This window comes from Cavia porcellus, unplaced genomic scaffold (assembly GCF_034190915.1).
Source record: "Cavia porcellus strain 051 isolate PalLab524CR breed Dunkin Hartley unplaced genomic scaffold, mCavPor4.1 scaffold_13, whole genome shotgun sequence".
NCBI lineage: Eukaryota > Metazoa > Chordata > Mammalia > Rodentia > Caviidae > Cavia > Cavia porcellus.
In genome coordinates this window covers 64576273-64648361 of record NW_026947496.1, presented here as the reverse complement: position 1 = coordinate 64648361, position 72089 = coordinate 64576273, and the positions used below count along the sequence as shown (strand labels likewise).

The following is a 72089-nucleotide window of genomic DNA, read 5'->3' as shown; positions in this document are numbered from 1 at the left end:
ATCATACACACCATATAATGGATTGATGTGAATACCTGATATGTAGATCAAATGCCTTAATTTAGTGTAACACTGAAGAAAATGCAATGCCTAGGAACTACATAATTTTGTAGAAGTCAGTGTGCAATTCTGAAGTGATTAACATAAAAAGATTTCGATTAAGAAGGAAAAATGTTGATCCTACAACTTTTGCAATCAGTATGCCTGTTTTAAAGAAATAGTTAAAAATTCAAATACATGCATTCTGATGGACAAAGTGAATTTATCAAAAGCCTGTATTGTCTTGCTCAGGTTGAAGCATGATGGTCACACCAGTGTTTTAAAGATTTCTTTAGGATTATTACATGTTTCATTATTTTAAAAACATTCAACATAATGAAACACTTAGATCATGCCAGCGGTAACTCATCCAAATAAACATCAGAAATAATCATTGTGAAAATTACCAGCAATATCACTGATAATGCCCAATAAACTGACAAATTAATGAGGTACATATGTTATGGTTTTTATGTACATTTTTATGTATTACTCAAAGGCAATCTTTCAGTAAGGTATTTGTTTTATTTCTAAGAGATCTGAGTTAATTTGTACAAGACTGAAACTGTGTAAGCTGACCATCACCAGGAAGAACCTGCTTTATTTGGAGTCAAATAGGAAAATAGATAGAGGCCAAAGGTGGCTAAAAAAACTCTGTTTGAACCACTCTGGGTTGCATTTTAATCAGAGCCACGTCAACATCATTGCTGACTGAAGAGCCATCTTATACTCTCATCTACTTTTCCCTCCTCACCAACCCACTTCTCATAAGGAGTCCAGTTTTAACTCATTGCTACCCTTTTCTCCTATGGTGGCCAATACATTTCACACAAGCTTGGTGCCCTCAGAGCCACTTAGGGTTAAGCTCTGTTTTTGTTTGACATTCAGACTGTACATAGAACACCATAACACAAACAACATGACTACTCGTTTCCTTCAAACTGATCTCCTATCGGGAGGATTTTAAATTGAAAAAAAGGAAAGAAGGAAGAAGAAAGAAGAGGAGGGTGATAGCAAGGCTGGAAGAAAGGGGGAAAGAGAAAAAAAAACTTACATTTTTGAAAGCACTGTGAAAAATTTTACTATTAGATTTGACATACTAAAACTCTGATTATATACTTTCAGGATCTCATGTAAAGCAGAATGAGAAGCAAAAGTAACTTAGTTCTTTGCCCCAGAAACTACTCTTCTGGAATGTAAGAATTTTAACTTAATGAAAATATACTGTCAAAACTGAGTTTGCTCTTCAATAGCCATTTTGGTTTCTCCACTCACTAAACCCACAGTTGCAAAGCCACTATGTTCACAAACTCACCCAACTCCAAGAAGTGCTGTACGTTGCAATATCTGTCTTCAAATTGGCCAGGGAAAACCCAAACTCCTATACTCTGCCTATGTAGCTCATTCCCTCTAAGGTAGGTCTATACATTATGTTTTCTTGATCGACATGTCCTTCTTGTGTTCTTTGGCAGCTTTTAGATGTTTGATATCAATATCTAGACTTCTTATGAGTCAAAATGGAAAAGAAGTAGAAAGGTGGTAAAGGATGTGATCAAACAATTTATATTAATAGAAAACCTCAGTGCCTATAAATGCATGGAATATACTCAAAGGAAACAGAACACTTCTATGTAATGTAGAAATCAGATGAAAACTCCGAAGTGATCATTCAAACTGACTTTTCTGAAGGGCAGAAATTTCACAGTCTCAATTAGAGGTGAATGATACAATGAAAAGACAGAACCAGAGGACAAAATGCTCTAAGAGTTCAACATATCTCATGTGTTTTGTGAACTTCTCTTACAGGTCAGGTAAAGAAAGAAAAGATTGGACAAATACTGAAGACCAGATCACAAAGCATCTAAAATATTTTGTAGAGAGGGCCAAAGCTGATGGCAGCCCCATACTGGTACTTCACACTCAGGCAGTTGTTTAAATATCCGTGGAACTCTGTTGGGTCTGTTCCCATGGGTCATAGTTTCCTTGAGGTCAAAGACTGTGTTGTGAACCACATTCTCCAAATTTCTAAACTAGTGCCTTCTATATTCAGACTTGAAAACATGAATTTAAACAAATAAATATAGCAGTCATCCTATGAGTAATGTCCGATATTTCTGTACTAATTTCTGCAAGTTCCTGAGTGAAGGAAGTAAGGAAAACATTACTCCTTAACAAATGAACAAATTGTGGCTCAAAGGAGGAAGTGGAAGACAATTATAGACTGAAATGAGGAAGTGTGGGTAGGGCTGTGTGTGAAGCCTCCTATGGGTATGCTTTTATTGACATTTGTGTATGAATATTCATGCACACGTTTTCCTCATGTTAGTACTCCCAATAACACTGTAAGGCAGGTTACTGTCATTATCTTTTCAGAAACAAATAATCTGCCTCTTATTCTCTACCTTCCCTGCAGCAATTGATGAAGCTGGCTCTTGAACTGGACTCAGTCCAGCGTTTACGCTACTATTCCATGTTCATTCTCTTCACTTGACACATTCCACAGCTGTTTTCTGAGACTACCTTCCTCTGCCTTACTACAAAGCAGAAACAGCTCCACTGCAAAACAAATTTTCCTAGATGTTCCTGAACAGACACTGCCAGTTATGCTCCCTAATTTAGGGCTACCAACTGGGTATGGACTGAAGACCTACAAAAACTTGGGTTTAACCACAGTCCGCAAAGCCTGAATATGTATAATGTTCAGCTTCAACGTGGACAGTTGGGACGTGTATGTCCTTCCCAGAGGAAGCTTAGACAATAAGTTATGACTCTAGTTGAAAAATGGGTGATCACTCACTCCTGGAAAGTGATTCCTACAAAAAAATCTAATATTACTTTCTCAAAAGACAATTAAATCAAATATTTTCCATTTCTCATAAAGTTAGGAACAACCTCCTTTCACTGACATTGCAACCTATTTGAAAAGAAAGTCTCTTTTGGGAGGAATATAACAGTGATAATAATAAGAATTTGTAATCACAACATCAAATGTCCTGTTTATCAAAGATGTTTAAGAAGTTAATTAGTTAATTCCATGGATTTTATCACTTCCTGTTTTATCTCTTTTTCATTAACTACCGAAATCTGCATTTTACCTTGTGAATGCATTATGCTTGACATATTGTAGCTGTTCACACTTTTGCAAAGTACATGATTGAAATCCACACTTTTACACACTTTCCATTTCATTTCTGGATTGAGTTCTTGGTATTATGTGAATATCTCTATTTCAGTAGTGTCTTAGTTATTTTTCTCATTGCTGAGACAAAATATCCAACATCCAAAGTTAAAGAACAAAAACGTTTAGTTGACTTACATTCTTTGAAAGTTTCACTCCGTGATTGACTGGCTTCAAAGCAGAGTTGCACAGCGAACTGTCAATGGAAAGGAGAAACAATTCATGCTGTGCAGAAGTTAGCAAAGCAGGGAGGGGACCTATGAAGCTTCATTCTGCCCTTTTAGATTCCTTCTAGGGTATTGGGATTAGGGTAGTATCAAATCATCATTGGACCAATTTCATAATCATTCATTCTTAATCCCAACATCTCAAACTCTAGATTCAGCTGTCTCTGAAAGCAGCCCACCAATGACACCATGAGACTTTTGGGAGATATTTAGACGTAAATGATGAGTGTTTACAGATTCTGATACATAATCTAAATAATGTAAAAGTAATTCAGAAGTGATATTTTGAACATGATTTTTAAAATACAAACTGGCATACTTAAATGAAATACGTTAACTCATCCAAGGTCACAAAATATTTAGAGACACAGACAAATAGAATCATAAGTATACTTCAGCACAAGTTTAGCTAAAAAGGTATGAACTGAATATAGATGGAGTTTCATCTCTTTTAAAACAATTATAAACTTTACATCATGGGAAAATATTTTTCATATTCAATGTCTAGTTATTCAATGCAGATTAGGAAATAGGTGAAAGTTACTAGGTTTCTGTTTCTTTTGGATTCTGATACCTAAAATACATAAATAATTGATATAAAAATTATAAAGCTGGAAGCTATCAGCAAATCAGTGTTCTGTGTGCTTCATCTGAAGGATACAGACTTGACTATGTCTCTGCTGTATTGTTGACAAGGAGAAAGACTTCACCACAGCCTTCCTACTAAGAACTGGGTTAAAACTCAGATACTTAAACTCTGCATTGGGGTTCACATTCTGACATGCAATGAGTAACAAAGAATCTGAGCTAGCGTGGCCAATCTTGGTTTACAGTCTACTATAATCTTTCCTTTTATTTGCTATAAATGTTTATTAGAATAGTCTATTGATCTCTATACTTACTTGTTTGGCTCAATATACTGACAGCACAAATATCCATTGTGCCTCTCTGATATATCGGCCACAGTTGTAGATGCTATCATTACAATTATGAGGAGACAGATTTAGTTGTTCTTGCCTTCTTGAAGGAAAATAAGCATTTCATCATGTTTGGCACTGGCTGACTTAAAAGACCTAAAATTTAAAGAACAAACTCCAGACTACTTTTTCTTGAGTTAAGCTATTTTAGAAAATAAAAAGCAGTCCTAAAAACAACAGATTCTTTTGAAAAGATGTCTTATGCTGTCACTCCAGGCTGCTAGACACTAATCCATACAACATATAGACGCGTAGAAGAGCATTCAGCATCGGAGAAGGAGAAAGAGCAAATCATCCATCAGCTTTTTAAATGAATAAATTTGAATGGATATTCTGTGGTTAACATGTCCACATATCATTACGGCCTTTTTTGAAGGCATACGGGCCTCCCAGAACCACTCAGGTTCATGCTGCAACATAGCTCGTACTGAAAAATGGGTGATTATGTATCACTTGGGATTGCAAAGTAGAGGTATGTGTGTGTGTGCCTGTGCATGTGTGTGTGTGTGTGTGTGTGTGTGTGTGTGTGTGTGTAAGCATGTTTGTGAAAATTTGAGTGGAGGTGTGAGAAAAGGGGCTGGATTTGTTTTGTCTGAGTCTACCACATTCACAGTAGTAACATGAACATTCAGTAATGATATGAGTTGAGAAATATAAAGACTATAATTTTTCATTTAAAAAGAAAACCATGGTAGGCTTCCTATGAGTTTCTTCTATGGAACGCTATAAGCTGAACTTGGGAGACCGGATGTTCACAGCCCTATTTAGTGTCAGGATTTATTTCTGTTTCCATGGAAATCCTGCCACATAAAACTGCATTACTCCTCCTGGTAAGAAGCCTTTCATTTGTCACGCAAGCCTGTAACCCAAATGGTGCATTTAACAGCTGAGACCAGTCCTAAATGCGCAGCAAACTGGCTAATATATTTATTTTAAATCAATAGTGTTGCTACATTTTAATAACAATGGCATTCTTATTTGGCATTTTATTTGCTACATCAATTCTAAGTCCTATTTTATTAGCTAGTATGGCTCTTTTGAGTACAACCACATCAGTGCTGCAGAAGTCAATAAAAGTAATAAATTAAATGTACCAGTCAGTCATTTTTTCCTTTGCTCAGCTCTACAAATCCCTATGCAATCCTGACAGCACTGAAAAACCTATGCTAATGTCCTACACTTATGTCATGGTTAAAAATAATAAAAGAATGAAATGCTTTTAGCTGGAGTGGGGCTCAAGAGCCATTTGAAACTCCACTGTCATGAAGGACTATATCAATTAGTTTATCAAGATTCTCTTGGACACTCCTTCCAGTGGATACTCACACTTGCCCATTTCATTTTGAAGCCCCGTTGAAAGGCTATTTGATCACTTGTGAGTGATATCAGTCAGAACCATGGCTTTAGAACTAAAAGAATATCAATATTAGCAATATTTCAGAAGCATAGCTTTTGCACTAAAGGGAACTTAGGGTCCATATGCTCCAATCTCCTTTAAAAATAGTGAGAACAGAGACTTGTGAAGTCAGATGGTTCATGTAAAGTCCAAAAGTCAGAGGCAAAACTTAAAAGAGGAGTCAGAATTTTAAGATTTTTGCTTCCATCTGGGCAATTCTAGATGACCTGCAATCATACAACTTTACTCCTGGGAGGGGGTGTTTATCATTTCCCTAAAGATACATTTCAAGCATCATTAGTAAGCTTTGCATTTGTAAACACATTTTTCTAATCAGTTGAAATGAACAGTGCATTAGAAACTGGGTATTAAGCAAATATAATAATGAATTTAATTGTATAGAGTAATTGCATGTATGAAATTATAAAGTAGAGTAATTGTATTTATTAAATACTAAAAGAGGTTGAGTTTTCTGATTAAAAATTGATCCTTCTGGAAAAAATTTTGCTACTAAATGTCTGAATTGCCTTTGTAATTAGTCTATATAATATGCATGAATTTATTTGCTAACCCCTAGGGAACCTGGAAAATATGAGGAAGCTATTCTATCCAGATGGCCAACAGAATAGCCAGAAATATTCAGTGAAAAGGGGATCAAGGCTTTATGAGTCATCACAGCCACCTTGACCAGATCCATAAGCTTTATTTACATGTATTTATCTAATATTATTATTTTTTTTAATTATCTGTTAAATCAACTAGTTACTGGTTCATCTCCTCCAGAAGCCAGTAGATTCCTAGACTCAGTGTGGTACAATGCCACTCAAGAAGCATCCATGCTACCCTGCCTCTCTCTCTGTCTTCCAGTTCACCTGGTGCTACTTTGGTTACTTAGACATACTGAACAACCGGAGTGATCAGTTTAATTCAATCAACACCATTTTAAATAGCATCATCTTGGAGAGGGGCATTGAAACAAAAGTTTAGACAATTCTCTAGTACATTTTAAAAGCCATTATCCAGTTAATGATAATCAACATTTACCATTCTCAACTAGGAATATTTATTAGGCACCAACGCTGGCCCAGATCCTGCTTTAGTTGCAAAGTACAATACTGAGAAAGAGCAAAACAATCTGCCCTTTATGGTCCTGTCTTTGAAGTATATTAAGTGAACTTTGTCTTACATCACATTGCCAGAGTCTGATAAGAAATTATTTCTATTATTTGAGAATTTATATGTCAGAAATAGCAAGTCTGCCCCTTGTGAAAAAGAGCAAAAAAGCAAGATGGAAAATAGTTCCATCTGAATTTAATCAAGAAATGGTTATTTGCAGAGCAGTTTTCACAAGGACTTAACTTTATAGCTGTTTATGTAGTGCAAAATTTATTCAGTTGTTATATCTTTTATTACTAAATCTAAGATCAATGTAACAGCATATGTGTATCAAATCTAGGATTCGGAGTGTCTCAAAGAAAGTTTCAGTGCATCTGGAGATGTAGAAACAAAGTTTTCACTGCTGTCAGATTTTCCTGGATTTAGATATATGCAAAATGCAGTCTGTCCATTAGGCATCGTGACACAGCCCTGTAATCCCAGGAGGAAGACTGAAAGTTTGAGACCAGCCTGACTACCTGAGCAAAATAGTGACATAGTGAGATCCTGATTCAAAATATAGGATAAAATTAAATTAAATAAAAGAAAAGAAAGTAAAATAGAAAAAATGGAGGACTAGGGATACAACTCAGTGCAGAGGCCAAAGATTCAGTCTCCACTCCTGGGGAAAAAAGTGAACTTTTCTATTTGTGATTTGTTTGTTTATTTTTGATTTTTGACTATGATGAGTTGTTTCTAAACAGCGATACTTTTGGAAAACAAGTGATTTTATCTAATCCTCCAACAAATTAAAATTGATGCATATGCAGTTACTACTTGAATGATATATAATGCATTACCTTGGGAATAGCTGGGCTATGTTGAGATTAAAAAATGTTTGTCTTACGATTTCTTCCATACAGAAGAGATCTAACTTATTTTCATATCTCACTATATTTTTATTAACTACCACTTTTTTGAGTAGTTTTTGCCTCCAGCTTCAAAATAATCCCTGAGTAGACTTCTGGTCCTTTGTAGAAATAGAAAATATTTATAAGACCTAAGCTTTTACAAGAATTGCTTAACATTTTCTCCTTGATAATAATTATTTTGAGGTTAATACATTAACTTGTCTATCTAGCAGGCTTACAATTCTACTATTTGTTAATGTCAACAAACATTACTTCTTACTGCATCATTTTGAGATATATATGTATATATACCAACTCTACCCTCAAGAAACTCACAGCATTAGTGGGAAAGTCTTCCACTCATCTATCCATCATATATCCACCATATGTGCATCATCTATCTACCCATCTATTATCTCATTCAATATTATTGAGCATTTACTCTTGTAGCCATCGCTTAGAAAGAGGTAAGTGTTTGTTTGCAAAAAAAATTAGACAAGGCCCTTCACTGGCAAAACATACATTTTTATAAGATTAAATAAGTGAATGACTGGAGTCCTAAAAAAAGGTGGGCTTATCTTTATTACACAGCAAGATATATTTTAATAGAAAGATATGAGAAAAGGAAGGCTCTTAAATAAAATTTGTGTGAAGAAGGGTAGATCATCAGTATATATTGGGAAGCCTGCTATACAACTGTCTTAGTTATTTTTCTTGTAGCTGAGACAAAATATCCAGCAACCAGAGTTAAAGCAAAGAGATTTATTTAGCTCATAGTTTGTAGAGGTTTCAATCCATTATAGACTGGCTCCAAGGCAAGGTGGTACATGGCAGATAGGCAATTTTTCATGTCAGTAGAAGACAGTAAAAGCAGGAAAAGAATACAGCAGAGAGGGAGATAAGTTTATTTCTGCCCTTTTATCCTACCTGGATTGCTGGAATGCAGTCAGTGGAATGATCTAGCAATCACTCATCTTTAGTCTCATTATTCTTAATCCCACTATTGCACTATAATTATATGACCACATGATGTTTTGGGGGGACCTCTAGACACAAACCATAACAACGACTACTCTGATAGCATTGACAGAATGTCTCTTGTGTGCAGAATATCTGGTTAGGCAACATTTTGAAGGAGATCAAAAATAGAGAGTAGCAGAGTAATATTTTAATTTTATACACAACTTTACAGTTTACAAAATTATTATATAATATATAACAAAATAACAATATATACATAGGCTTTATTAAATTAATTAGAAATAGTGCTTATATCTTATTAAATAAGTCATTAAAACTATCATCTCATTTGTTTCTTTTTAGACTTATAGGATACAATAAACTACAGTATTATTGGCAGCAGAGTTTAGAGAACTACAATTCTCAAAGAAGTTTAATGATATTGTCAAGATGATACATGAGAGTTAACTCAGGTTATTTTGTTGTGAAGTTTTATTGTTTGTTTTGCTTTTAAGATATCTGTTATTATCTATTCAAACCCAGTGAGACTTAGCTCAGAAACATATATCTTCATCATTTTGTTAATCACAGGCCAACAAACCCAAGAGTAGATTGAGAAAGACGTAAGATGTGTTTGCTACATGTACCAACTTGCTATGATGAATGTAGTCACTATGAACTACAAACATGTGCTGGCAATTTTTTTTTAAAAAAAGAAGGAAAAAGAGAGAAAGGAAAGAAAGGAGAGCCAAAGAAAGAAGGAAATATAGCAAGACTGAGAAAGACAGAGTTCTGTGATAGTATTTTTGAAATTCTCTTTTAGAGATACACATTCCTATTAAGAATATGTTGAAAGGTGTCCATACAAAATTATGTTCTGGAAGTTCAGTAAATGAGGCTGTGCAGTTAGATATGTCTGATATTAATAGAGATATGGCACAACAGTGTCATCATGGTATCTCATGTGTTCAACTGTAATTTTCTTAATAGAATGGCTGTGCTTTTTAACAATATTTGCCTTGTGTGATTGAAACTGCAAAGTATAAAAGGTTTTTTTCTCAGAAAAGCAAAATAAGAAAATATGTATTGCCTAAAGCACACATATGGCTTAATTTTACAAAAATATTAAGCATCTGCTGCTGATAAGAACATTCAACAGGTGCTGGAAAATGTCACTAGACATTTGTGCTTTTCAATTTAGAAGTCTTAAGAAAAATAATTACAAAATATTTCAATGCGTATTTTCTAGATTTATAACTTTATAGTGTCACTTTGCCCCATGTTCTGGTAGCTAATTTAAAAATGCATTTCATAAGAAATATCTAAAAATAACTGAAAATCAACATATACACTCTTGTTTATTACAAGAAAAATGCCTATTTTCTTAAAGTCAAAACGATCATCTCTAGGTTCCACTTAATGATTAAAATAGATAAAGGCCCGAGATAAGGAATATAACGCCATGATGGAGTCACAGAAATTTATCTGTAGAGATATTCTAGCTGCTGCTGAAAAATACTCCCTAATCCCAATCCACCAATGCTAACTGAACAACTATGTGCTAAGTACTATGTTTAGCTGGGAATCCAAATCCTTGAATTTAGTTCTTCAGCAAGCACATAAAAATACCCTACTATGAAAGTAGATTAAAATATTTTACTTATCCAGAAAGCACATAATATGACTAATTCAATTAACATTTCATTAAAGAGATGATGCTTGTGCCAGGTGAAAAAAGACAAAATGGGAAACACAATTTTAGATAAAGTAAATGCCAGTAACATAGTATTTAAAAGTAACAAAGCTTTAAAAGAAGGGGAATATGTGGTGCAATTGAGAGTTAGAAACAAGTGGGTACAGAAAGTTGGATGGCAAAAGAGCGATCTGGAGATGCGATTGAGATTAAGTTATGTAGGAATTCAAAGATATGCCTTAGGGTTTCGCAGCTCCTCCAGAAGGTTTCAAGTTATTTAACAAAGGGAAAAAATGCATCCCATAACCAGGAGCAAGGTTTACCAAAAAGATCCGCTTTAGAAAGGCAACATATTGAATGCAGTTGAAGAAGAATTTTCACTCTGTGGGAGCTGGAGAAGAGCTAGGGTTTAAGGCCTGCGGGAAGGATGGTGAAGAAGGGTGTGACTGGAAGCAGCACAAATGAGATGCAAGATGGCCACATTTCAGCTATAAACCACAAAGTCATATGCAGGAGCATGACTATTTAGCAAATAAACACTAGTACTTCAACTTAACAAAAAGAGAAGGAAAGAATAAGAGAATCTATTGATTTCCTTTCAAATCCCAGGAAACACAAGGGAATATTTTTAAGATGTGAGATGTTCTGTAGTGTGATTTATCTTCCCAAGACAGCAATTTTCTCATATGTTAAAAGGTTTAGTAATGGCATCTGTTTTTCAGAGTATTAGAAGACAAAGAGGAGAGTGAGTACAGGGAAGATGTTGAGTGGTCCATCATTAATATTGCAATTGGTATTCATTTTCATAGATCTCTTTTATAGTTTTGTTTCTGAAACTGTACTGAATAAATTGGTACAGTGTTTTGTTTTATTGTTAAGTAATTCATATAACATTTACAGTTCATATCCTAGTTGGTTTATATTTGCATTTATTTAAATAACAGTGAAAAATTTAATCTGGAATTATCAGTTTCTATTAATGGTCTATGCATGCCCCTTGATAGTAAGCTCTAGAAGTAAATATATATTTTAGACTTTTTTGTATTATCGGAACTCTAGTCTATCATCAAAGTTTCTTGTATACAATAATTGTTTATGAAAAGAAAAAGAGGAAAAAGGGAAGATTACAAAGAAGAAAGAATCTCATTGTGCATCTCAATGCATTAAAATCTATACTATTCTCATTTTGTGTGGTAATGCAAGAAAAACAAATGACCATAGACTAAAGAGTGTAGTCTTAATAATAAAGGGAAGAAATTACACTTGCTCTGTTACCTGCAAAACTTTTTGTCAAAATAACACACCTCTATTACTATCATTTATAGATAAAATGTGAAATCTAATATTTTTAATATTCTGTAATTTAAAACATTAGAAAATTAAGATTTAAACTGCTCTAATTATTTGAAAAAAATATCAACAGCCCCTCCTTTTCAGAAGATGATGTAGCTAAAAATCTTCCCATTTTTCTATTATGTGCACTGAAAATTCCTATCAACTATTAAAAACAAACATAAAGAGACTCTCAAAGGTAGAGACAAGAGACAATTGACTAAGGAAACTCTACTCAAAAAACCAACCTAGTGGTGAATAACTTGGGTTTTCACTTTACCTCAATTATCTCAGATTGAGAAATGGAGATATCAGTAATCTGGAAACATCAAAGAGCATGGGCAATCTGCAGGAAAAGCTTGCACTCTCCAGTCAGAGGATCAGGAGAGGAGCAACTTAGCATGGTAGAAAACTTCTACACAAAAACCATAGCATTCTAGCTAAATACCTCTGGAAAACTGTAAGCCTTTTGACTGACATTACACAGCATGTAGGGACTCCAGACTTCAAACTCTGTGGGAAGCTCCCCAACTCTCCTACTAGTGTTCAATAATCAGAGAAAGACAAATAGGAAGCTGGGATCTTCATTCTACCCAGCAGTAACAAGATCCTTCTTTTCCCCCCTGCTAGGATGATGTTGGAGGCAGGTTGATGGACAGTCAGAACTTTTACCTCCTCTCAGGGAAAATGATTAGACTTATCCCAGCTCTCATTTCAGTGGTCCTTGGGTCTCCACTAAATTGTACAAAACGAGACTTCACATGGTTTAACAAGGTAGCACCTTCCATTCCTCTGTCATGTGAGCAACAAATAAAATCAAGTTAAGCCAAAAACGTGAAGATCCAGAATTCTGGGGTGCAAGATTCCAAATGTTCAAGCAAATGTTTTGTATCAAGCCAAAGTAAGATCTCAAGTTGAACAAATCAGCGATGCTAATATCAAGGACACATTTTAGAATTATCTGACAAGAATTTTAGAGCAATAATGATAAAATATTTCCATGAAATACTATCAACATGTCTGAAACAAATCAAAACATGGAAAAGTCTCACCAAAGAAATAAGAAATATCAGTAATGCTAGAATATTTAAAAATGCAAAAAAGCATTTTAGACAGCTCAAATATAATAACCAATATAAATAAGTTAATGAGTGATGGACAATGAAGGACAGACCAAAGTATTAGTGAAGATAGAACAGAGATACCCACTCTAACTATCACAGAAAAAATAAGCTAATTTTTTTAGTGAGCTTCAGTGAGCTGTGGGGGAATAACAAAAGAGATGACATTTATATGACTCGATAATGTAATGTTTAAATGTACCCAAAGAAGTAATTACTGTGACTTCCAAAATTTACCACAGCATAGTCCAGATTCAAAACACTGAGCAAATGTTCAGCCAAGAAATCCATACCTAGATGTATCAGGCTTCTTCATTCAGAAAAAATAATCTTTAGGAATAAAAGAGGAATTTAAAGCATTATCAGGTGAGTGAAAACTAAGATCATATTGTTATCAGAAGATCTGCTTTAAAATACAAAAGAAAGCTTATAAGCAGAGAAGAAATGAGAAAGTAGACTTTAGACTGTCAGAAACGAATAAAACTTACAATACTAAAAATGTGGATAAATAAAATAGACTTCCCTTGCCTTATAAATTATATTGGACATTGTAAACAATGCTCATATAACACTGTCTAATGTGAGTCTAATACATTTGAAGAGAATATTTAAGGGCAGTATGTTTTATATAGAGAAAGTAAAAGAACACCATAGTAGGTAAGGTTGCAACCTGACTTAAAGGACTAAATGATTACAATGTCATTATGTATAAAGCAACCAAATTATGTATGTACTTACAGCAAGCACTAAGAAAACTTCACAAATAGAGACACTAAAACAGCTTAATAGATATGTAATAACAGAACTATAAAAACAATAACTCACAGGAAAATAAGAAAGAATGAGGCATACAAAAACAGGGGGAATACTAAACAATAAATGAAATGATAGACTTAGATCCAAATATTATAAAGAAAATAAGTGAATGCTATGAACAATTCTAAACACATAAAATTAGTAATTTTGACTGAATGGATGAATTTTTGAAAAATTTATTTTTGAAAAAATGCTAGCAATACAAATACTGGTTTTATATTTCATTAGATTAAAAAATCATTTTAATGGAATTAACAACTATTAATAAAATTATGTATTTAAATTAAAATCCTCAACTATAGAAAGATCTAAGTGATTTTTTAACAGAGAATTATATACAACTTCTAGAAAATGAGGATGAGCAAATACAAATACTTTAATATTATACTGATGCTAACACTAAGCAAAGATAATTAAACAGAAATATTCAAAGCCAAGTAAACAAGTAAAGGCATATATCCCTTATAAAGATAAAAATAAACATTATTAACAAAATTTCCTGCAAATGCAATTTAGCAACATATAAAATAATGTATATCATGATCAAGTGGATTTACTAAAGTTATGCCAGACTGAAATAGTAGCACACCATAGGAATAGGTCAAAGAAGAACCATACAATCAAATTGTTTATTAATGAGGAAGCATTTGACTACATTCCGTGCTCATTTATAACTAAAATTCTTAGGAAATAACATGAGGGAATCATTTTGTACTAGAATAAGAACATACATGGCCATCTACATTTCACATTATATGAAATGATAAAGACTATAGGGTTTCCTTCAAGAACAAAACAGGCATGATGTTTTTAATTCTTGGGAAATACCTGGAAAGCAAATAGTTGTATTGAATGAGACCTTAAAATTTAGGTTTTGAGGAATATCCACACTGATTTCCACAGTGTGCTTCCCACCAACAGTAGACTAGAGTTTTTTTTTTTCCCTCGGCCCCACCAGCATTTGCTATCAGTTGATTTTTTGATGGCAGCCATATTTCTGGAATGAGATGGGATATTAGTATTGTTTTAATTTGCATTTCTCAAATGACTAGTGATGTTGAACATATTTTTGTTTCATTTTGTTTTGTTTTTTATTTTAAAGAGGGTAAACAAAACATAACGAGACAGAAAAATGTAGATCAGAATAAAACAATGTTAAGTGACACAGGATTTCAAAGCAAGACAACAGGAAATCAACAGTGGCTACCATAATTTCTTTTGCTTTCATCTAAATAGTTGTCTATTCTTCACACACAGTGATTCATACAACACAAAATAGTATAAAACTGATCAGAACAGGATAATGAAAGCATTTCAGGCCTTCAAAACCAGACAATAGGAAAATCAACAATTGTTACCATAATATCTCTTGTTCTCTTCAAAATATGTATCCATACCTTCATGCATACTGAAATTAAATAATACAAAACAGACTAAAAACATTCTAAACAAAGAATAAAATCATTACTGGATTTCTTAGCATGATGATAGGAAATCAGCAATGGCTACAATAATGTCTCTTTTTCTTCCAAGTAGCGGTTTATATCACCACACATAATTCTTGCAAACTGTTTAGGAGAAGTTCTACGCATGTATTATAAGCCTCTGTGTGTACATCTATCCTTTTTGCATTAGAGGAAAAAACAAAAGAAATTACTAGAAAAACAAGAAACAAAAAAGAAAAAAATCACAATAGCAAAGAGCCCAAACACTGACAATATAGGCCTTCAAAACAAGGTGGTAAGAACATAACTAATGTTGTTATTTTATGTATTAATCTTCAAAAGAGTTGCTCAGATTACCAGACACAAATGTGCAAAATTGATCCAGTCCTACAAATGTTAACCGTTTTGTTTCAAGAACTAATAGAATTTGTAGCACAATCATCTTAGCAATCTTAAGTGGGTTTATACAAATTTAGATTTTTTCTTTTCCGTTCCTTTTTTTTTCTCCTTTTCCCTGAGATATTATTTTTTCCCCTTTGAGACGATTCTTACCCTTTCACAGTGTTTGTTGAGGATTTTGTATCTTATATACTCATAGCCTTTCTTACACTAGGGAGGCAATGTGGTGTTAACACATATGAGTTTGATTTATTTCCCTTATGAGTATGGCCTCAAGTTGCATCCCTTTATCTATAAGTATCTCAATGCGATCATTCTTTATAACTGAATATACTCTGTAGTTTAAAAGTATCACATGTTTTTTATCCATTCCTCAGTTGATGGACATTTAAGTTGTTTCCAAGTTCTGGCTTTTACAAATTGTGCTGCTATAAACATGGGTGCACATACATCACTGTGATATGATGTTTTCAGTTCTTCCGGAAATATGCCCAGAAGTGGGATAGCTGGGTCAAATGGGACTTCCAATCCCAGCTTTCTGAAGAATGTCTACACAGATTTTCACAGTGGTTGCACCAGTCTAGACTCCCACCAACAGTGCAGAAGAGTTCCTTTTTCCCCACAGCCTCCCCAGCATTGGTTATTGGTGATTCTTCTTGATCCTGGACTTTCTTTCTGGAGTGAAATGAAACCTCAATGTTGTTTTAATTTGCATTTCTCTAATGACCAATGATGCTGAACATTTTTTCATGTGTTTATTTGTCATTTTCATTTCTTCATTTGAGAACTGTTTATTCATTTTAAATGTATATTTTTGGAATGAGTCTTTTAATTTCAGGGGTCTGATTTTTTTAATTCTTTATATGTTCTAGGCAGAAGTCCTTTGATGAGGGACAAATGACTAAGGTTTTTTCAAAATTCATGGGTTTTCTTTTTACTCTATTGACAATACCCTTTGACATGCAAAAATTTTTAATAAGATGAGATTACAGATGTTGATTCTGGAAAGTATTTCCTGTGCAGTTTGATTTTAGTTCATGAATTCTCTTACAACTTCTATGTCTTCAAGTTTTCTACCTAATTTCTCTTCCAGTAGATGTAGTGTTTCTGTTTTAGTATTTAGATGTTTGATCCATTTAGACTTTAGTTGAGTGCCTGGTGATAAGCTACAGTATAGTTTTAGTTTTCAACATATACAGAGCCAATTTTTCCAGCATCACTTATTAAAGAAGATGTCTTTCTTTTAGTGAACATATTTGGCCCCTTTATCAAAGATAAGGTGGTTGAGTGTGTATGTAATTGTAGTTGCATTTTTTAATCTATTCCATTGATCTTCAGGTCTGCATTTATTCCAGTACCATGCAGATTTTATCACAGTAGCCTTGTAGTATAACTTCCAGTCAATAATTGTGATGCTCCTGCTTGCCTTAGTTGCCCAGAACTGCCGTTGATATTCTAGGCCTCTTCTGGTTCTAGATGAATTTTCGGAATGATTTCTCTAGATCTATGTGGTATGCTAGTGGTACTTTGATTGGAATTGCATTAAATCTGTGTAACAATTTTGGAAGAATGGCCATTTTCACAATGTCTGTTATTCCTATCCATGAGCAAGGAATGTCTTTCCTTTTTCTTAGATCTTCTTCAATTTCTTTTTACAGGATATTGTGATTTTCACTTAATAGATCTCTTACTTCCTTTGTTGGATTGATCCCTAAGTGTTTCTTTTTCTTTCTTTATTTCTTTTTTGTTTTCGAAGCTTTTGTGAAAAGTGTGGCTTCCCTGATTTCTCTCTCAGTGCATTTGTTGTTTGTGTATAGGAATGCTATTGATTTTTAAGTAGTGACTTTGAATCCCGCTGTATTACTGAATTTAGTTATCATACGTAAGAGTCTTTCAATGGAGTTTTGGGAGTCTCCTATGTAGGGTATCATATTATCTGCAAATAATGATAGTTTAACTTCTTTTTCTATCCTCATTTCTTTTATTTCTCTCTTTTCTAATTTCTCTGGCTAATATTTCCAGCACTATATTGAATAGGAGTGTTGAGAGTGGGCATCCTTGTCTCATTCCTGATTTTAGAGTAAAAGCTATCAGTTTTTGATCTTTTAAATGATGCTTTATGTTGGTTTGTCATATATGACCTTTATCATACTGAGGTAAACTCCAAGTATTTTGATTTTCTGTAGAGTTCTTATCATGAATGAGTGTTGGACCTTATCAAAAGCTTTTTTTACATCTATAGAAATGATCAAACAATTCTTATTTTTGGCTCTATTGATATAGTGTATTACATTTATTGGTTTGTGTGTGTTGAACCACCCCTGAAATCTTGGGATGAGTCCCATTTGGTTATGGTGTACAATCATCTTGATGATATGCTGCATTCTATTTGCCGGTATTTCACTGAGAATTTTTGCATCTATATTCATTAGGGAGGTGGCGTGTAGTTCTCTTATTTGGTTGGGTTTTTCTCTGACTTTGATTATTAGAGTAATGCTTATTTCCAGGAATGAGTTAGGGAGTTTCCTTTCAGTTTCATTGAAAAGTTTGATGAGTGTTGACATTGTCTTCCTTGAATTTCTTATAGAATTCCACAATGAATCCACAACATCTGGCTTTTCTTTTTTCGTAGAGTTTAAAATACATTTTTAATTTCATTACTTGAATTCATCAGTTTTACATCTTCTTGATTCAACTTTGGTAATTCATGTTTCCAGGGGAATCTTTCCATTTCTTTTGTGTTATCAAGCCTATGAGTGTAGAGGTTTTTGAAGTAGGTATTGATGATATTCTGTATTTCCACAGGTTCTTTAATAATTTCATCCTTTTTATTGCTTATTGCTTGAATTTGAGTTTTTTCTTTCCTTTTTTAATAAAGTTGGCTAGGGGCTTATCAATTTTATTTATTTTTTTTTTTGGAGAACCAACTCTTTGATTCTTTCAGTATTTATATTATATTCTTAGTCTGTATTGTATTGATTTCTGCTCTAATCTTTGTAATTTCCTCCCTTCTTTTGACTTTGGGCTTGACTTGCTCTTCTTTTTCTAGATATTTGAGGTATACCAGCAGGTTGTTTATTTGTGTTTGTTCTGTTTTCCTGATTTGGGAGTTCACTGCAATAAATTTTCCTCTGAGGACTGCTTTCATTGCACCCCACAGGTTCAGGTAAGTTGTATTTGTATTTTCATTTGCTTGAAGATATTGTTTAATCTCTTCTTTAATTTCCTCTGTGACCCAATGATTGCTCAGGAGTATATTATTTAATTTGTGTGTGTTTGTGGAGTTTTGAAAGTTTTTTTCCTATTAATTTCTAGTTTCATGGTAGCATGATCAGATAACATGCATGGGCTAATTTCAATTGATTTGCACTTACTTAAGCTTGTTCTGTGGGCTAGTATATGGTCTATTTTAGAAAATGTCCTATGTGCAGCAAAAAAAAATGTATATTCTGATGTTGTTCGGTGAAACACTCTATACATGTCCATTAAGTCCATTTGCTCATAGGTGTGATTCAGTTCTGTTATATTTCTTGTTAGTTTTCTCTCTAGTTGATCAGTCTTTTTGCATCAATATGGTGCTAAGGTCTCCTATTATAATTCTGTTATTGTTTATTTGATTTTTCATTTCTGGTAATACTTGTTTCATATAGCTTGGTGCCCCTGAATTTGGTGCATATATCTTTAAGATTGTTAACTCTTCCTTGTGAAGTTTTCCCCTAACTAGTATGTAGTGATCTTCTTTATCTCTTTTAGTAATTCTTGGTATGAAGGTCCCATTTTCTGGAAACAGAATAGCTACCCTTGCTTTTTTTAGATTTCCTGTGGCATGACATATTATTTTCCATCCTTTGACTTTCAGTCTATGAGTATCCTATTGGGTTACATGGTTTTCTTGTATATAGCATATGGTTGGATGCTGTTTCTTGATCTATTCTTCCAGTCTCTTTCTTTTAATTGGTGAATTGTGTCCATTTACATTAATCATTATAACTGATATATATATATATATATATATATATGTCCATTTTTGTGATGTTATCATTTTGTGCTTAGTTCTTTACATTTCCCCTCCATTTAATTGTTTTCTTGGTGGTTTTTTCCTATTGGTGTTCTTGAAGTCATAATTATTTTTAGGTCTATCTAGAATACCTTTCAGTATTCTTGCAGGGTTTGTTTTGTGGACATGAAGTTCTTCAGCTGTTTTTTTGTTTGTTTGTTTGTTTGTTTGTTTTGTTGTTGTTGTTGTTGTTGTTACCCTATTTCTCCATTAATTTTGCAGGACAGTTTTTAGGGTACATCAATCTGGGTTGGAAGTTGTTTTCCTTTGGGATCTGAAATACTTCACTCCATCCTCTTCTTGATTTCATTGTGTTGAGAAGTCTGCTGTGATTCTAATGAGCTTTCCTTTGTAGGTAATCAGTCACTTCTCTCTAACAGCTTTTAATAATCTGTTCTTATGTTGAATTTCTGGGACATTTTTTATTGTATATCTGGGTGTTGTTTTATCTTGGTTATGGTTATTTTGAGTTCTATATATGCTTCACTTATCTGTGTGTCAGTTTCCACTTCCATGTTTGGGAAATTTTTAGCTATTCCGTAAATAGACTTTTGATATCATTTGTGTTGTCACCTTCTGTTTCATTTATACCTGTCAATCTTATTTTGTTACTCTTTGAATCATCTTTAAGCTTTTGAATTTTTATTTCCTGATTCTTTATTATTTTTAAAATATCTGTCCTTTCCTGTTCACTAGCTGCAATCTTGTCTTTGGGGTCTGAAAGTTTATCTTTACTTTCATTGAGGCAGTTTTGCCAACTTTCAATGGAATTTTTTATTTCCTGGATATCTGTTTGAATCTGTTTCATGCATTCTGTTTGTTTCTTATCTTGTTCATTCAAGGTTTCCATTTTTCTATAGTGTTTCTCTAAGTTTTAACTATGTCTTCTTTAGAAGTGTTTAGCATTTCTTTTATTATGTTTATTTTTTCTTCTTTTACCTGGGAGATTATTTCTGACCTGAATTCTTTTATATCTTCCTGCAGTCATTTCATTAATTCAGTCACTATCATTTCAGGAGTTTTAGATGGATAGCTTGCATTCTCTTCTATAACCATGCATCTTAGGCTTGCTTAGAATGGGCTGGATGTTTGTTATTACTTTTTGCTCTTTTGTTTTGTCATTTTCGTGTATTCCCCTAGAGAAGCTTCAGGCAAATTCTCAGTTGTTTCTTGGGTTGAAAATATCTGGCCATACTGCAGGGTGTCCCCAGTTGAGTGGACGTCATTAGTCAGGCCTTATCAGGTGGCTCCCACCCACATGGGGTTGCTGGATGGAATCCAACTAGGTTTGGAGGGACCTTCCTAAGGAACCTCTAGTGATGGGAGATGTTTGACAGAGCCCTACCAGACTCAGAGCAATATGCCAATGCTGCACATCTTGGAGATTGTTATCCAATGTTGACTATTTTTTGTATATTTATTTGCCATTTATATTTCTTGAAAATTGAGCATTCATCCTGTATGCCCATTTCTGAATTGGCTCTGTGTTGGTTCATCAGCACACAATATATTAATTATTTTTAATCTCCTATTTTATTGCTTTGAAATTCTGTATTATCTTATTCAGTGCTTGTTTCACTTTAAAATATAAACATAGAAGAGAAATTAGCTTTAGTCACCATGTGATACAATAGTACTTCAACTGATTCTTCAAATCTAGACAATTTTGTGTCCTTTAAATTGACTCTTCTCAAGACCGACCACATCTCCCCTCTACTTATCACTGGTAATTATCAAAGCTACTACTGAATTTAACTTTTCAGATGTGTCATACAAGAGGAATAAGACTGTATTTGTTTTTCAATGCCCTAATTGTTTCACTTAATATGATGTCCTACAGATTTATCCAAATTTTCTGGATATGCAATTCCTCTGTCTGTCTAATTGTGCTTTTTACAATACACTCCTCTTTTAATTAAAGTGGATTAAAAGTATAAAAAAGACAAAAGTAGGTGCTTACTTTAATTACTTTTATTCAGCATTGTGCTAAATGTTGCAGATAGTTCCCAAAGGCACAGAATAGAAATAAAAGACATATAGATAAGAAAGGGACAAATAAATGTATCTTAAAATGATAAGACTGTCTACATAAGTATGCAAAATAATCTTCAAAATAACCTGCTCTAGAATGAATAAACAAGTGTGACAAGATTGTATAACACAAAATAAACATACTGAAATTAAATATGTTTCTATACATGAGAACGAACACAAGAACTCATTAATCTGAAATATAATAGCAATTGCAAACATGCCAAAAATGAACTACTTACATGTGTATACAACAAAACATACACAGGTATACATGCTGAAACCATAAAATACTGTTGGGAGAAATCAAATGAGACTAAAATAAGTAGAAAGTACACTATGTTCATAGATTGGAAAGGTCAACCTTGAAAAGTAGATGCAAATGAAGTATATTACCAGATATTTTTGGTGGGAATATAAAATGGTACAAATTATTTGGAAAAGAGTTTAGCAATTTATTAAGAAACTAGATAATTTTGATATGACACAATTGTTTGTTGGTCAAGAGATAATAAACTAACAAAAGTTATTTTCTTTGATCTTTTTCTAATTGTACTTTAATTGTGACTTATCAAAAAATAACCTTGATAAAATTTCAACCAAGGTTTTAACTAGAACAAGAAAAATATTCTCAAGCTAATAGAACAAATCAGTAAAAATTTATAAGACTTTCTATTCAAAGTAGTAAATTTTGAAACTTATTTTGGGGAAGGATACTAATTTGTCAATGGTCTAAAGCTTTCTTTAACTCGACTACATGAATACTTCTCACCCAGTGAAGTTCCCAAATAAAATTTTAATTGGATTTAATTTTTTTAAATAATGAAATATTTTGCGATACTTTTCTACCCAAGACAGAAATGTAGGATAAAAAATATGTTAAAACTTGTCAAAAAAGTGAGAACACTAATAGCTTACTATTAAGGATGGCAGGTTTAGAAATATAGAGATTATTTTTTCCTCATCTGAACCTTAGCAGTCCTGGAGATATAGAAGCTCCTGGAATCTTTGCATCATGCTATGTCCCTCAACATTTAATCAGCCTTGTTTTCCACATATCCATGGGTAATATTTTGGCATTGCTAAAACAGGACTTGTAAGAATGGGATCAATATTAAATCATGTGAACTTTGGAAAAATCCACTAGAAAGAATCTAGAGAAACAAAACTTGAATTATTCCTACTAGAATAGGCACTGCACTTACAGCTTCTTATTTTCTCAAATACAGCCAGCATCTGTCACTAGGCAGTCCTCATGTGACCATGGCAGATAGTGTTGGTCTGAGGTTGTGTTATGAAGTGCTAGAAACTGTTCTTTCTCATATTTAGCTCAGAACTTAGTTACACTGGAGGATTCAAATAATAGAAACCACATTTTTGACAGTATTTACTTCAGTTACAATGATTTTCCCAGTATTTTTTCATTAACACAATCATATTTTACTAATCAAAACTCTTGTCTTTATTAACACAAAAAGTCAATTTCTGTTTCATAAAGTGCCTTCCAATTGTTTTTCTCAGAGAACTTCTTCCAAGCAAGGTTTTCCCAAATTGTTCTTTGGTACTGGAAACATAAGCATGATGGTAGTTAATTGTAGGACTTGGGAGTCAAATTCCCTGCTTTTGAAACTCAACTGTTACACTTTTAATTATTTGTCCCCCAGCCTATACTTAATCTCTCTATCCCTAAGTATCCTTGCTGTAAAACCTGAATAATAATAGTGTTTACTTCATAAAATTTTTAAAAATAAAGTAATGCATTACTACACTTAGAACAATGTTAAATACAAATGAAAGCTAAAACTTTATGCCCTGAAAATAAACTAAAGGAAAATTGCAAATAAGATTCCTTTTGGGGGTGTGAGCATGGAGGACATGAAAAGTTTTTAATTAAATAACTCTGCTAATTTGATATGTAACAAACTTAACTAGAATATTATCTAATGATCTTTGAACAAATTTTCAACAGAGTATTCCAGAAGAGTTGTCATAGCAATTTTTACAAATAGTAAAACCAAGTTTAAATGATGGTTTCTAGGAGAGCACAATCAGTGGTCAAAGAAAAAGGACCATTTTTTTAAAAAGCACTCTAATTTTTAGCAAATAATGGTTTAGACTTTTGGAAGACTGCTGTGTGACAAAACATAAATTCAACTGCAAGCTGCCTGCATTGACAGAGGCTAAACCATAAAATGAACTCTGAAGCACATTTCAGGCACCAATCACATACCACTTGAGGAATCATGTGTCACTGAACACTTTCATGTGGAACGAACCATCACTTTACACATTTACTCCACCTTAATCAGTGATCCTGCATTCTGCACTAGGACAAGGGACTTGGTGTTGCCTAAGAAACGCAGTTGGCCTGGAGAAAAAAGTGGTATCTTTCACTAAATGCTTGAAGTCCTATTATTTCTAAGACTCATAAAAATCTTCCGAATAGGGTTATAATCTCTTACACACAGTCAGGGTAATGAAGCCTAAACAAAAAAGCATGTTTCACACCAAGAATCTAAGAATAGCTGATTTGTATTTGAATACAATTCTATAAGATTCCAAAACTATTGCTCATTCTTCTGTATGATACTGACTTTTGACAGGAGTAAACTTTGATGCTTCCAAATATTTGACTGTTTGTAAAACTATATTTTTTCATAAAATATAGTCATAAAATCTTTAAGGAAATGGAATTGCAAGGTTTTGGGGACAGATTCTGAGAAAGTAAATCCCTATGACCAGGTGTTCTATTATTCATCTTATCCAGAGTCAAGTAGTCAGAAACCCATGAAATAAGTGTTATGGCAGCTTTGACATACTAACTGCAGCATATTAGGAACTTGTCGCTAGTCTAAAAAATTGGACAATCAGTTCAGAAGCTGAGAATTGGACCATGGCAAAATATTGTAGGAAGTTTTAGTTCTCCAGTAAACCAATTCGTTGTAGCAAGTTTCTTCCATAGTTAGACAGCAGAAGATATTTGCTGTTGCAGGAATTCAACTTACAGAAGGTAATGGTGAAATTGGATTAGGTTTATGGAACTCTGCTTTATCGACAATATTTTGAGAAATACCTCTATGCCTAAAGATAGCTAAAGGATCTCTGTTTGGCTGAAGGACCCTGTTGATTCTGCCATCATCAGAAACAAAATTGATAGCAGTTTACTTTAAGGTTAAGGTGGTTTTGTGCTAAAACAAACAGCAAGAAAAATGGAAGATAATTCAATTCTTTCAAATTTTATATATTCATAGACTTAAATCCTAAATATGACTGAAAGGAAAGAGGATATTCAGGTTGCAGTACCTAAAGTTTAAAGATAACTCAGGTATGCATCGGTAGTATGGTACATATAAGGACAGTGTCAATATTATGCTTTTCATATTTGCTGCTAAGAGTTATACATGGACTTGCTGAATAATTTGTATTGATTTGTCATGATAATCAAGTTTGTAAAATTATAATTGTGAATGATTATTAAGTAAGTTCTTGTGTCATCATAAACTTTTAGTGGCCCAAGATACATAAATAATTTGAAGATGCAGCATCAATGTAAAGATAAACTGAATGAAGAAACTAAAGAGAAAGACTAAATTTGGAGAAATAGTAACTTGCATCTCTACAGATACAACATTGCAGTGTTCAGAAAGAGACTGATAACTCAGGGAAATGAGATGTTGGGTGATGGCTAACAATGACATTGGCTATGCGAGCAATGGAAGCATTTACAGAGCATCTTGAATTACCCTAGCTCTCTGTAATCCCATTCACAAAATCATATTCATCTGAGGATGGCTAAGAGTAGCATGATACCTGGTATCCAAAAGTTTTTTATGCTTGCATGTTGACATGGAAGAAGAAACAGTGTCACATCTTGTAATGAACAAACAGGAATACTGAATGTCTTGCTGATCAGATCACATATGATCCATTTCCTTGGACCAACATTCATGGAAGCTTGTGTTATCTAATGCAATGATGATGTGAAGAGGGTATCATTATCTAGAGAAGCTCCTTATGATGGTAAATTGGTTCAATCTCATCAAAAATACGGCTATAGGATATCAGTTTCAGAGGATATATTACGCAATATTATAAATGATATTTCTCTCATTCTTCAATATTTAGGGAAGGAATTTGATAGAAACACAATGAAAATAGTGGTGATATAGAAGATATTAGCTACCTAGATGTAATTAATATCTAGTGGTTAGTTTCAACTCCATGACCTATAAACAGGAATATTATTTCTTTCACCAATGGTAACATCCATATATTCATAGATACAATATCACTATTCACCTACATACACACATGAGTATTTGTCTAACATTCTAATAGTTTTCATCATGTAAATTTTAAATTGATTTTCTAAGTGTCCTTCAGGTGCTTTTATGATTTATTAATGAATAACTCATCTGTTTTTAAAAAATATGAGGATATTCCCATGAATCAAGGAGAATATACCCAAATTAACTTAAAAATATAACTTAGTATTAATAATTAACATCCTATGGAAGACATATTTTAAGAGAGTTCCCTTATATCTCATATCAGCAGATACAACTTTGTTATCTAGTTTTTCTCTATGTATTTATATTTTGATATAAGAATTCAAGAACAGATTGAAAATTATTACCTTACTAAATATTTTTTATCATCTTATAGTATTTTTCTTCCTGTGTCAAGTTGTGATAAGATTAGGTGATGAAATAGAATTTTATAGAGGCTATTATGTATGGAAATACAATTTTAAGAGTAGAATATTCAGAATAGTTCTGTGTGTCTGTCAGCGAGGAGCACACCAATTTAGAATTTTCCAAGTGAGAAAGAAATCAGAGCTCCTTAGCACCAATAATTATGAGTTAAGCAACCTTACTGTTTATTTTAATGAAGATTGTAAAGAAAAATCTGGCAAAGGCAGGCAACATGCCTGGTAGAATTTTTAGGGATCTACAAAAAAATCTTATAACAATTTTATTTATTTTAAAATTAATTTTGAGCTCTGCTATATTTTATCAAGCAATTTCTTCTTAGCCACTAGATGAATAGTACACTATATCTTCCTTCATTCATTTATTCAATTTATAGATTAAAGGAACACTGCAGATATTGGATAAAATGTTATATAAAAAAACAAAGTGCTCATGCAAAATGTCTATTTTATCTAATCTTTCAAAGAACCAATTTTTTAACTCATTGATTCTTTGTATTTTTTCTTAGTCTCAATTTCATTAATTTATTTTCCAATCTTTGTAATTTTTTCCTTTGTACATGCTTTGGATTTAACTTGCTCTTCTTTTCCTAGAAGCTTGAGTTGCCACATTAGCATATATTTTTAAGCTCACTCTATTTTTTTCTGATGTGGGAATTTGCCATTAATAATTTTCCTTGTAGGACACTTCCATTGCATTCTGTATGTTCTGGTATGCTGTACTGGCATTACTGTATAAGTGTAGAAATGAATTTTTTTCTTTAATTTCATCTGCAACCCATTGATGAAGATAATGCTATTTAAGTTCTATGTGTTTATACATTACTTACCTGTATGTACGGTTTTTTTTTTTTTTTCCATGCTTGGGAGTTTTCTGCCATTATTTCCGTAAACATGTGTTTTATGCTCTTTGCTGCACCTTGTGATATTTTGCTGATTCTGACCAATCTTATGTTATATTTCTCTTTGCATAATCTAGCAAATATTAGATTGATTTTTAATAGTTCCTTTCTAGTTTTAAGAAGTCTTTCTTTTGCTGGTCACTAACCACAAACCTCTTTTTTTTAATCTGATATTCTGTCTTCACACTGGTCGATTCTGTTATGTGTTTTTTCAATAGCATTTTTAATCTGGATATCTGCTTGAAACTGCTTCAAAGAATCCATTTCTTTCCTATATTGGGCATTCATTGCTAACATCATTTTCCTAAATGCCTCTATTTTAAAAAGAAATTGTACCTACTCTAAATTAACTAACCATGTCCTTCATTACGGCCACAATCTCTTTTGTTGAGAAATTACTTCTCTTCTTTTCTAGAGCCTCATTAATCTGTTTTGTCACTTCTGTTGCTACTATTTTGGAAAGTTCAGGTGGGTAGCTTTTGATTTATTTTACCTCATGTGCCCTGGATTTGTCTTGTGTTCGCTGGAGGTCTGGGGTTGCACCTTGCTTTCATATTTTATATTTTTTGAAGTTTGTTTTCTGTGTTGATGTTTGTAAGTTGCTTATGATATGTAGTTTTAGTACTAGTATTGAAACCTCCTTAGGAAATGACTACTTTTCAGATATGTCTTCTAAGTGTAGCTGGATTTTGGCTTTTGAATCCATCTCAAAATTCTATCACTTAATAAAGTGAAAGGAAAGTTACTATTTACTTGGCCTGATACCCATTTCTTTGTTACTTGGCATTGGTATTGTTTATGACCCTCAAACAATCTCTGTATTGGCATATAATGAAGAATAACATCACAACTATGTCATCTTGGCTAAAGTAGTACAATTATTAAAGCATAGCCTAGAAAATGAAGAACTGTGGTAACTATTAATTTTCCACCTTTAACCACAGGAACATGATTTATAGTTACATAACAAAATCTAAAACAAACCATCAAATTATATACACTGATAAATACTCAATCAATCAATTTTACCCTTTGGGAGAAAATTGATAAGAAATTTCAGGAATTTGGGTGTCTCTTGCTGGCTTGAACTCAGCTCCCTAACTTTGGATGGTTTCCAGAGCCAGGCTTTATACAAACACTAGGATCCCTGAAATGAAGCCAACCCATGGCTGAACTGAATCCTAGGCTCAACCGGTCCATTCTCAAAATGACATCTGGCCAATCACTCTCTCCTGGGGTCATTGGGACTGGGGTCACAAAACAAGTGTTGCAGTCCACAATATTTACTGTTCCTTTCCACTAATGTGTTTCTCTGTGGAGACCTCAAGAGTCACTGAAGTCACCATGCCTCTGTATGTGAGATGCCTTTCTCATGTCACAAGCTGGGAGTCAGAGAGAAATCACTGTTTGCCATGTCATCTTATGCAGTGAGGTTCATCACTTTGGTGTCCCTATGGACTGTAATTCTCACTTTAGGGTTTTCCTAGGTCCTGGAAGTCCACCTGTCTCCTTATACCCTTCCTCAAGTTGATCAACAAAGAGAGGGCAAGCAGCAGCACAATCCTCAATCTCAAGTTAAATTACAAATCTACTGTGATAAAACAGTATGGTACTGACCACAAAATGGACACAGGATCAATGAATGGAATAGAAGATGTAGAAAGAACTCCAATCACACACAGCTGCCGCATCTATGATAAAGACCATTTATTAAAGGCATGTAGGAAGCTGAAACTGGCTTCAGACATGCCAAAGATGAAACTTAGACATATTTCTCTCATTTTGCACCAAACTAAAATTGAAATGGATCAAAAATCTAAATATTAAAACAGAAACATTAAATATTTTCAGAGATAAAATAGTTAAAATTTTTAAGAGATAGATATAGTCAAAGACTTTTTGGGCAAATCCTTGATTGAACATGAAATGTAACAAAGAATCAACAATTTGATCTCATCGTACATAAAAGTTTTTTGTACAGCAAATGAAAATAAAAAGCACCAGCAGAATGAAGAGTGGTAAAAATATTTTTCCAGCTGTTCCTCAGGTAAAGAATTACTATCTAGAATATATAAATAACTCAAAAAACGGATCCCCCAATTTAAAGATCCAATCCAAAAATGGGAGTATGAAATGAATATACACTTCTTAGATGTACAAACAAAAAACAATTAAGTAAATAATCAAAGATACTAGTCATCTGAGATATGAAAATTAAAACAATACTGATGTTCCATCTTACCCTGGAAAGAACAGCTATTATTAAGAAATCAACCAGTAACAAATGCTGGTGAGGCTGTGAGGAAAAAGGCATCTTTCTGACCTCTTAGTAGGACTGTAGATTTATGCAATCATTGTAAAAAATCAGTGTGTAGACTCAACAAACTAAATCTAGAGGTTCCAATTACACTAGACTTTCCACTTCTTAGTAATATCATCTCCAAAGAGTTAAAAGCAACATATCACATATACATGCATATCCACATTTACAGCAGCACAATCTGTAATCGCTAAATCCTGAAAACAACTCAAATCACATGAATAGAATGGATAAAGAATATGTGGATTTTTAATACATAGGGGTACTACTTTGGTATAACGTACCACTCTGCTGTAAAGTATAGGTAAACATGAGACATTTCTAGGTGAAATGATGCATCTTCAGAGTATAATCTTAGGAGAAATAACTTGGACTGATGGATTTAAATGTCACATAGTTTCTCTGGTGTGAGAAACTTACAAGGTAAATATTGACCAAAATATGTAATAGATATTGGAAAGTAGGAAGAAAATGTTCAAATGGGAAAGTGGAATAAGGAAGGGCAGAGGGGAAAAGGAAAGAAAAGAAAAGAGTAGAATGCTAGGGAAAAATTAGAGATAAATATTTTATAAATGAGAAGGGGAAGATGGGTTGAAGTAAGATATGGGGGTTGGGGAAAAATAGAATTAAGATATATATAAGCACAAATTCCCTATGATGAATGTGTTCATTATGTATATCTAAAATGTACCAATAAAATTCACTAAAAAGAAAAAGAAACAAATTTAGTCAAAGGGATAATTCATAAATAACATCAAAAAGCAATTAACCAACTGTTATAAATAGTGTTAAAGAAAACCTGAATGCATTAAAAGTTGGAAAATGATCCTTAGAAACACTGAAATTTAAGATGATTAAATAGTAAATAATAATAAATGAACAATATTTATTCATAAGCAAAATTTGGATGAAATCTGAACTTTTAAAATAAAAATTGCATCTTCAAAGGCCCTTAAATTGAAAGAGATTTGAGAACAAATAAATTAAGGTCATGGTTTCATTAAGTAAAGTCAAGGCGCTTTCTTATTTTTTTATCTTGTGACATTCTTTCTCTATTTTAGTCCACATTTGTAACTTGCATAAAGGCAGAAAAAATGTGCTGACACAACATGAGAGTGGGGAAGCAAGCATCTTACCTATCCCATATTTAAGAAATATATCTAGAGTGTCCAAATATTTAAGGAAGACATGCTTCTGCTCATAGATGGGTGTAAATAAAGCAGTGACGCCTTTGCCAGAAGAAGGGTATTGCTACGTAAGGTAGTAATAATGATACCCAAGAACTAGTGAGAGCTTTATATGGATAGGGAGGGCACTGAACTAAATATATGCATATATCATCTCCCTCAAACTTCAGATACTCTATCATGACGGTGAGGTTGTGTGTGTGTGTGTGTGTGTGTGTGTGTGTGTGTGTGTGTGTGAATATATGCAATGTGGAGACTGAACCCATCAGGGTAATTGAACCCAACCAGGTCCTTTGTAATGATGTATTATCTCCAGTGCTTTTTCATTTATTTTTAAATTTTGAGAAAGGGTGTCATTAACTTGCTAAGTTGAATTTGAACTTGCAATTCTTTTTGCCCTAGTCCTCTGGAAGAAGTGTTATTCCTTTTTTTTTTTTTTTTTAATATTATCCTTGGTCTTCTTCTTTTTTTTTTTTTACTTTTATTGAAGAGGTGCTGGGAATTGAATTTAGGAACTTGTGCTTGTCAGAAAGGCACTGTGCCAATGAGCTATATCCCTGGCCCTATTTTTATTATTTGAAAAAGAAGAAGGGAAAAAAATGCAATTTGAAGAATGTGCCTGAGATCATACATCCATCAAGCACATGTCTTAAAACATTAAACCCATGTCACCTAATTCAACTGCCTGCTTTATTATCTCAATAGCTTATGTTAGTGATATAGGAGCAGAGGGACATAGACAAAACACAGGGCATATCTAATGACTAACATTATAGAATTATCACATGCTTATCTGCAGCTAACATCATCACATCCTTAGTTATGACTCACAAGTGTAAAATTATCACATGCTTATCTGTGTAACACATGCTTGAAAAAAATGTACCCTACTGTATTCTTATAAAAATGTTACACATGCTTAAGAAATCATCTATTGACCACGGCCCCTTCCAAGAAACAAAGCTGAAGACCCTGATTTGACTTCAAAATAGTCAATTTGGCCTAACTAACACCAATCAACTAAACAGTCAGCCCTTACAAGTGAGAAAATATCTCATATTCACCAGGGCATTCCTGTACCTCACTCTGCTGGTAAGATAACTCTTCTGCTTTCCCCACACTTTAAATAAACTTTTCCTTCTTGCTACACCAGTCTTGACTCTATTGTTTTCTGCTAAGAGCCCCACTTCTTCATTCTTTGCTGGAGTGAGGACAAAGACCTGAAGAGAGGCAGAAGGTCATTATGGGGAACTCTTAGCCCTTTCCTTAGTGACCACCGCTGAATGCAACAAAAACAGGTCAAGATTATAACAGATGAAGAACATCCAATCTACTCTTAGGGCATTAAAGTTTTCAGGAAGAAGTAATGTCTAAGCTGAAGCATGGTATTTAAAAGCTTTTATTCCTCAAAAAGTGGAGTAAGAACACAGGAAAACCATTTCAGGCAAAAAGAGCACGTTGAATTCAGGCCTTCAAGCTTGAGAAAGAATAATACATCAGTTAGCATTGTGTAATAAACCACCCCAAGTTCCAGAGGCACATGACAGTATTCATCCCTCTTTCAGATAAGCTTGGTATTCATCTCATCAATTTCACCCAGCACTGATACAGCTAGGACTGGCCCTGTGTCTGGGTGTTCACTTGGTCCTTTGCTCCACATCTTTTCCCATCCTCCTGTACCTCTGTTGGCAGTGACAAAAGACAGATGCACATGAGAAGGAAGCAAGTCCTCTTGAGAAACAGAGTCAGAAGTAAAGTACCATCCTTTTTACTTCCTTATATTAGCCACCTGGCCAGAAGAACAAATTAAATTGCAGAATGGAGAGGTCATAGGTAAAAGAAAGCATGAAAAATCAGGGCTACCACCTGTGGAGACCTGCCACCCTTAGCTAGGACATGCAGATACCTCAGAATTGCTATCACTAGGGATCATGGAGTGTGCAGAATCAAAACAACTGTAGAATTTAGTCCAAATCTCTTTTAGTAATATCTGTAGGCAATCATAATTTAATAATAGAAATACTTACTATGTGGATGCTATTTGACCTGTGTAATTTCCAGAAACTTTCTATTTCTAATCCTGTGAACAGTATCCTGATGGAATGTTTCTCATTTTTCTGAATTCTCCAGAAACCAATGTGGCAGTGAAGGTACCAATGCGTTTGATTATGAACGTTGATCAGTATCTCTGTTCTCTCACTTTAACTAAGGAAATGTGCCCCACATTGAGGGCAGGGGAAAAGCATCTTCTATTGTACTATAGTGTATGATAATTCTTAATTTGAAAACAAACAAAGAAAAGCTACCAGGCTTGTCTCAATAACTAACATTTCTGACCACATAACTTGATTTGAAAAATACAGTATACTGCCACTTGCCAGTCACTGAGATTTGGGAAAGAGTTCTCTGATGTGTCTCACTTACACTCCTCATGAATGGAAGCAGCCAAAATGTGATGAATTTGCATGCTTTCTCTCCAGCTGTCACTGAGAAAACTGGCTTAGAGGGAACAGCATCAGTGCATAGCTTAGAATGAGAAGTATCTGGTCAAGTATTGTTTTCTAAAAGAAAATAAAATTTTTCTGAGTTAAAGCAAGGCTTTAAAAATCTGGAAATTCTAAAATTCTTTGTAGGATACATAATCTTTTCAATTTTTTTCATTTGCATTGATGATTTCAAAATAGAGATATGAATGGAATTTCCTTTATTTAAAAAAACACAACATTCATCTTAAATCCTGCTTTGTTCCCTCTACATAGATCATTACATTTAAGTTGACTTTGTGACATTCTGTCATTATTGATGGTTTGAGGCTGTACAGAATAAACCTAGAGGGAAATATTTTTATTTCTACAAATTAGGTCATGTTACTGTTTATGAAAGTAGAATGAGTAGAGATACTACAAGTAAGTTTAGAAAATTTGGCTACCTAATGAACTATCAAAATATGAACAGATTGAAGAAATAAATATTATACAGAGAGAGAAGACAATAGAAAAAGACTCCAGGCTATATAATTCCAAGCATGTAATGGTAGACACAGTAAAGAGATCACTGATTGAGACAGGGTTACATAAGGGGAGAGATGAACAAGTAGAACATAGATGATTTCTAGGACAGTGGAACTACAGTGGTATTTCACTTTATGAACTTGGTTTGTTTTATGATTTTGAGAAAGATGGCTGCATTTGTGTTTGTGTGGTCATTTATCACCCAGTGAGGAGTTTGCAAATGTAAGCAAAATTTGGCTGAGTGCCTTTGTGAACCAAATGGTTTGTGAACAGAAGCATTGGTGAGCCAAGGTCCACTGTACAGTATTCTGTATGATACTACAATGGTAGATACATGTCATTCTATATTTAATGAAATACGCAGAAATAGAGTGCCAAGAGTGAATCCTAACATAAACTATGGATTTTGGAGAGCAATGATGTGTAAGTGGGTTCATTCATTTTAACAAATGTACTACTCAGGGAACAGGAATACTGATAATGGGGGATGGCTATCCATGTGTGGTGGCAGGGGATGCATAGGAGATCTCTGTGCCTTCCTCTAAATTATGCATTAAAATTGTAATTGCCCTATAATATTTAAAAGGGTTATTTGAATTACATGAAAATATAAGAAAACACACAAATAAGAGAAAATTAAACAGCTGGTCTCAGACATTCTCCAGGTAAATAACTAAGCACCACAATGCATAAATGAAATACGAGTAAAATTTAAATCTTCACCTTGTTAAACTTTTCTAAAATTTATTCAGACCTATTTTTTGATAAGAAAAAATAATTTCCAGAGTACGTCAATTTGTCTGACTATGCTTCTACTTTCTTTATCATCTCTAAGCATGCCAGTGTACTTTGCTTCTCCCAATCCCTCCCTTGGAGCACATTTTAAAAATCTCATTTGATATATACATTCCTTTCCCACCCTTTTCCCTTATAATTTATCTGTTAAAGGATTTAATTCATTTAATGATCATATTTTCTTAGTGGTGATTATGCCGACTGTTCAGTCACGGTGCAGATCCACATGGCCCTCCACCTCCTACTTTTCTGGCAAATCAGTAAAGGGATCAAGTGACTGGGTTGGAAGCAGTTTCAAATCCTTTGATTTTTTGATTATAGACCACTATGAAAACAAAATTTCCACAGTTTCCATGTGACTCTGTAATTCGATTACTACTTTTAGAACATAAGAGAATTAAAAGCATGTCTACACAAATACTGACATAAAAATACTCATTACTGTTACTTTTGAGTTAATAGTGTTTGATCTTCAGATTTCTGTGTCCAGTGACACTATCCACAATATAAAAAAAAAAAAAGATAAGACTGATGTATCCAAAAATCCATAAATGGATAAACGAAATGTGGCATACATATACTATGGACTATTGTTCAGCAATGGAATGAGTACTGATACATGCTACAACATGGATAAATATCCTGTTAAGTGAAGGAAACTAGTAACCAAAAGTCACATCATTGCATGATTCCATTTAAATGAAATGTCCAACATAAGCAACTAGAGACAGAATACAGATTAGGGGTCACTAATGATTGAGGAGGAGGGAGGCAGAATGACCGTTAATGATCAGCAGGATTCCTATCAGGAATAAAATATGGTGGAAGGAGGTGAAGATCATTGACTATTGTGTGAATTCACTAAACACAACTAAAGTTTACACTCTGCAAAGGGAAAGTTTTGTTATATGGATTAGACATCAACCATAATCAATTTTAAATGGAATATTGAGTCATAAAATTTAGATTTTATTGTCCCTTTTTCATTTTATTCTTTTTTCTGAAAACCAAAATCTAATAACTAATTGGAGACTGCAAAGTGGTTTCTATTTCTCTTTTTTTAATTCGTATTGTTTTTTTAAATTTTATTTTGAAAGTATACAACAGAACAAGACAGAATAAAGCAACTAAGATTGTACAGTGAAATTGATACAGAACTTCACAGCAGGTTACCAGGATAACAGTAATACATATCACAGCATATTTTGTTATCTTTATAACAGTTGTTCTTTCAATCATCTATATCAAAATGAGATGAAATATAGGACACTATAGAACTTATTAAAACAGAATATTGAATAGAGCAGTACCATTAATCAGAAAAGACCAAAACAGTAATAAAAATATTTGCCCTCAAAGAGATGATAGAATGAAGTCACCTTTATTTACTATGTCAACCTCCCAGGAGACACTCAGATTTCTGGTTCCCATTTGCTAATGGCCAATGGGGGTGGTGGGAGAGAAGGTGGATAGTGGAATGAGATATTTGGCTCTAGGCCGAGCATCAGCATCAGTAGGTTCACTATTGCTTAGCAAGGTGGCAGGCTGGTTGTTTGGTTTCACAACATCCTAAGTTCCAACATGTTGTGGATCTCAGGAGTGGCTGCTGGTTCTCCCCCTGGAAAAGCTGCAGTTTGCCAGACCACCACTACTTACCAGGGAGGGGAGGAGCTTGCTTGGCTTCTCAGTGTCCTAAGTTCCAATGTGGCGTGGATCTCAGGAGCTGCTGCTGGTTTTCCCCCTAGAAGGGCCGCAGTTTGCCAGACCACCACTGCTTACCAGGGAGGGGAGATGCTTCCTTGGCTTCCCAGTGTCCTAAGTTCCAACTCATGTATCTCAGCAGAAAATGCTGGTTCTCCCCTTGGAAGGGCCGCAGTTGCCAGACCACCATTGCTTAACAGGGAGTGAAGGTTCTTGCTTGGCTTCCCAGTGTCCTAAGTTCCAACATGGCGTGTATCTCAGCAGGAAATTCTGGTTCTCCCCCTGGAAGGGCTGCAGTTTGCCAGACCACCAATGCTTACCAGGGATGGGAGGTGCTTGCTTGGCTTCTCAGTGTCCTAAGTTCCAACATGGCATGTATCTCAGCAGAAAATGCTGGTTCTCCCCTTGGAAGGGCCGCAGTTGCCAGACCACGATTGCTTAACAGGGAGCGAAGGTTCTTGCTTAGCTTCCCAGTGTCCTAAGTTCCAACATAGCGTGTATCTCATCAGAAAATTCTGGTTCTCCCCCTGGAAGAACAGCCGTTTGCCACACCACCACTGCTTATCAGGGAGGGGAGATGCTTCCTTGGCTTCCCAGTGTCCTAAGTTCCAACATGGCATGGATCTCAGGAGCTGCTGCTGCTTCTCCACCTGGAAGGGTCGCAGTTGCCAGACCACCACTGCTTACCAGGGATGGGAGGTGCTTGCCTGGTTTCCCAGTGTCCTAAGTTCCAAGATGGCCTGGGTCTCAGGAGCTGCAGCTGGTTCTCCCCCTGCAAGGGCCATAGTTTGCCAGACCACCGCTGTTTACCAGGGAGTGGAGGTGCTTGCTTGGCATCCCAGTGTCCTAAGTTCCAACATGGCGTGTATCTCAGCAGAAAATGCTGGTTCTCCCCCTGGAAGGGCTGCATTTTGCCAGACCACCACTGCTTACCAGGGAGGGGAGATGCTTCCTTGGCTTCCCAGTGTCCTAAGTTTCAACATGGCATGGATCTCAGGAGCTGCTGCTGCTTCTCCCCCTGGAAGGGCCGCAGTTGCCAGACCACCACTGCTTACCAGTGATGGGAAGTGTTTGCTTGGTTTCCCAGTGTCCTAAGTTCCAACATGGTCTGGATCTCAGGAGCTGCTGCTGATTCTCCCCCTGCAAGGGCCACAGTTTGCCAGGCCACCGCTGCTTACCAGGGAGCTGAGGTGCTTGCTTTGCTTCCCAGTGTCCTAAGTTCCAACATGGCGTGTATCTCAGCAGACACTGCTGGTTCTCCCCTTGAAAGGGTTGCAGTTTTCCAGACCACCACTGCTTACCAGGGAGGGGAGGTGCTTGCTTGGCTTCCCAGTGTCCTAAGTTCCAACATGGCATGGAGCTCAGGAGCTCCTGCTGGTTCTCCCCCTGGAAGGGCCACAGTTTGCCACACCAGCACCGGGTTTCTATTTTTCATCAGTACTTTTTTATTAGTTAACTATTTGTAATTTTTCTGTTCAAATGATAGGATAAATGGTAAAATTTGTCAATTTCCAAGGTAAGTTATTGATTATACATAATCTCCTCAAAGAAGCCAGTGAATTCATGTATATGTACACACATAATTATGAATCACAAACAGATTCGTAAAGCTCCTGTTAAAGTTCAAATTATCTCATTTTGGTCAGCTAATACCTCTACAAGCAGAGTCCTGATTCCCTTGCAGCTAGTTCTCGTAGATTCCTCATTCATATTTTTTATTTCCTGTTTAAGACCTTGAATCGGTCATTTACTCAAAAATTCTTGATTTCATAGTATGTAAACAGCATTCCAGAAACACAGTTTGGATCAATATGTTCAGTGTCATCAATTTATGGTGGTTACACATACACATGCACACATATAGATATGCAATATACAGACAAAGATATAAATGACTACAATCACATAACTATATGTAAATTAGTTTGTGTGGCACATATTAAAATATTAAATTTAAAATTCATATTGAATTTGTATAATATTCCAATTTTAAACACAATGTTAAAGGATTTTACCCTACCTCATACACCCTACATCTGTGTTTCCCTTCATATTAACCATATAGATAATGGTTTACTTGGAAAAAGATTGTAGACTAGTATGTCTCACGATTAGTCACTTTTCCCATGTTATACCCAGAACCATTTATGTAAAATTATATCAATATTATTGTCACTAATTTTATAAGAAACACAAAAAGATTTTGCATACACTTTTCTAAACTCCTCCTCATTCGCTAGTAACATCTATATATGTTGTGTAAATCTTCAGCCATTTCAGTAATGATTTTTGAAAAACAGAAATCTAGAGCAGTTCTTATTTATGTTATTCTTTTGTATTTGCATTTCTGGCATGTTTTGTCCCCTGTAAGAAAGTTGCTTTGCTTCCCATTATATTTATTTGTGATAATTCTGAATGACATGTGACCTCAAGATAACTCTCTGTGAAAGGTGTGGTCCTTCTCCTTTTGAAGCGGCATCTCTCAGAGAGAGTATCATGTCACAGAGCTCTTGCTCTTTTATTGTGGGTATCCACTGTTCAAAGCACATGGCATCTCACTAGCTCTGCTTTTGCCTGTTTTTGAATTAGACGTTCTCTACCCTTTCCTTTCTTGTCTTTGTCCTGCTCAATATGGACTCGACTCTTGCTGTTTCTCCTTGGTCTGAGACATTTCAATAGAAGGAAATCTGAGAAAAATATTTTAACTGTTATGTTAATTGCACATACTTATTGGATAGTGCTGTATTTTGACAGAAGAGAACTATATGGGTAGCATACCCATCACGTCAAACACTAATCATTTTTTGTTCAGGAATTTTCAAAATCCTGTCTAGTTGCTTAGAAGTGTACAATGAGTTATGGTTAACTCTACTGTACCACAGAGCCCTAAACCTATATTCTACTTATCTAACTGGTTTTGAACTCATGAACCAGCTTCTCCTATCCTCTGCCAAAACCTCCCTTCTAATCCTCTGGTACCCAAAAATCATCTCTTTACTTGTATGTTAAGTCTGAAAAGTTGTCAGGCTGCTCTGGTCAGCCTTTTTTATATTTCCCTTAACTGGAGAGATGAAAGCTTCGCAGTGTCAGATCTTGCACAGCTGTGGTCCACCTGGTTGGCTGTAATTTCTCTGTTCTCAGGCTCTAGAGCCCACCAGTCACTCCATCCTTTCTAGCTGCTCCTCCCTACCATGTAGCTCTGGGGGAAATGGTAGTTGCTTTTAACCATGTGTTTTTTAGAAGTTTTGAATTTTTTAAATTTGCTTTCTTTGTAAATGTTTTTGTTTTATTTATGGTATTTGTTAGGATAGTGTGTTTTATGTAAGAATTTAGAGTCTCAAAAGCAATGCTACCTTCATCTGCATCTTCCCAGAAACACTTTCAATAGTTTCAGGTTTCTTTCAAAAATAATTTAAAATGCACATATCAAAAAATGAGTGCTTAAAATAATTGGGAAAACCAAGCATCTTCAAAGGTTTACAGTACAAATTACACTGACCCAAAATTCATAAAAATAGTTGGAATTTTAAATCTTTTCTACAAATAACAATGCTAACCACCCTATTGATTAAATCAGCATACTAGATGCTGTGTAGGATGATCTAATCTGTGGTAGTGTAGGATTCACTTGATATAGTGACACTGCATTTGCTTCACAGTAAAAAGAAAAGAAACTTTAAGATTAACTTTTAATTTTATCCAAATCTTAGGATTCATCTGAATAAGAGACATTTTCTACACTAATACTTATTGATCACCTCAGCTTCTTCCAATTTTTCATCGGAGGCTGTTTGAAATTTTTATTATACATAGTATAGAAAGTTTTAAGTGCAATTTGACTCAGTTCCATAATTTAGGATTATTTGCACATTTTCTGCAAATATTACAGAAAGTAAAATGCTAATATAGGATAAGGATTGGACTAGCTTCCTCAAATCTCAATTTACAGTTTTGTAAAATGAAGATGCCAAAAAAGAAAGAATGGATGAAAAAATTCCAGCTAAAAATTAAATAATGGATGGGAGACTCTTACTATTTCTATTAATAATGGAATTCCATTTAGCATTTTATGTTTATAATGAACTCTTTTAAAAAGTTTGCTTTTTCTAAATTTTTTCCAGTTGCACATTTTGATTCAAAATGGAACACTTTTAATTTATCTGGTCCTCAAACTGTGCTTTTTCATTTCTGTAGAACCTTTAAAGCATCCAAGAAACACAAGAAATATCAAAGTTGTCACAGAGTTGGAATGTGAAAGCATTTCACAGTTTGCCAATGTCATCATAAGAGGTCAATAGGCATTGCTGTACCTGCAATTTATATAGGACTCTTTGACCATGTTTTGCCATAAAATCCCAATCTGTCTTTTTCTACTGGAGTGTAAGGCAGGTCAAAAGATTTTCTTTGATTGATGCTGAGTCCTACTTCTTCCCTCATATATTCATCTCCTGTTTGCCTTGTCTAATCAGTGATCCGCACACATTTGCCTCTTTGTACATCTCAGAAAAGACCTTTTCCCAAACACTGCAAATACTGCCAAATTGTTTCCATGTAAGGACAAATTCCATAAGAAGTATTTCTGGGCAAGTTATCACATGGTACCAGGACTGAAGAGTATGAGAAAAATTCATTAAAGGGTAAGGATTTGAACAAAAGAAGATACAAGCCTTCTAGGACTGGTTATATTTTTATAAGACAAGTTAAAATATATTTTTCTCCTATTTTAGCCTTATTGGAATACATTTTTTTTAGACAATGACTTTATTTTTCAGTTATCACAACCAGCCCTCAAAATAGCTTGTACAAAAGTTAAAATTCAAAGAAAGAAACACCTTTTATAAGTTACAAATTTTGGCAAACAATACAATACTCTTTAATACAATAAAATAATATTTCTGTTATGGTCATATATTTCTTTAGTGATAATTTTCATTCCAACAAGAACATTTAAGTATTAAATCAAGACACTGTGCTTTTAGTGGAGCAAGTTATTTTATACAAATTAATTTCTTTTACTACTACACAGTTTTTCCTTTTAAAGTTTCTCCTTTCATACACACTGGTCTGATTTGCCTCAGCCAGGCAGCTGTGTGAACTTAAGGGTTGTCTCTGTTTTGCTATTAGTTTGGTCCAAAGCCAGGTAAAGCTTGATTGCCTAAAAAGCTTTAATATTCTATGTGAAGAAGACTCAATGCAAAACCATTTGCCCCAGTATTATTTTTAAAGTCTACATTTTCATGTCAATTTTGGAATTAGTCATTTCAAGCTGCATTAAACCCAGATGACTCCTGTGATTTAGAACACCTCTGCATCTTTTTTGTTTTGATGAAAATCACATACCTCCCTCCAGGTCATTAAAAAATTCTGAAAATACAGCATTTTTAAAAATAACAAATACATTGGCTTGGAGAACCTGATATTGTCTACCAACTTTATCATTTCTCTGCTGCCACCACTATTGGTGTGATCCGGCCTGTGGACCAGTTTGTGGGTCTCACCTGGAGAGGGGATCGGGGATGGGGGCAGGGCAAGAGAAAAGAGAGATGGAGATAGGATGAGATTCCAATCGAGTCTCGTTTATTTTTAAAATGGCTACAACTTATATAGGGTGGGGGTGGGCCATAGGCAGGAAGAAGGCTTAATCTGATAGGTCATCGTCACATTCGGTTATATGATGTAAGCAGGAGAGGATTATTGGTAATGTAGGCAGGCTGAAACAGGAAGTTTGCTTGTCATGTGCATTGCAGGCAAGGGGAGGATCATGGGAAATGTAGGCTGACCACAAAATGCCCTCAGGCAGGAGGGGCAGGGCAGCAGCAGCTATTCAAAACCGCTCCCTTCATTGGTGTCCTTGCACTTTCTTTTGATGAAGCTACCAATTCTTCCATCTCAGCATTTAATGTATGTATTACTCAATCCATTGCTATGTGGCCTTTATTAACATTTGAAAATGTCATTGTTGTCACCAGTCCTTCAAGACAACTGACAAGGCTGACACTCTTTGCTGTGATTTCAACAAACTGAGTCAAAACATTTTTTTCTGCATCCTGAGAATGTAATTTGTATGTAAGTCTCTCATCTATTGAGACCATATTTGTAAATGAAATATTAGTAGTTTTAAGCCCCATTGCTTTCTCTATGGGATCAACTACCGGATGTCCTTGCATGTATGTTTTATTTTTTGCTGCTCCCATACCAGTCTTCATATGGAAGGCAGTCCCCACTCTGTGCATAGAAGTCTGTTGCAACTTTCCAGAGACATTGATATATCTGTCCAGCACATCAACTCAAACCATACAGTTTCATAGGGTTTGGGCATTTCTGCATTACAGTTGTTGGAGCCATTTCCCACAGGTGCTCACAGACATGGTCTGAAGTCCAGGTCTTCAGGACGCCTGCAGCCTGCTCAGTGTCTGGACAACACTAAGGGATAATGGGATCATTGAGTTAACTGTCATTTTAATTTTTTTTAATTTAAGATTAAAAAGAAACAGAAGAGAAAAACAAAAAGCATACAGGTAGACAAACAACAACAAGAAACCAAAAACAGTAACAGTATAGGTTTACAAAACAAGATGATAGGAATTTAACAAAGTTACCATATTGCATATTGTTACTTTCAAGAGGGTTACTTAGATTAACAGATATAGGCATGTAAAATTGATCTAAACATATGAGTATTAAGTGTTCTTTCCCCAAAACTAATACAAATAGTAGTATCATTAATTTAGCTATCATACATATACATATATATATATGTATATCATATATATACATATATATATCATATGTATCATATACACACACACAAATTCATAGAGTTTTCTCTTCCTTCTTTTCTCCTTTCCCTTATTCCAATTACTTTTTCTCTTTGAACAGTTTCTTACCCTTATATAGTATTCACTGTAGATTTTGCAACAAACATAACTTTTCAGTTTCTTATACTAGGGAGACAATACAGTATTTACACAAATGAGTTTGATTCATTTCACTTTGAGTATGGTCTCATGTCACATCCATTTACTAATAAAAGTATCAGTGCAATCTTTATAGCTGAGTAGTACTCCACTTTATAAAAATACCACTTCTTTTTTATCCATTCCTTGATTAAAGAGCACTTGGGCTATTTCCAAGATTTGGCTACTACAAATTGTGCTGCTATAAACATGGGTGCACATACATCACTGTTTTGAATGGGATCAACTTGATGTTTTCAATTCTTCTAGGAAAATGCTCAGAGGTGGAATAGTTGGGTCAAATGAGACCTCCAATCCCAGCTTTGTGAGGAATGTCCACATTGATTTCCATGGTGGTTGCACCCATCTATACTCCCACCATGAGTGGAAAAGAGTTCCTTTTTCCCCACAACCCCTGCACATTTGTTGTTGGTTAACTTCTTAATCATGGCCATTCTTTATGAAGTGAAATCAAATCAACCTCAGTATGGTTTTAATTTGCATTTCATGAATGACAATTGATGTTGAACTTTTTCATATATTTATTGGACATTTGTATTTCTTTATCAGAGAAGTGTGTTCATCTATGATACTCATTTTTGGACTATGTCCTTGAATTTTGAGAGGCTAAATTTTAAGTCTTTATAAGTTCTAGATAGAAGTCCTTTGTCTGAGGGATGGTTTGCTAAGATATTTTCCCAATTGCATGGGTTTTCTTTTCATTCTGTTGAGGATTTACTTTGACATGCAAAAACTTTTTAATAAGACAAGTTTCCAGTTGCTGATTTTAAGAAATGTTTCCTTTGCAGTTTGATTTTTGTTCGTGAATTCTCTTCCTATTCCTATGTAATCAAGATTTCTACCTACTTTGTCTTCCAGGGGATTTACTGTTCCTGTTTTAATATTTAGATATTTGATTCACTTTGACTTTAGTTTAGTGCATGGTGGATAGACATGGATCTAGATTTAGTTTTTGGCATATGGAGAGCCAGTTTTTCCAGCACCACTTATTAAAGAAGCTATATTGCTTCTAGTGAATATGTTCAGTCCCTTTGTCAAATATGAGGTAGCTGAGTGTGTTTATAGTTGTGACCATATTTTCTAATCTACTCCATTAATATTCAGGTCTGTTTTTATTTCAGTAGTGTGCTGATTTTATCATAGTATCTTTGTAATATAATTTCAAGTCAGGGATTGTGATGCCTCCTGCTTTAGTTTTGTTGCCCATAATTGCCTTTGCTATTCTAGTTCTTCTCTTTCCAGATGAATTTTAGGGATGATTTCTCTAGATCTGTGTGGTATGCAAACAGTATTTTGATTGCAATTGTGCTAAATCTGAATAACAATTTTGGGAGGACCATTTTCTTTCTTTTCTTAAATTTTATTTAAAGAAAGACTAAACAAAAGAGAAAATAGGCAGAAACAATACATACATTCAGAGAAAAAAATAAACAGTAAAAAACCACTAGCTGATGTGTACATATTGTCATTTTACAAATAGTTGTTCAAGATAAAAAAAAAAAATGGAACATGTAAAGTGGGAATTCAAACAGCAAGACTGCAAACAGTTCTGTTCAACTGTCCAGCAAAAACTTAGTAACATGGTTGTCAATCTTATACACTTAAACATACATGCAAATATTCATACCTCCATTTATATTTAGATTAAACAAACTAAAGCAGGTTAAAAACATTCTGAACAAAGAATAATAGTATTGCTGGATTTCACATCACGACACTCATTGATTAGCACATGTAGTGTCTTTTTGTTAAAATTTAATTTCAAGAAAGACTAAACAAAGCAGAAAACAGGTAAAATAATACATAATTTCAAAGAAAAAAATAACCAGTAAGAAATCCCTAGTTGATGATTACAGATTGTCTTCTTACAGTTATTCAAGATACTAAAGTGAAGCAAATAAAGTGGGGATTAAAACTAGTTGATTTAGATTTAATTAGTTTAATTAAATTTAATTTAACTAGTTGGAGATTGCAACTAGCTCTGTTCAACTATCCAACAAAAACCTAGAAATATGGTTATCAATCCTACACACTTAAACATACATGCAGTTATCCATATCTCCAATTATGTTGAGATTGAATAAATCCAAGCAGGCTAATATCACTCTGAGCAAAGAATAATACTATTTCTGGGTTTCACATATGACACTCCAGGATCAGCACTGGGTATTTTAGTATCTCTTTTTTTTCCAGTGTATTTGTTCATTTCATCATGTGTCCTAAGATCAGTTCTCATAAACTTTTTATAGATTCTACACTTGCATGAATCTTAACATGTATTTCTAAGCTTTCTATATTAGAAGGAGAAATAAAACAAATCAAGGCAAAACAAAACATATTCTTATAAATACATTAAATGAAATAAATATGTATAAGACCATTGTACAAAGAGTTCAACCATGGTTCCTGTGTTGTCTCTTGTTATCTCCAATAGAATTGGCTATATCATCAGACATAGTATAAATAGAACCTATCAGCACATAACAGTATTAATAAAAACACAACTTTGTATATAGTATAGAACTTCAAAAACCAGCAGTTATCAAACCAGAATGTGTATGATAGAATCTTGTCATCTTCAGTATACTCTCAGACTTGATACTACCAATCATATCAGTTTAGAATAAAATCTTCTCTGCCTCATTCCTGTTATCTTTTTTTTTTTGCCATCAGTTGTCTGCTTATCTTCATCATTCTGTTTTCTGATCCATTCACTGAGGACTCTATGCCACTGTTCCTGTAATCCTAGTACTTTTCTCTCTTGAGAATGCCCTGCAGTATTCTCTGTAGAGTTGGATTAGTGGTTGCAAATTTCCCAAGTTCCTCTTTGTCTTGGAAGAATCTTGTTTCTCCATTAATTTCTAGAGACAGCTTAGCAGGGTATATCATTCTGGGATGGAGGTTATTTTCTTTCAGGGCTTGGAATATATCACTCCAGGCAATTCTTGACTTGATGGTTTGTGTCGAGAAGTCTGCCGTAATTCTGATGGGCCTTCCTTTATAGGTGATTTGTTTCTTGTCTCTAACAGCTTTTAATATTCTGTTCTTATATTGAATTTCTGGAATCTTGATTATTTTATGCCTGGGTATAGCTATGTTTTGGTTGTAGGTGATAGAGTTCTGTATGCCTCATATATCAGAATATCATTTCCTTTTCCTATGTTTAGGAAGTTTTCCTTAATTATTTCTGAAAATAACCTTTGTAGTTCCTTTGTTTGTACCCCAGATTCTTCATTCACATTCTTTATTCTTAAGTTATGGATCCTTTTGTGAACTTCTAGCTTTTGTATTGTTACTGCTTGTTTCCTTGTTATTTTTAAAAGGTTTCCCTTTCATACTCCCACATTGCAAAATTGTCTTCCAGTTTGGATAATCTGTCCTTAGGTTCTTTCAAGCTGATTTGCCATCTTTCTATAGAGTTTTTAATTTCCTGGTGATCTCTTTGAATCTGCTTCATGTATTCTATGTTTTTTATATTCTTCATCAAATGGTTTAATCCTTTGAGTTCCTCCTTTCTTCCTTCTGTGTCTGCTTGAGGGGTGCTTAGTATCTCTTTTATTAATCTTTTTATATCTTGCTTTATTTGGCTAGATATTTCACTTTTGAACTCATCTATGGGGTCTCGAATATGTCTCTTTATGTCCACTGGTGCTGTGTCTGATATTGCATGTTTGCTGTTCTCATTCTCCTTTGTATTAACCTGTCCTACGGTTGGGATCTGAGGACTTTTTCTTGTTGCTTCCTCTTCCCATCTTTTTTGATTCTTCCAGGAGGCCCCAGTTTCTTCCTTTGTTGGTTACAATTCTTCTGAAACATGCTGCCTAGATTACCCTTCCCACTGCCATGTGCTAGTGTGTTGCAAACAGGGACAATGTATGCTGGCCCCTCCCCTCTGGGTCAGTCAAACTGCTGTCGCCTGCACTGTATTACTTTGCGCTGCTTTCCCTCTGGGTCAGTCAAGCTGCTATGGCCTGCACTGTATTATTTTGTTTTGCCTCCCCTCCTGATCCAGCAAACTTCTGAGGTTTCACTGTGTTAGTGTAGTTTAGCATGTGCCACTGCTGTAGGGACTTGATTTCAGATAATCTATTGAATCTCAGCCAGGTCACGTGACCTAGACCTAGCTCACTCCATCAACCCATTCAGGAAGGGAATGATTTACTGAAGTCACTGCTGTCCCTTTACTTGCCAGTCTTGCCTGGTCCCAGAATGTCATCCGCCAGAGCCCTCTTATTTATAGAATGACTCCACTCCTGACACTCACCACAGGTCATTGTAGGCACCCTGCCAACTCAGCTCTCCATTTGACTCACTGACTCCTGAACTCAATGTAACCGTGCCTCAAATGAATTGAAGCAGCAGGACCTTAGACGGCTCAGCAAGTCACGGTGGGACCTCAGCAAGCTGCGGTGAGATTTTGGCAAGTCACGGCAGGACGTCAAATGGTCGGCAAGCCACCTTAATTTCTTCTTGGGACAAGAGAATTCAACTCCCTCTTTTGGGGCTCCCAACTCTGTATTACATTGAATTCTAAGTTGACTATCCCAACTCTGTATTATATTGAATTCTAAGTTGACTACCTATGTAGCCAGTTGTTATCTATCTGCTATCTTTGCTCCTTGAGGGAGGACCATTTTCACAATGTTTGTTCTTCCTCTTCATGAACATGGATGTCTTTCCATGTTTTGAAATCCGCTTCAGTTTCATTTTTCAATTTCATGTAGTTTTCACTGTATAGAGTTTTTATTTCCTTTGTAAAATTGATTCCTAAGTATTTCTCTCTCTCTCTCTTTTTTTTTTTTTTTTTGATGATATAATGCAGGGTGGGTGAGTTCTTTATTTGTGTACAGGAATGTTATTGATTTTTGAGTGTTGATCTTGTATCCAGCTCCATTACTTAATTTGGTCATTATGTTGAGGAAACTTTCAATGAAGTTTTGCAGATCTTCTTTATAGAGTATCATATCATCTGAAAATACTGATAATTTAACTTCTTTCCTACTCTTACTCTTTTATTTCTCTTTCTTGTTTAATTGTTCTGATTAATGTTCCCAGTTAATGTTGAATGAGAGTGGTGATAATGGACATCCTTGTCTTGTTGCAGATTTTAGATTGAAACTTTTCAGTTTTTGTTCATTTAGTAAGATATTGGCTGTTGGTTTATCATATATGACTTTTATCAGATTGAGGTGGAGACAATCTATTCCAATTTTCTGTAGGATTTTTATCATGAATGTGTGTTGGAATCTGTTGAAAGCTTTTTTTCATATACTGAGTTGACTGTATTTCTTGTCCTTGGCTCTGGTGATATGGTGTATTCTGTTTATTAATTTGCATATGTTGAACCATCCCTGCATTCCTGGGATGAATACCAATTGATCATGATGTACAATCTTATTGATTATTTGATGCATTCTGTTTGCAAATATTTTATTGAGGATTTTTGCATTTATGTTCATTAGGGAGATTGGCCCGTAGTTCTCTTTTTTGGTTGGTTCTTTCTCAGGTTTTGGTATTAGAGTAATGCTTGCTCCCAGGAACGAGTCAGGGAGAATTGTTTCTCTTTCAATTTTGTTGTAGAGTTTGAGGAGTGTTGGCATTAAATCTTCTTTGAATTGCATGTAGAATTCTGCAGTGAATCCATCTAAACCTGGGCTTTCCTTTGTTGGTAGGGATTAAATTATATTTTCAATTCAACAGTTTTACATCTCCTTGACCCATCTTTGGTAATTCATATGTTTCTAGAAATCTGTCCATTTCTTCTGTGTTATCAAGCCTATGAGAGTAGAAATTTTTGAAATAGCTATTGATGATTTGTATTTTTACAGGGTCTGTAGTGATTTTACCCTTTGCATTCCTCATTGCACAAATTTGAGTTTTTTCTTCCCTTTTAAAATAAGGCTGGCTAGAGGCCTGTCAATTTTAGTTATTATTTCAAAGAATCAACTTTTGTTTCTTTGATTCTTTGAATTGTTTTTTGGTCTCTATTGTGTTGATTTCTGCTCTGACCTTCATAATTTCCTGCCTTTTTTTGTGCTTTGGGCTTGACTTGCTCTTCTTTTTCTAGATGTTTAAAGTGTAGCATCAGGTTGTTTATTTATGTCCATTCAGTTTTCCTGATATGGGAGTTCACCACAATAAATTTTCCTCTGAGGACTGTTTTCTTTGCATCCCACAAGTTCCAGTAAGATGCATTTGTATTTTTGTTTGCCTGCAAATATTGTTTAATTTCTTCTTTAATTTGCTCAGTGACCCACTGATTGCCACAGGAGTATATTGTTCAATTTCCATGTGTTTGTGCAGTTTCTTTTGTTATTAACTGCTAGTTTTATAGCACTATAATCTGATAACATGCATGGGCTAATTTCAACTCTTTTGCATTTACTTAAGTATTTTCTGTGGACTGGTATATGGTCTATTTTAGAGAATGTCCACGTGCTCCTGAGAATGTATATTCTGATGTTTTTGGGTGGAACATTCTATATACATCTACTAAGTCCATTTGTTCACAGGTGTGACTCAGTTCTATTATTTCTTTGCTGATTTTCTGTCCCTTTGTGTCAATGGAGTGTTAAGTTCTCCTGTTATAATTGTGGTATTGCTTATTTGATTTTTCATTTCTGTTAATATTTGTTTTGTATAGCTGGGTGCTCCCAAATTTACTGCACATATGTTTAAGATTATTATCTCTTTCTCTTGAAGTTTTCCCCTAACTATTATATAGTGGCCTTCTTTATCTCTTTGAATCATTCTTGATTTTAAGTTCACATTGTCTGAAACAGAATAGTTATCCCTGCTCTTTTGGGGGTTCCTGTTGCACCAAATATTGTTGTCTATCTTTTGACTTTCAGTCCATGAGCTTCTTTTTCCCTCAGACTGGTTTTCTGTATATAGCATATGGTTCTGTATATAGCATATTGTTTCTTGATCCATTCTGCCAGTCTGTTTCTTTAATTGGTGAATTGAAGCCATGAATATTAACCGTTATATATTGGCTTACTTTTGACATGTTATCTTTCTGCTGTTGATTTTTTTTGCCTTTCCATTCTGTTTAATCATTTGCCTTGCTTAGTGGTTTTTGCCTATGTCTGTCTAGAATGTCTTTCAGTATTCTTTGCAGGATTGGCTTGGTGATCATAAAGTTCTTCAGCTGTTCTTTTTCATGGAAGTATCTTATTTCTCCATCCTTTTTGAAGGACAGATTTTCAGGGTTCATCATTCTGGGTTGGAAGTTGCTTTCCTTTAGGATCTGAAATGCTTCACTCCACATTCTTGATTTTATTGTTTGTGTTGAGAAATCTGCTGTGATTCTCATAGGCTTTCCTTTATAGATGATCTGTCTTTTCTCTCTAGCAGCTTTTAATATTCTGTTCTTATGTTGATTATTATATGCCTGGTTGTAGTTTTATTTTGGTTATGGTTATTTGGAGTTCTCTATGCTTCACTGATCTGTATGTCAGTTTCCATTCCATGTTTGGGACATTTTCAGCTATTTTGTAAATAGCCTCTTGCTATCATTTGTGTTGTCACCTTACTTTTCCTTTATACCTGTCAATTTTATGTTGTTTTTCTTTGCATCATCTTGCAACTGTTGAATTGTTATTTCCTGGTTCCTTTTTATTTTTAAAAGATCTTTCCTTTCATGTTCATTATTTAAAAGATATTTCCTTTCATGTTCTTTCCTTTCATGTCCTTATCTTCAAGGTCTGAAATTCTGTCTTCATTTTCATTGAGGAAGTTTTGCCAACTTTAGATGGAATTTTTGATTTCCCCTATAGCTCTTTGAATCTGCTTCATGCATTCTGTTTTTTTCTTGTATTGTTTCCACCTTTTTGCCTTGTTCCTCTAATATTTTAACTATGTCTTTTTTAGATGTGTTAGTATTCCTTTCATTACATTTATCATTTCTTCTTTTATCTGGGAGATTATTTCTGATTTGAGTTCTTTTATAGGTTCAGGAGTTGTTCCTTTAGTTCAGTTGTTATCATTTCATGAGTCTTCCCTCTGTGCTGGGTTCAACCTGTACATTCTCTGGGACTGGGACTCAAATTAGGTTCCTGACAGCTGCTTGTGACATAGTTAGGCCCGCTTGGACCTCCTGGGCATCTTTGGGTGATTTCAGAGATGAGGCATAGCTTGCCATCTTGGAGCAAAGTTCCAAGGCTTCCTTATGACCTGGGTTTCAACATGCAGGCAGTCTGGGGCATGGGCTGAATTTAAGACCCTTCCAGCTGTTTGGAGTCCACTAAAGGTGGCCCAGTAAGGTCTCCTTGGATGCCCTGTGTGTCCTTAGCTGATTTCAGACATGGAGCATGGTCTTACCACCTGGGAGACATGTTCCAAGTCTTCCCTGTGTGCTGGGTTTCAACTTGCACATGCTCTAGGCCCAAGACTGAACCAACCAGCTCCTTGAAGTTCACTGCGGCATGGCCCAGTTAGGCCCACCTAGTCATGCTCCCTTGGGTTCTCCATCTATTTTCAAAGATAGTTTTGTGTGATACATTAATCTAGGTTAAATGTTGTTTTCGTTCAGGACCTGAAATACTTCACTCCAAGCTCTTCTTGACTTGAAGGTTTGAGTAGAGAAATCTGTCATGATTCTAGTAGGGTTTCCTTCATAGATGATCTGTTGCTTTTCTCTGACAGCTTTTAGTATTTTTTTTCTTGTGTTGAATTTCTGATACCTTAATTATATGTCTGTGTAAAGATTTATTTTGGTTATGGTTAATTGGGGTATGTCTCACTTATCTGCATATCAGATTCTCTTCATGTGTTTGGCGAATTTTCTATTATGGTTTCTGCAAATAGTTTTCACAGGTCATTTTTGTTAACCTTGGCATTTTCACTGACATCTATCAATCTTATATTGTTTCTCTTTGCATCACCTTGCAACTGTTGAATTTTTTCCTGGTTCCTTGTTATTTTAAGCATTCTTATGGTTGTAATCATCCATTCTTTCTTCAAAGTCTGAGAGCCTATCTTCATCCTCATTCAAATTGTGTTGCCAGCTTTCAATTGAATTTTTAATTTCTTGAATATCCCTTTGTATCTGTTTCACACATTCTAATTCTGTCTTATATTGTTCATTCAAGGTTTTCATCATTTTCATATGTTCTTCTCTTTTTTTTATTTAGATGTTATTTTGACATACACAGCATTTCTTTCATGTTAGTCATTTCATTTTTTATATAAGAGATTATTTATGACTTGATTTCCTTTATAGCTTCATGGAATTGTTTCTTTTCTTAATTTGCTATCATTTATGAAAGTTCAGTAGTACCGTTTGCACTGTCTTCCATTTTAGTGTCTCTTGGATTTGTTCTTAGTGGGCTGGAGGACTGAGACTCCCTCTTGCTGTTTTGCTTTGTCATTTTCCACTGGGACCCATATGGCTGGTCAGGTATTCTCCTTATGGATTGTGTTGGAGCACTGCACTGGGCAGAGTTTCAGTTCTCTGATATCCCTGTGGCTAGGCTGGGTGCACTCTTGACCTGTGGTGCCCGATCCTTGTGCTCTGTGGCCTGTGAGGCAGTGGTTGGATCCTCTTGCTGATAGCAGGGACAGAATCCAGGAGTATGTTTCTAGTTCCTACAACCTGTTTGAGTCAAGTTTAGAACCTCTGGCACCTAGATGGTTAGTAGGGATGCACCCTCAGTTGTTACTAGGATCTAGCACCTGGCTGGGTGGAGTTCAAAACCTCTGGGACCCAACTAGCTAAATGAAGCATGACCCTGAGTATGGCACTGCCTGGTCTTTGTCTCTGGCTGGGAGGACTTCAGAGCCTCTGGATTGTACAGCTAGCTAGAGCATGTCCCTGACATAAGGTGCCAGGGCCTTGCTCCTGGTGGGGCAGAGTTTGGAACACTGGGGACTGTCTGCAGGACTAGCTGGGCTACACTGCTGAACTATGGAGCTGGGGCCATTACACTGATTGGCAGAGCTCAAATTCTTCAAGACCTATTGTAGCTCCTTGATGGGAATCTTTGGAGTTCTGGACTGGGCTTGGTACCTCTGTGACCAGTGAGGCTGGCTGAGAATCCCCCTGATGAATTGTGAGGGTTTCTGGGCTGGGCAGAATTCAGCTCCACTGTACAGCTAGTGGTGATGCACATCTGGAGAGCAGTGCCTGTACGTTATGCCTTTGAATAGATTTTTTTAAAAATTTTTTCTGTTTTGATTTTCGTGATAACTAAAAATGATGGAAAGCAGAACTGAAGGCATAGCTAAGTGGCTCAGTGTTTGTTTATCATCTGCAATATTGTGGGATCTCAGTACTATATAAAAAACAAACAAAAACAATAACAACAAATAATTCAAACTATGAAAGAGTTTGTCTACCCATGCTGTGCCCAGTAAAACTAAATTCTTTAAATGAAAATAGTAGTAGAAAGATATTGACACTACTAGATGTAGTGATGTCACTGACTCTGCCAGTAGCTGCTTCCTTTACTTACTTGCCATTAAGTAGAATGTGTTGAATTACTTACAATAAGCAAATCTTTGACTAAAACTAATCTTGTTTTGTAAACAGCATAATCAGTGCATTGAATTTCTTCTGTCTGTTAAAAAATATCTGAGAAAATAAAACAAAGTTGGTGTGATTTTTTTAAAAATAGTAAATTTACTATTCAGTAAATTATTGCAAGTAATTAATTTACCACAGATCTGAACTTTGCAATCAGCAGATACAACTGTTCTCGTGCTAATAAAATAAAAAGTGTGTGACATCACTGTAAAGATGTCTTCATCTTTAACTGATTTGATACCGTATTATTTATCAAGATTTTTTGCAAGTTCTCTTACAAATCACTTACTTTTCTGGATGGAAAAAAGTCTTTATGTAAAGTTATGAAATAAAATTCCATGAAAGCATTGTTCCTTTGAGTTTTTAACCTTGAAGCTCAGCATATACATCAGCCAGAAATCAGAGATTCTTTTCAATGAACGTCATTTAACTCACTGTGACAGCTGCTTTACTTTCAAGGAGGAGGATCAGCACACAAATGCAACAAAATTGTGTACCTTGAGCAAATATATTATACAACAACCAGGCACCAACCTTTCAAATTTTCTTTTTGTGTAATCTCTGTGGTTTACATTAATAATCTGTCTCTAATCTTTCTTTTTAGTCATTAAGAATAAAACATTATTATTCAGCTTTCACTTGAAATATCACTTTCTCATCTGGACTAGATAAACTTGAATAAAATCTCTCTCCAGTAATTTTTATAATGTTCAGTTCCCACAGAAAGTGCTTCCTCAGTAGATAAAAGCTGATAGTTGTTAAATGTAGATTTAAAATGTCTAAATAGCTTTATTACTTGAAAGTGTTTCTTAAATCCTTAAACTACTTTAAACCAGGGATGATGAAAAGTACTAGTCATCCAGAAAGTTAACTCTTTTGTTTCAGTTGTCTGAATAATAATTCCTTCCTGAGACCTCAAAGAAGTCTTTTAAATAATCTCATATAAATTCCTGGCTTTTATCACAGACTAAAAGCAAGCTCTTAAAGGTGAAGAAATTACAAATAGACAAGCTCAGAACCCAGTATCACATTTGCTTTTCAGACACTGTCAATATGTACCTATCTATTCACTAGAGTCTTAAGATTAGAAGAAAACAGTTCTGGAGTAAATAAATAAAATTTGACTCTTAGCTTTCTCATCAGCAGTTGCATTATTAGTCTGTTTTCCTGTTATCTTGAGTGTTATATTACAAAGAAATAGGAATTTGAAATTTTAAATTAGATTGCCCTTTGTCCAATACCAAAGTTATATACAGTCATTTGTCCAAATACAGTGCCCCATTTTTACCTTCTTCTAGGACAAAGATTCTTTTGTCTTTTTAATTTTCTTGCCGTATTTTTGTTACCTTGAATATGCTTTTCTTCATAACTCAAAATGAGATTACATTTTAATATATACCAAATTGTTTAAGGATATTTCTTTGATGACCTCAAGCAACCAAAACAAATATCCATTTCTTCAGTAAGCTAAAAAAATCCATGAAACTTCTATTAATTGACAAATAGGCCTAACATTAGAGTAATAGTGATTGTAATAGTGAGCTGAGCATGTGAAATCTTATGTACAAACATGATTCCTGTTGATATCTAGCAATATTAATACTTTTTTAAATGTTTCAATTTTTAAAAACTTTCAATAACTTTAATTTTAATTAATTGCCTTACTAAATTTAAAAATCTAATTTTCTGTTTACAGTTAATCAAATTTTAAAATGTTATTTTATTTAAATTGATAATATTTTATTTAAATTGATAATATTTAAATTGATAAAATTAATTATCATTTCAAATTATTTCAATATGTAAATATAGAATTTTTGGCTAGCACTGATCTTAAATTTGTCAATATTCATATTTTTAAAATCTTTAATTTTGATCCCATGTAAAATCTAAACTTCAGGCAACATCTTACATGACAGCATGTGACTGGTTACATATGACTTCCATTCTTTCAGAGAAGACATATTTGGCATATGTGGGTTTTGAATCCAAAGGCTAAACCAATCACTAATTTAAAATATTTAAAAGGAAACAAGCATGGTAATATATCCATTACATCACTATACCCTAAATGATACAACATAACAAGCACTTTCATAACATTTACATTATATTAAGTATCACAAATAGTTGAGCAGTAACTCAAAACATATAAAAGTATGGGTATAAATTTTAGGCAAATCTTTCATTTTCTATAAAGGACCTGAATAGACTGAGAGTTTGGTATTCATGGGCAAGTTCTACAACTAGTTTCCCAAAGATGCTAATTGGTTTATCATAACCTGCCTATAAGTAACTCACACATTGATGATATGTGGATGGACAGTGTAAATTTTGACAATTTTCAAATAGCAAAAATCTACAGAAATTGAATACTTAATGCTGTTAGTTCTATTACTATGCAATATTCAGAGAGAAGGATAATATAAATGTAAAACTATGAAACTAGGAAAATATATATTCCTGGTGACAGTATTTGACAATTCTATTTGAGCCCACCATAATAATTTTTCCCACTAAATCACAGGCTACTTTACTTTTGGAATCTAATTTCTAAGTGAATACTTTCAGTGTGCCCAAGTAAATGCAAACTACTTTAAAAAGCAGATTTGATGTGTTGGTGGGTTACAGAGATTTTTAAGTTGCTACTTTGGCTGAAGCTTAAGTCATTAGCAATACCTACTTTTATTTGACTTAATTCAAAAAATATTTTCAAAATAAATACAAAATTGGTAAGCCACCAAGTATAGTCAACTTCAGTGTGTGTGTGTCTGTGTGTGTGTGTCTTGCACACACATGTGGGTATTTAATGTCCTAGAAACTAAGGTGAGGGTACAGATTCTTGAATCTTTTTGGTGGGTGCCAGGAATTGAACTAATGACCTCATGCTTGCCTGGCAGATGCTTATGCTGCTGAGCTAAACCCCTGAACCTGGTACAGATCCTTATCTAAAAAAAGCTGCTTGTTTTCATATCACCCAGGGTGTTAGATTAACTAATGGTCAACTTATAACATCCAGCTGAACTGAATGAGCATGTTTCTGGGTGCTGAAAGCCCACCTGAAGACTGTTGCCAACAGCATAAAAGGAAAACTGAAGGGGAAGGTTTTATGTATTTGGTCAATTCTCCTGTCAAAGCTTGTCTCTCTGGTTTTCCTGTATTTGGCTGTTATCATTATCATGCAATGGCAGGCAGAAACATTGAAACATCACCCAGATATGGAGTCTAGATTTATCTTACATTGATGGACACTGATTTGGATCATTCTCAAAATAGCAGATCCTGATGTCTTCTGGTCTAGGGCTTATATGGGATAAATAATCAGAAAGCACAGAAGTAAAATAGCTTGTCATTTGGGGACTGGTTCTTACAATACGAATCATAGTGACCAACTGCACATCAAAATCACCAGCAATTTCTAGCAGACAGAAGCAACCAGAACTGCAGCAGGAAGTATCATCTGGGCAACTGAAGCATATTGGCTGCAGTGCATTTTGTGCTATATTTCTCCCCTCTTTTAGTTTCTCTGGTAAATCTTTATTGGGCTTATTACATGTAATTTTACAACTCAAAGACAACTAGAGTTAGCAACAGTTGGGTTTTCAGTGATCCAAGGATGCACTCTAGCCAAGGTCCCCAAGACCATCTTATTACAGAAACTTTTTCCTAAATTGTTTTTAGAAAGAGATGAAATTTAGGCTTTTATTATAACATTACTCTGGTGAGATAGTGAAGGAATTAATCTGATTTAGGAGTGTGTTCAATGTGCCTTGGATGCTCATCAAACCTTTGTCAAGTGTTTCACTGATTGTTCTATTAACTTGGGGCAACCATCCACAGAGTTTAAGGTAGAAATCACAGCTAACAATTGGTCAAGGAAATAAATACTGGGGTACAAAAATCAAAGGGAATATGGAATACATAATGGGTGGTTGTTGAGTGCACCTCCCTGTTCTTCAGGATAAACATAAAGCATTAGCTGAAGGTGAGCTGGAGCCTCAGACTAGTGGCAGAGTGGAACTCGTGACTGATGGGGCTATAACTCATCTCTATAAGGCCAATGGGACAAGTCAATGTTTCTGGCAAAGTTGATGTCATTTGTCATTCAATTTGGGGCTCTTGAGGCACATCATGTGTCATTAGGGGAGCAGGTAAAATCTGAGAAGCAGGAGGCTGAGGTGGCTGAGGTGGCATGGTAATGGTTGAGACATCATGGCTGGCTAAATAGCTTGGGGTTGATGAATGCCAAGAAGAAATGGGTTGGGTTTGGGGCCCTCTGGAAGAACAGAATAAAGCTTTTCTGGCTTAGGCTGAATCTGAGAGTTTGTCAGATGATGTGAATTTATTTTGAAAGACTAGGATGGCTACCTTGCCAGGTAGGACACAGATGTGGAGCCAAGGTGATTGGAAGCTATAGGTTGAGACAGGAGGAAGTATAAGGAAAATGCTTAGAATAGTTTCATTTTTCAGGCTCTGTCACTTTGTTCTAAACCAGACAAGCAATTTTGATATCAAAAGTCCTTCCAGATGGCCAGTTGTGGCAAAGATTTGGCCATTTAATTTCACAAAATTTATGAAGCTTCTAAGGTTCTATTTTTATTCCATAATCATCAGGAAATTCTCTCCTGAAGTTGTTCAGTAGTCTATGGTTTGCACACATTCTCTCTCCTTACAGTGTATGCTGCATATTCTTGACCAGTAGCATAACAGACAAAGAGTGAATGCCCCTCAGAGAGAGACGACTCAGATGCCTGTTTGGCTGCACCACTAGCAAGAATCTAGACACACCTTAGCTGAGGATGGTGTGCGGCCTCATTTATGCCATATGTTGATTGCCAAAGAACCACAGGTGAGGGCCCAATCAGCTACTGTGACCAGTACTTTTCACTCTTGGTGCATAGATGTGTCAGCCTATTGCTAACACTGACATTCCACTCACTCACACAGTCATTCAGTAGATTCTCAGCGGGTGAACATTCCAATACCTCTTCCCTTGAGGTGGCCTTAACTACCAAGAGAAGATCAAGCTGTCTGCTCAAACTTAGCAGAAGTGTCAGACTAACTGAGGTGCCACCAGAAGTTTTACTGGAATCAGGCAAGCAAGTAGGCAGACAGACACACAGATTGTTCTTCTCCCTTTGGGGTCCAACGAGAGCTTCTCAAGTGAGGAGCCAGGAATCTTCCTCCAGTTCTCTGAGTATATATAAGTAAGACTTTCATGAACCCAGTAGCATGTTGTGCTGTGAAGAAATAGCCATGTAGGCCAACTGTGAAGTCAGCTACACGATGCTCAAAGAGGTTTATCTTGCTGTTGTACTCACTTAACAGAAGATTCCTGACACTCTCTTATACCGATTGATTTTGGGTAAGTTCTTGATGTAGAAAAGGGAAAATATGTTAGCAACTTGACAAACATTAAATATTAATACAGTGTATTAGGCACAACATTCTCTATCTTATAGAGATGGACACTGAGTTTTAGAATAATTGACCCATAGATACGTAGGCAATGTCTTGAAAATATAAATGGATTGGTTGAAGAAAATGGCGGCTTGCTAGAGGATCAGGGGGAGAGTCTCTCTGGAGAAATCATATTAGAAACTAGAATATGACAACATGGAGAGGGCCAGACAAATGGATAATGATTCTTATTAACCAAGACAGTGCAGCTGGAGGATTTAAAGTCGTGCTGAGACTGTGAAGGCTGAAAACGGGAGGCTACAAATCCCGTGCCTTTAAATCAACAATTTGACCCGCGGACCCAACAGGAAAAGCTGTGTTGGCTTTTGACTGCCCTGCTACACCAGAGGACTGCCCCAGTACACCAGAGGAGATTGTGAAAGGCTCTCAAGCTCCAAAGCTGAACGCTGAGCACATTTCTGACCGTTCCACCGGAGTGAACGCAACGCAGATTTCTGACCGCTCCGCGCCATGCCGGGCGTGCACGCAGCTCGGATTTCTGACCATTCCACACTGTACCAGGAGCACACGCTGCGCGGATTTCTGACTGTTCTGCGCTGTACCGGGAGTGCACACATCGCAGATTTCTGACTGATCCGCCCTGTGCCGGGAGAGTGGGAAAGGTGGGCGGTGTGGACCCTGGTGAGTACTGGGACACCATGGCTAATGGGGTTGGCCAGAGAATGTCTTAGAATGGGGCAGTGCCCGCCACCATGGGGACATCAATAACACAGAGTCTGGTGGCAGCCATCTTACAGTTGGGCAGAACCTGTAGCTCACTGAGGGAGTCACTGAGCCCCCCTGTAGGGAGGGCTAGTGGAAGGCATCTTGAAATTGGGCAGAGCCTGAGTACGTGTTGGCTTCAGCCTCATACAGAGAACTAGTGGGAGACATCTTGAGTTTGGGCAGTTCTGCTGTGCTGGTGCTCCTGTCACAGAGAAGTCTGGAAGAGAACAGCTGGGATTTGGGCAGGACCCTGTGCCATAGTGACATTAGTCAGCTGCTTCTGGTACAAAGAGAACTGGCAGGAGCTACTGGGGCTAAACCAAGCCTCTGCTTGGGGCACAACAAGAAGATACAAAATAGTCACAACTCAGTGACATCCAGAAAGTACAGTCTAATTTATGGACTGACTGGCACAGAGGCTGGAGACTAGCCTGTACTGCCCTGCATCCCATCCTACCCCAGAGAACAGCAAATTGGGGAGGACAGCAAAAACTCAAGTCAGCATGCTTCTGAAAGGCCCTAAGCAATTCTGAGAGGGCCAGAGAACCCCAGGACAGTCTGAAAGAAACCAGAAACATAACAAGAGATTAAAAAAAAAATTTCCAGCTGCCCAACATGAGAAAATAAGCCCAGGAGAAGTAAACACTGAAGAGAACAAGCACAGTAACCATCCATTGCTCAACACATCATCAGCCAAAATTAAAAAGTACCTTCATGATCTCATAGAAGAATTTAAAGCTGTACTCATGATTCAAGTGAGACAAGATATAAAGAGGTTAATTAAAGAAATGACAAGCCCCGCCCAAGAGAACACAGATGGAAGAACTGAGGAAATCAGAAAAGAAAAAGAAACTTCTGAAGAAGAATTTAAACATAACTTAGAATGCATGAAACAGATCCAAAGAGAATACCAGGAAACTAAAAACCCCATTGAACACTGGCAAAATGCCTTGACAGAAACTAAAGACAGCCTTCTGAAACTTGAAGAGAAATTTATGGCATATGATCATGAAAGAAAAAGCCTCTTAAAAATAACAAGGAACCAGAATGAAGCAATTCAAAAACCAGAAGATGACAAAAAGATACATAACTTAAGAATAAAGAATGTGAGTGAGGAAGCAGGAGCAACCAAAAATGAAATACAAAGAATATTCACAGATATATTAAAGCAAAATTTCCCATAAATAGCAAAAAGAAATGATATCCAGATAAAAGAGGCATACAGAACACCAGCTACTTACAACCAAACAGATCTATGGCTAGACATATAATAATAAAGATTCCAGAAATCCACCAAAAGAACAGAATATTAAAAGCAGCCAGAGAAAAGATGCAGATTACCTACAATGGGAAAACTATCAAAATAACAGCAGACTTATCAACACAAACTCTTAAGTCAAGAAGGGAGTGGGGAGAAATATTCCAAGTCCTGAAAGAAAATGATATGCAACCGAAGCTCATATACCCATCAAAACTCTCTCTCAAAATTAATGGAGAAATAAGATATTTTCAAGACAAGGAGGAACTGTGGGAGTTCATGGCCACCAGTCCAACCCTACAGAGAGTGCTGAAGGACATTACAGAGAAAGAGAGGAAGAGATACCAGGATTCCAGCAACAGTGGCAGAGAGGCCTCAGTGAACGGGGCAGACAGTGGGATGAGGGAATAAGGTGGACAAAATATAGTAGAAAAGTGGAGTAGCAGACATGAGGCAGAGACGGTAAGCTATAGTTTTTAGTATAGACAGCGCTGAAACTCTATAAAAAAAAAAAGAAAAAGGCAGAGGTCATTGTTAATGGTGTATAAGGGTTTAAAAAACATAGTAGTCTTATGGACATATTTAGTTTGAATTTAATATATACTGGTCTGTCCACTCATGTCAGATTTGAGGGCACAGACATCTTGACCCAAAAATAGCAGGTTATACCATGGTAACTATCCTTACTTTCCTATTAACTTAAACTGAAATCCTACAACACTTACATTGTCTTGCTATGATCTTAATTGAATCTGAATCATAAGACTATGGGTTGGCCATGGCTGATTTTATTTGAAATTGGTATGCTTGTTAGTATCAACCCTAAAAGTAGAGGCTACTACTCTGAGGATGACAAGATGTAAAGGATATCTATACTGGTATTAATTAGTAACAGCTCTCAAATCCTACAATGCTGTCAAAGTAAAGTTTTTATAAAAATAGGTGATACTATATTTAGCTATAATAAGCCAGTGTGGTGGTCAAATCTATTGAAAATAACAAGAGGAAACATAGTAACTACGGAAGATCATTTATATTGTGGTCTTATATGTCTTATCCATTACATGTTTTTCTAGGAAATTGTTTTGCTGTCTTGCTATGACTTGGTATTCCCTATAACACAGAGAGGATAGATATATATGTAGAAATTCACACATGGGTTTTTTTTTCTTTTTAATTATTTATGGGAACAGATTATATAATGCAAGATGTAATGAACAGATACTCTGAGGAAGAGACGCTAAGAAACCCGAGGCTAATTTTGTAGCATTATGATAGAAATTCTAGCAATACTAATGTTCGCTGATTAGAATGACATTGGACTGGTTTCTTGAGTTCAATTTCAGCATATGTAGAGATGGGGACAGCTATCACAAAGAGAATGAGAGATGCAATGGTAGTTACTATTGTATTCCCTAATTTGGTACTTGAGGACCTAAAAAGTCTCCAATGATTTGATTAGTTCTATAATATACAATAAGTATATAAGGCGGGTGAAGATGGGGACAACTATTTGTAAGAAACTAGAGACAGTTAGATAGACAATGAAGATCTCCAGTGGGCTTGCTACAAAATCTGTATTTCTTTAAATTGTTTTTTTAACTGCTATGTTCTGTTTTGATATGTTTAATCTTGCCCTCTTTGAGATGTAAAACAAATGTGTAGGCCTGATAACCATATTACTGAGCTCTTGTTCGATCATAGAGCAGAAGGGTTTGTAGTGTCACTTTATGAATGTCATTCTAAATACTTTAATTCTAAAACATGAACAGCTATTTCTAAGATGACAATGTGTAACTTATCAACCAGCAATTTCTTACCTTTGTTTTTCTGTAAGTTTGTATTATTTCTACCTTTTTTTTAAATCTCCATGTATTCTTTTGTTTCCTTTTCTTTAAATAAAAAAAAAAGAAGAAAGAAAATATAAATGAACACTAGTATCTAAGATCTCAAAACAAACCAGATTATCAGGTCATACTTCTGAAGTCATAATAAGATGTCATAGATTTATTCAACTTGATTTACTCTAGAGTCTGAATTTGGTATCAACTTTAAACTTAGCAGTTTCTTCCTTTCATATATGTATGAAGACCTCATAACCTAACTAGTCAAAAATTTAAATATTTGACCCTACTTTCAGATGAAGTATCAAATCATACAACAAAACCTTTGATCACATATCTAAACTATTATTCTCCTCTAAGGGAAAATAAACTCAAGATAAGGTGATATTGGGCCAATTGTGAAAGACACATTGGTATAAATTCACATATGAATTTTCCTGGAAATTTGGGTGGAAAGGGGAGCTGTAAATGCATCTTTATCTGGATCAATTTGAAAGAAATGCTGTTGGAGTTTTCTTGGCAGCTGTGTAGCAATCATATAAGAAATCATCTTTAGAATGAAACCAGATCTGGAAACAGCACAGTAATTTTTATCTTTAATGAATCACTGGTGTCATGCCTAGGGTTTTGCTTTTCACTGGAACTCTTAACATTTGCATACAATAGTTATTGGGCCAATTTAAATCAGGATATCTTGTTATGTGCAGCCTAAAACTTCTTTTTATTTTAAAGAGAATAAAATAAAAGAGAACAGAGCAAATCAAATCACAACAGGACAATGCAAGCAACAAACATGACAACTGAACATCAATAATAGCTACCATAGGTCTCTTCTCTTTGAAATAGTTGACCATATCTTACACACAATAATATCAAACAAAACAAAATAGTATAAAGCCATTCAAAAGAATGAAAGCATTATAGGACTTCAAAACTAAATAACAGAAATGAACAATGGCTGCTATAATATCCCATTTTCTTCAAAAAAGTTGTCCATACCATCACACATAATAAAATCTAGTAAGACACAACAGGATAAAACCAATGTAGACAGAACAAAAGTATGGTAGGACTTCAAAACAAGATGATAGTAAATCAGCAATGATTACCACAATGTCTTGTTTTCTTCAAAATAGCTGTTCATATCAGCACACATAATAAAATCAAACAAAACACAATAAAATCAATCAAACCAATGAAAGCATTATAAGACTTCAAAGCATTATAATAGGAAACCATGATTTCCATAATATATCCCATTGTATTCAAAATAGCTGCCCCCACCATCTGATAGCAAAAAATCTAACAAAACAAGACAGAACAAAGCCAAAACTAACCAAATTTTGTAAGCAATGCAAGAGTTTAGGATAAGATAATAAGAAGTCCACAATAGTTTCCACCTTTCCCTCCAAGGTGTTTCCACTCTTTGTTCTTACATTTATTATTTTGCTTTTGAATTCCATTAACTCCTTCTGTTTCTTGTGCTAGGGTTCACATGTATGAGTTTGAAATGCTTTAGCTATGTAGGTGATCTCCAGTTGTGTTCATTTACTTACAGGAGCCTTGAGATTACTTTATAGCTGGGTAGCTTTCCACTGCATATCTTTCTTATCCATTATGCAGTTGATGGGACAGTTACTCTTGCATTTTTTTTTAGTCTCCTGTCCCATGTAACAATTGTTTTCTGTCCTTTGATTTTCAGCCCATGAATTTTCTGTCCAGTTAAATGTGTTTCTTGTATACATTATATTGATGGATCTTGTTTGTTGATCCACTCTCCCTGTGTTTTATTTTTTTAATTGCTGACCTGAGGCTGTCTACATTAATGGTTACAACCAGCATACATTGGTTTGTCTCAACCTTGCTAACCTTTTGTTGTAGACCCCCCACTTCTCCCCTTCATTCAGTTGCCTGTCTCATTTGGCAATCCTCCCCTGGTGCTGTTCCTGGAATCATGATCATCTTTATCTCTCTCTCTAGAATATTCTTTAGCACTCTCTAAAGGTTTGGTTTGAATTCTTTCAGTTGTTCTTTATCATGGAAGTGTCTTATTTTTTCATCAATTTTGAAAGATAGTTTTGCTGGGTAGATCACTCTGGATTGGAAGTTGTTTTCTTTGAGTTTGAAAACTTCAAAGTCTTCTTGACTTGATGGTTGTGCTGATAAGTTTTCTGTTATTCTGATTGATTTCCCTTGATAGATGATTTGTCTCTTTTCTCTAACAGATTTTAATATTCTGTTCTTGAGCTGGATTTCTGGAATCTTGAATATTATATGTATGGGTGTAGATTTACTTTGCTTATGGCTAGTTGAAATCCTGTATGTCTCACTTACCTGCATGCCAGATCCATTTCCCATGTTTGGGAAGTTTTCTTCTGTTACTTCTGTGAATATCCTTTAATTTCATTTGTGTTGACCCCTGATTCTTCACTGATATCTGTAACTCTTAAATTATGCTTGTTTGCCTCATCTTGCAGCCACTGATTTGTTATTTTTTGATTCTGTGTTATTGTTTTAGATCTTTTCTTTCACAATCACTAGCTTCAATCCTATTTTCAAGTTCTGAAAGTCTAACTTCAGTCTCTTTTGAATGATTTTGCCAGTTTTTAATTGAATTTTTAATTTCTCCCATCTCTCTTTGAATCTGTTTCATGCATTGTAATTCCTTTCTAGCTTCATTCAAGGTTTCCATCATTTTCCTAGGCTCTTCTTTTTTTTCTATGTTTTCTTTAGACCTGCTGAACAATTCTTTCGGTATGTTTGTGATTTCTTCTTTTACCTGAGACATTATTTCTGATTTGACTGCTTTTACAATCTCATGAAGTTGTTTCCTTACTTCAGTTGCTGTCCTCTCAGAGATGTCAGGTGTGTGACTTCTGTTTTCTTCCATGGCCATACCTCCCAGCCTTTTTCTGAGTGAGTTGGAGGTCTGCATTTGCCTTTTGCTCCTTCATCTTGACATTCTTCTCAGTTCTTCCCAGCAAGCTGGCTGTGGGAATCCAGGTATTTTTTGCATTGGCTGCCACTAGGCAGTGTAGGGGGATGGGACAAGCACCTGGGTTCCTCTAATTCCAGATTTACAGGGAGTTAGCAAGGCATGCGGCAGGCTTCTCCAGACCTGTGCAACTACACTGTGGCTTCACTGATGATCAGGGTTGCATGGGAGATGGGCTGTCTCTCTCACCCTTGTGTCTATACTGGCACTCCCACGGTGCTGACACACACACAGGGGTGTGTTTGTCTGATTCTGCTGGTGTGTGATGGCTGCCTGAGAGAACCAAGGGCCTCCAGCTGTGGCCTATGGATGCACAGGGCTCTCCTGGCTGTGTGTTACTGATCCTGCTGGCTGCCTGCAGGAAGGAGCCTTCTGGTGGCAGCTCCCTGAAGGTGAAGAGATCTTCACCAGATCTGCTGGATGTCTCTACCCATGATGGCCTCCTGCAGAATGTGGACATTTGGTAGCAGTGCACAGCATGCAGAGGTGGATCTGTCTGTCTCTCTTGGCCTTCACAGTGCATGTGGAGAAAAGGGCTTTCCAAGGGTGGAGCCCAGCAGGCAGAGGTTGAACTTCTTCTGGCTCTTTCTGCCCACATTGGGCACTCAGATGAAAGGGCCTTCCAGTGGTGGTACCTATAAGGTAGAGGCAGATCTTCTTCAGGCTCTCTCTGCCTGTGCCAGGCACTCAGAGGAAAGGGCCTTCCAGTGGCAGCACCCAACAGGCAGGGGTGGACCCTCATATCTGCTTCTGGCCCTCTCTCCCTGCACTGGGTGCACAGAGGAAAACAGCCTAGAACATTCTAATTGATACATTCTACAAACGTTTCCTTTATAGGAAATGTAATCAGTGGTTACTTTAAGTCATTTGTTTAAAGCTTGTGTGTTATGTACGCATACCAATTCCCCAAAACAAATGTAAGTATTATGTACTAAAATATAGTATTTTTTTAATTGATAGAGGATTTTTTCAGCTTTATAACACTTCAAAGATTATTTGGAATATACTATACAGATATAATGTAGCTGAACAAGGAAAGAAGAAGTCAACTATTAAAAAACAAGATCTAAGATCTAGATTCCAAGGAGAAAAATAAAGAGATCAAAATGAGAGAGAAGTGGAGACTTAGAGTCAGTACATAAATAATAGTGTAGGATTTCTCCAAGGGAATCATTCACTTGGTGTCATATCTTCCCAGAAAAATATAAAACTGAAGTGATTTAAGCTGTTTAAAATCTTGCAGTGTTAGACAGGAACTAAAAGCCTTGCATATCTGCATATATATATATATATATATATATGATAAAAATTATTCTTTACATATGCATATGCATTTTTTTTACCTTGAAGCAATTCCTGTTGAATAGCACAATACTAGAGCACAATGTATTTCTGCCCATGAATCATACCTTCAAGAAAAATCAAGGAGACCTGGGGGAGATACAGTATTTTACAACCCTTGAAAAGCCTTTTAACACAAACTGACACATCAAATACTCCTGACAAGAGAAAAGACAAATATCCCTATCCTTTCCACAACTACCAGGCCACTCTCTCTCTCTACCTTTCCAACTGTGTTATTAAATGCAAATCAAGTCTCTCAATAAAATTGTTCAAGTTATAATCACCTTTTAGCCTACAGGTTCCAACATATTATCTGGAATAATAATAACAAGAGATCAATAGCAGTATACTAGAAATTCCAGGAAGGAGACAAAGAAATGCATGAAATCTATGAAATCTCAAAGACCAAATATAGATCTGTTGATCATAACAAATAAGTGTTAAGTACCTAAAGCATTTACATCTGAGTAGATTCTCAATAAAAGTTTACTATATATAGTAGTCATAGCAAAGTTTTATACATTTGCAGACATGTTATATTTCTTTAAGAGTATTAAATGTAGATTACCAACTTTAAGAATCAACCTTATTTAAGAAAAAAACAAAAATATGAAACAGAGTGGTGCTTTGGAAATGTTTTTAACTTTAGCCATACTAGTGAGATATACGTGTTTATCAGTAAGGCTTGATTTATATTTTTATAATGAATAATTATGTTCAGAATTTCTTCAAGTGGATACGGGTCACTAGTACCTTCTTTGAATGTAATTCAAATGTTTGGACCATATTTTAACCATACAATTTGTCTTTTTATCATTAATTTATAGGAGACAACACAGCTTTGATACTAGAGCTTTATCAGATATATTATTTACAATTGTTTTCTCCTATTCTACTGCTTTTCTTTCAGTTTATTGATGGTGTCCTTTGAAGCAGAATTTTTGTCAATTTTGATAAAGTTAAATGTATCTTTTACTTTGTTGCTTGAGTTTTTGGTGTTATAACTAAGAAAATATTGCCTAAACCAATGGCACATAGATTTAAGATTCCTTGTTGATAATTTATCTCATATTTTAAAGTCTATAATCATCTTTAGTTCATTTCTTTGTCAGACAGAGGTCCTATGTATGTTACCAACTGTCCCACTACCCTACAATGAAAAATCTATTTTTCCCTATTAAATTGTCATAGTAATGTTTCTGAAAATCAATTAACTATAGAAGTATGGGTTTTTCTGTAGTCACTATTCTATTTCAATGATTCATATGCTTATTATAGTATATGACACACTGTCTTGATTAATATGGCATTGCAATAAATTTAAAAATCAAGACTGAGTCATCTAAACTTTTTCCAAAATTTGTTTAAGCTCTTTTGTAGCTTCAAGTTTACACATTATTTTAGAATCAGTCAGATAATTTCTATATAGAAGCTACTGAAATTTTTCTGGAAATCTAACATACAGTTTTAGTAGAAAGGTCATACTTTTAAAAATTTATTATTGCATACTTCATTTTTCGATGTGATATAAGTTTATTTTCTTAATTTCATGTTCATAATACTTATAATCTTGATAAAAATAAAGTTGATTTTTTGTATGTTCACTATGAAGTTGAAAATCTCACTTATGTTTATTATCAATATTTTTGTTAATTCCTTAAAATTGTATTATGTGCAAGATTATATCATATGCAAATAAAGAAAGGCTTACTACTTCTCATCTAGTCTGGGTTGGATGTACTTTGCTCTTGTTATTCCTTAATTGGCCATACTAGAGGCTTCTAGTATTATGTTGTAAAATAGAAGCAAGAATAGAAAATCATGTATTATTCCTGGTCTTTAGGGTAACAGATTTAATGATCTTTCATTTTGTCAAGTTAATAATGGAGCTTTCCTACATATTCATTATCAGAATGAAGACATTTCTTTCTATTCTGAACTTATTATTTGTTTTTATTATGGAAGGATGTGGTGAAATATTTGTTTTATGTCTTTAAGATAACTATATACTTTCCACTTTTATGCTATCAATGTGAGTGAGTGTCCTATGTTCCATTACCTTTGCATTCTTGGAATGCATCCAACATAATCATGGTGTGTGATCCATCTTTGTTGGTTTGGGATTAGTTTGCCAACATTTGTTGACAGTTTCTGTATTTATATTTGTAAAGGATATGGCTCTGTCTTTCTTGTGATTCTATATCTGGATTTAATATCAAAGTAGTACTGGCCCATTGAATGTGATGGTTTTAGTTATTTATTTAAAATTTATCTGTAAACCATTTGTCCTAGGCTTTTATTTGTGGGAAATTTTATGATTACTAATTCAGTCTGTAATTTAGAAAAGGATATTCAGGTTTTCTGTTGTTTTCTTGAGCAAACTGAAATACCTTGAATCTTCTAGAAATTTATTCATTTATTCTAAGTCTACACTTATTGGAATACAACATTTCACTTAGTCCCCTAGAATCTCTTTTATGTCTATCAGTTGGTATCCTCTCTGTCTCTGTCTCTGTCTCTATCTCTTTGTCCCATTATGTCTCTCCATTAAATATAGTTAAAACTTTGTAAATTTTGTTGATCTTTTCAAACTTCCAGATTTTGAAGTTATTTTTCTACTGCTTTTCAATATCCTATTTTATTTATTTCCTCTCTTCTACTTACAAGTTAAGTTTTCTTCTTTTTCTATATTTTTAAGGCAGAAAGTTTCAGGAATGGTTTATAATATTTTTCTTTTTAGTAAAGTGAGTTATACTTGTAAGTTTCCTTCTTTTTTGTTTTAAAGAGGGTAAAACAAAATGGACCAAAGAATATCAGAAGAAACAATGTAAGTGACACAGGATTTCAAAGTAGAACAACAAGGGAGATCAACAGTGGCTACCATAATGTGTCTTGTTTTCTTCTAAATGATGTCTATATTGTCACACTCAATGAATTCATACAACACCAAATAATATAAAACTGATCAAAAAGAATAATGCAGGCATTACAGGTCTTCAAAACCAGACAATAAGAAAATCAACAATGGCTACCATAATGTCTCTTGTTATCTTCAAAATAGGTGTCCATACCTTCATGTATGTTGAAATTAAATAATACAAAACAGACTAAAACCATTCTAAACAAAGAATAATAGCATTACTGTATTTCACAGCATGATGATACAGAATCAGCAATGGCTACCATAAAGTCTCTTTCTTCAAAGTTCATTTCATCTCACACAATACAATTCATTCTCATAAACTGTTTAGGAAAAGTTCTAGGTATGTATAAGCCTCTACATATACATCTATCCTTTCTGCTTTGGAGGGAAAAACAAAACAAAACAGATTATTGGAAAAACAAAAACAAAAAAGGTAAATGAATAACTATAGCAAAGAGTCCAAAACAATGATGATATAGGCTTTCAAAACAAAATGGTAGGAACATAACTAAAGTTGTTACTTTACAGTGATCTTCAAGAGTTCCTCAGATCATCAGAGACAAACACACAAAACTGTTCCAATCCTATCAATGTTAACAGTTTTGTTCCAAGAACTTATAGTATTTGTAACACAAACATCTTAGCTACCTTATGTTTATACAAATTTAGATATTTTTTCTTTTCTCTTCCTTTTTTCTTTTCTCTTTTTCCCTGAGATATTATTTTCCCCTTTGAACGGATTCTTACCCTTTCACTGTAATTATTGAGTTTTTTGGATATTATGTACTCTTACCATTTCTTACACTAGGGAGACAATAGTGTAATTTTTCTTCTAAATACTGGTTTAATTGTATCCCTTCAATTTTGGCATCTTTTCGTTTGTTTTCATGTCACATGGCTTTTGTAATTCCTTGTGATTTTTCTTTGACTATTGATTACTTAGTATCATATATTTAGTTTCTCTGTATTTGTGTATGTCCCAATTTTGTCTTTTGATATTAAATTTCAATCTGTTGCTGATAAAAACATATATTTTGTAATTGCATCCCAATTAAATTTATTGGGGAATGTTTTCTGTCCTAACATGTAGTTGTTACCTAAAATACCCGTCAGAAAGCAATGTTGAAAGCTTTAAAGCTTGCTAGTTGATGAGCTTTTAAAAAACTGGGTTCATGCAGTTTTTAACTATCTCACTGCTAAGATAATAATTTGATGGTATTATTGAGAATTTGTCACAGGATGTGAGTTGTACTTGATCATGGCAGATGGTGACCTTAGAAAGTATATCTTTCTCTGACTCATTGTTCTCTCTGCTTCCCAGTGCCATGATGTGTTGCTACTGGATTCTGTTTCTAGTTATCATAGTGATCAACTCATGGCTGTGAAGCTACAATTAAATGACTGCAACATATACAAATATTCCCATCTTTGCCAAAGAACCCTATGTTTATCTTGGGAGGTTTTCAGTTCTCACTGAACTTTTAATTACTCTGCCTTAGCCTTCACTTCATCTTGCCCATAACTTTGGGGCTGGCCACAAGAAGAGTTTGTGACCCTATAACACCTTTATGATATGCATGACTGACATTGGCCATAGGAATGTGCATAGGCCTACATATCTATCCCTTTTCTTTCTTATAAGTATATGGTAGAGTTATTCAAAAAGTCCTTTATGGACATCTTATTTTCCAAGTTTTTAAAAAGTGTTTTCCCCCCTGGAGGAATAATTTCTT

General features: G+C 35.0%; 1 pseudogene; it reads right to left on the bottom strand.

Moving 5' to 3' along the window:
* Positions 1-31825: 31825 nt before the first annotated feature.
* On the bottom strand, positions 31826-51424 carry LOC100714688 (PRELI domain containing protein 3B-like; annotated as a pseudogene).
* Between the last annotated feature and the right edge of the window lie 20665 nt (positions 51425-72089).